This window comes from Diadema antillarum, unplaced genomic scaffold (genome assembly GCF_040938485.1).
Source record: "Diadema antillarum isolate AM-2024a unplaced genomic scaffold, OU_Dant_1.0 seq00000155_RagTag, whole genome shotgun sequence".
NCBI lineage: Eukaryota > Metazoa > Echinodermata > Echinoidea > Diadematoida > Diadematidae > Diadema > Diadema antillarum.
This window is the reverse complement of record NW_027271227.1, coordinates 228397-300485: the sequence shown is the minus strand read 5'-3', so window position 1 is coordinate 300485 and position 72089 is coordinate 228397. Positions and strand designations below refer to the sequence as shown.

At 38.0% G+C, this 72089-nt stretch overlaps 1 protein-coding gene across 1 annotated transcript; it reads right to left on the bottom strand.

Moving 5' to 3' along the window:
• Nucleotides 1-21090: 21090 nt before the first annotated feature.
• On the bottom strand, nucleotides 21091-66888 carry LOC139727820 (thyroid hormone receptor beta-like). Its single transcript, XM_071638792.1, has 8 exons — nucleotides 66828-66888; nucleotides 48776-48891; nucleotides 47383-47524; nucleotides 31497-31710; nucleotides 24464-24581; nucleotides 22741-22999; nucleotides 21924-22051; nucleotides 21091-21213 (listed from the first exon to the last, which is right to left on the bottom strand). The coding sequence occupies exons 1-8, from the start codon at nucleotides 66886-66888 to the stop codon at nucleotides 21091-21093; spliced, it is 1161 nt and encodes a 386-aa protein (XP_071494893.1).
• Between the last annotated feature and the right edge of the window lie 5201 nt (nucleotides 66889-72089).

Below are 72089 nucleotides of genomic sequence, written 5' to 3'. Positions count from 1 at the left end.
GATATCTCAGCCATTTGAAACCCAATTTTCATCAAATAAACGTTGAATCCTTTTTAAAATTACATGCTCTTTCATATTTCATGAGGCTTTTCATTATCTCACTTAGGAATGTTCAAAACATGAATCCCTACCTCAACCAGTATACTGTACAGTCCCTTTAAGATCGGCCCTGTTTTGAAAGTATTTGAAGTAGAAAGCTCGACTTCGCCGAAGTCGTTTATGTTATATATCTGTTTGTTGGTTATGTTATATTTCTGGTTTGTTGCATTTCCCACCTAACCTTTATTCTCCTCACAGTGTGCACTTCCTTTCGTTTTGTAATAGTTCCATTTTATTTTAGCTGAATGACCGCTTTAACATAACGTGCATGGTTTATTCTGTTTGCGAACAGCTCTTACCCCACGTCCGTTGTCAACCCATAATTTTTCTGCTGTGTTATAGTTTTTTTTGTTTCATTTGTTTGTTTTTTGTGTTTCTATATCTTTTTCCTCTCGACTTATCCTTTTCCCCTTTTAACTTATCATTTTTGTCGATATATCGGATTTAGAGGGGTCAATATCAAACAGGTTCTGGCACGGTAAACACCTCTCACACATCGGAGTGGACTAGGCCTCTGGAGGCTGAGAAATCTGCTCAAAGTACAGAGCCGGATTGTCCAGAAGATACCCAGTGAAACGTTCCTCCCACTTCATTCTTTTTTGTTCTGGGTTGCAGCAACCTAGAACAAGAAAAAAAAAATGAAGTGGGCGGAACGTTTCACTGACGCCGGGCCTGGGACCCCTCATGAAAAGTACTGTCACAACAACGATAGCCAAAAAGATACAGAGACCCGCACGTAGATGGCGTCAATATTCGGCACACGAATAGTACGCCACAAAACAACAACAACAACAGCAGCATTCGCCGATGTCAATCTTTTAATAGCGTAACATCACTTAGATCATGGTGGGAATATAAGCCAATCTATACACCCATCTGCCCATCACTGCAAACAACAGGAAAATAGCAATTGACCTCTTTCTTGTCTTTGTAATAGTGAAACTTCGCTTTTCTTGCATAGCCTAAGACTAACTCAAACTTTACGCATGGTTGTAGATCACCCGCATAGTTAAGTTACGCATGAGTACTGTAACTCCCACACAGGACTTACGCCTGACTGCGAGCTTTGTGAAACAAAATTGTACGTTGTGCGTAAAGTAACGCATGATTTGGGAACTTACGCATGACTCAAGTCTAATTAACCTCCTTGTTTTAGTCATCCCCTATACCTCGTTTGTATTTGAAAAAAAAAACAACAACGTTGCGCCAATGATGAAGAATTCTTACCTCAGTGATTTCATTACCCTTTCTTATCCATATCAAGATCTTTGGTAATTCATGTAGTCCGAATATTGTTTTCGATCAGATGAGCAGTGTATCAATTTTTGAAACCTGTAGACAGGTATTTAGACAAACAAGGGAGGGCCTGGTAAAACGACATATCATTTCCTTTCGATATAGCTACCCCGTTGTTCTATTTTACAAAATCGTTTTACAGAGTGTGCTTTGGTAAAGTCACTTTTTAATCTAATCCATGCGTACATTGCACCTTAATACTTACACACTTTGATAAAACGATTTGTTTTATCACCGATAGAGTCTGATGTATCAGTCAGCATAGTTTCACATTCCTTTTCTTTTAAGCTGCCAAAATGTAAAGCTGAGCCCTGCTACTGTAAACGTCTCGAATGTATTAGCCGAACAATCAATATAAAATATTGTATGTTGACCTCGGCATTCTTTTATCACAATTTCCTTGTAATTTACTCGAAAGGGCGATTATTGCCTAAACGCATCAAACGCGCCAACATTCCTGCGTGCGATTAATGCGTCATGAATGCAAATAATGTTGAGTGCGAGACAAACTTTGAACAAATCATGACGCAAACAGCCTCACAATCGGTATAGGAACTTCGGAATTCAAGCTGCGGAAATATAACTAGATGTTTTCAGTCAAATATTTACCTTACTGTGGAATGTTGCGTTACCTAGGCAACTCGTGTGCAGACCGTGCACTATCGCTAAAAACAGGATGGGGAATGTTATCAGCAAATAAAATTTGTGACGCCTTACAGAATAGTTTGGCTTCCACAGCTCCAAAATGAAAATACCAAAAAAAAAAAAAACAGAAATACACTGACAAAAATGGGAAAGGTAAGCGTAAGCAAACGGTGCCCAGGAATGTCTAGTAGTGGGCAAAAAATAGATAAATAAATAAATAAAAACCAAGGAGTCACCACGTAAGTTTTGCTTAGTCTTTATTAGAACTGCTTAGCGTAATACTAGTACATGTACTCTTATTTGAAAGACCATTTTTATTTTTTACCATTCAACCGAAATGGCTATACACCCGATTATCCGGTAAATACAATACGCGTCGGAATCGCTATTTGTTTACTCATAACACAATACGTTTACAATGATACGCAGAGTACCCGATCAAAGGTATCGTGTACCATTGGGAGCAGTGATTTAAAATAGTTCGAGTTATCACATTTAATGCACATGTGCAGATCAGTCGTATCACAATACATCCTACTACTAGTATATAAAAAAAATCGCAATAAAGCCTGATATATAAGGAGATGTCACTATTTTTTCTCAATAAACCATATCATTTATCACTATTTTTCTTAATAGCTATAACTGTATTACGGTTCATTGCTATTGCTCACACTTTGTATGTTTAACACTACTTGACATTAATCATACTGATCAACGGTTTACTTTGGATGTTTCTATCCCTTTCTCACATTTTAGAGCTATTTTGAAGCACTAAACCTGTTATTTTTTTGTTTCATCTGCAAATGGTAAACAGTATCTTCAAGCGATACCTGACTAGGCAGATGCTACTGACAAGTATAGACATGATACACCCAATACATCCATAGTTTGTGTTGTTCCTTTTTTTTCTGTTTATATTCTAAACTGAACTTGTTGAGATTACCAGACACAGAATTAATATATCTGCATATCTACATAATATTTCAACATATAATTATTATTTCATACTTTCATCTGTATAATGAAGAAGTGTTATGAGATTATGTTGGGTGGATTTAATGATATTTTTAGTGTTAGGTTAAATGTATGTTGAAATAATTTTAGTTTTTATTCTTGTCCTGAAACAGCTGATCAAATGTATTATGTTCGTTTGTAAATGTATGTAGGGCCTATATATTTGTGTCCTTGTTAACTGTGTTGTAATGGTCCAGTGTTTTTTCTTTTTCCTTGTACTTCCCTGCCAGTGGTCAGGTAGTAACCTACGATTGTTTATTACATGCTTTGGTTCGTAAAGAAATAGGTATGTTATATAAAGGGTTGTTAAAGGGATGGTACAGTATCGGTGGAGATGAGAATTGGGCTTTTAACCTTTTTGCAAGATACCAAGAAAACACTTCTGAAATAGTACAGAGCATGCCATTTTAAGAGGAATTCAACGTTTATTTGATGATAATCGGGTTTGGAATGACTGAAACATCCAAAAACAAACTAAAACAAAGCGATCGTAATAAAAGGTGGGTCCCACACTTTATTAGAATCGCTCTGTTTTGGATATCTCAGCCATTTCAAAACCAATTTTCATCAAATAAACGTTGAATTCCTAATGGAATTACATTCTCTTTCATATTTCATAAGAGTATTCTCATCATCTCACCAAAAAATGTTAGAAATCTGAAATTAGGTCCGAACCAAAACTATACGATCCCTTTAATTAGTATGTTATATAAAGGTGTCTTTTCACCGATCTGTTTTGCTGGCGGGACTTGACTGTGTGCCCCATGATATTTGGATGTACGATATCCAATCATCAAAATGATGGAATCATATGAGAGTCTAAGTGAGTTGCTGGCTCTACACCTCGCTCATTTACATTTCAAGTTCTTAATGTCTCAATTCCCGAACAACACACTGCAGGCCATAAAGGTTTCCACTCTAAAAACATGTCTGGAATAATCAGGATAGAGCATAAATCAATTCAGCCAATGCTCATCAGATGCTCTTCAAAATGCTCTTCAGATTGTTCGTCAAGACGCCCTAAAGATACGCTTTTCAAATAATACTCTTGTATTTGTGCTCTTCAAATATGCTACAATGTATTCAAATACACTCTTCAAATATGGCACAATGTATTCAAATAGTTGTGTGCTCTTCAAATATGATACAATATATTCAAATATGCTCTTCAAATATTTTACAATGTATTCAAATATGCTTTTCAAATATGCTTTTCATCTCCGACTTAGCTGTAGTCACAGAGATGCACTTTTCCTTAAACAGAAGGTTATTTTCAGCAAAAGCAGTGAGAACCAGATAGAAAGAACACAGAAGCGCCGATTCAGACTATAAAAATGAAGAATCCTGGATGAATCATCACAATATTCTGCCAGAGAAGGGCATTGTCAAGGACCTTCACTAAAGGACATTTGATACTATCGAGGGCAAAGTCCATCCTCGTAGTTGATTTGATTTGATTTCAATTCTATCTTCTTCTTTTTTTCACAAAGTAAGTGCAACATCACCAATAATTTTCCAAGCATATCGAGTCATGCATTCTATATATGAATACATTATTGTATATATGTATGATATACCTATTATATACAATGTAAAATATAACAAGATATAACATGGTTTGTATGAAAACATCGGAAATTTCTAAGGAGAAGATCGGTAAAAATTTTGGGAGAATCACACACACACACACACAAACAACACAACACAACACACAAACACACAAACACACACACACACACAACTGATAAGGTTCATAGAATGCGACAAATTGGCAACCCTGTGTGACGTAGGTGTTGAGCAGCCCTCTATTCGTCTTGTACACAAATTGCATTAATTCTAATTCTTTTCAAAAGTTCTGGCACATACAGAATTCATCAACTGACAAGGACATGTAAAAACGTATACAACGCTTGTTATATACCTAGAATTGATTCGAAGATTTCTTTTTTTCTTGTGAGAGAAATGACTTTCATTTTAAATTTTTGTGTACAATTGGAATGGAGAGTGGCGTGGTCTACCTGGTTTTCCCCTCTCTCTCTCTCTCCCTCGGTTTTGTTGTTTTCAGATTCAGATTCAGCTTCATTTATTGTCCATTTAGGAAAATCTTTTTGTTGGCATATGGGCGTACACATATATAGGAATATCTACATACATATATATATACATACATAGATGCATGTACATTTATTATACACATAATTATTGTTGTCGGCCTTTTCACTGGTGCCTAAAATTTGATTAGATATTTTCTTTGCTTGCCCATGTTTTCATTTTTAATTGATTTAGAGTTTTGAAGAGTTTTGCTGAAGAAATGTGTTTCTCGTGCGAAATAATATGACTTTTTGTGTGCAAACGGAACGGAGAGATGCTCAACAGCTATGTCACACAGAATTGCAAATTTGTCTTGCTCTTGATGACGGTTCAACACTTTTTTGTGTGTCTAATTTTCCCCTAAATTTCCACTGATCATCTTTTCTGATTTCGCTGTTTTCATTCAAAGCAGCATGACATCATAATGAAATTTCCTTTTTGAAAACATGAAGGCGTCGAAACATCGAACAGCTCTCATAATCTACCTGGTTTCCCTCTAACTCCCGACCGCCTCGAGTCTTTCTTCATTGAAAGTCTGCCAGAATGTTATGAATTATCAGCCGATATTCTTATCTTTAAAGTTGTTATCAAGGATGTCGGCGAGAACAACTACAGCATATACCGAATTTCATATTATTGCGTCCAGGAGGCCCTGGGGAGATGTGTTTCTTATAGAAAGCCCTCTTTAGGCCTACTTTCGTTCCTCTGAAGATGGGAACGATGGCATCGTTATAATACTGAGTATAGTAGTAGAAAAAAAAAGTGTATTGGTTCTTAACTATACACAACCCTGTCGCTGTATGTAACTTTCGCACGGCGCGGCGCCTGTTCTGTCTACTGTTTGGCTCCGACGCCATTTCACTGCAGCAAAGATTAAAGATTAATTTCGGTTGCCTCTATATGGTACTAACAAATCAATATACATGTAGCTTGGGTAACACCATTAAAAAGTTCAGCGATGTTCTGTAGGGATCAAGTTGGACTCAATTTTGGGCCAAAGCTTATAGGAGAAAGCGAGTGTGGCGGTGTGGTAAAAGTAACACAATTCTTCCATTTCCTGTTGGATAATGGCAGCGTATCCTTTCCAGATTAGGTTTTAAGTATGTATATTACACTGAACTTAATTAATCTGTTTCATGCCATCGACACCTACCCCCCCCCCCCCGCAGATTCTACACGGTGAATTCAGCTGTATCATGAACACAGGTAAAAGGTCGCGAACTCGTCATTCTTTATACTACAGATAGTTGAATAATCCAAGGCTTGACTTTGATCAGCTTGATTAATGAAAAATGCAACAAGCAGGCTGATCCTCTGTGGACGACAAGGTCGCGGCCGACTACATGGCATGACAAAGGGTGTGACAGTTACAACTAGGCCGATTATGCGCTACAATACGCAAATTAGCAACTGAACCTTGTCCTTCTGAAGTCATTTAACTGCCCCTTCTTGTGCACTCAGGGGCAAAGCCATACAACGATAATGCCCCCGTTGAATACAAGTAAAATCCGTTTAGAGTAACATACAGTGTTTCCACTCACGCGTAAATACTTCATTTCACTCCTCACCTAGTCAAGGCTACGGCGTAATTTTAACCTTCACCATCACCATGTTACACTATTACAGTCCTTTGGCACTGTAATACCAACGCTCACCCTGATTCACGCCATACATCAATAATGATAATAATAAGGATATGACAAAACCTATTAAAGCACTTTCGACCAAAATGTTTCGAAGCGTTTTATGCAATTAACAAAAGAAACAACATAATTATAAATCAACTTTAATGACCAAGGTTTCAAATAATGATAATCATAATAATGATGAAAATATACGGGTCAAAGTTCATTTGAAGAGACATGGATATCGCATGAAAATTTTTACGCTTACGTAAATAAGTTACGCTTTGAAAGCGGCGATATTTTGGATAGTCCTTCGGTTAGGTCCAAATGCCGTCGGTTCCTCAGTAGGTAATTATAGCTTCCTTCCTTCCATTCCGTATACTCGTACATACTGAATTAATGAAAACATGAAAAAAAAAACACGTTTCGCTGTTTTCATTCAAAGCAGCATGACATCATGATGGAATTTACTTTTTTTAAAAAATGAAGGCGTCGAAACGTCGAACAGCTCTCATAATCTACCTGGTTTCCTGCTACCTCCAGACCGCCTCGAGTCTTTCTTCATTCAAAGTCTGCCAGAATATGAATTATCAGCCGATATTCTTATCTTTAAAGTTGTCATCGAGCATGTTGGCGAGAACAACAGCATATACCGAATTTCAGATTATTGCATCCAGGAGGGGAGATGTGTTTCTTATAGAAGGCCCTCTTTAGGCCCACTTTCGTTCCTCTGAAGATAGGAACGATCGCATAGTTATGATACTGAGTATAGTAGTAGAAAAAAAAAATGTATTGGTTCTTAACTACACACAACCCTGCACTGTCGCTGTATGTAACTTTCGCACGGCGCGGCGCCTGTTCTGTCTACTGTCCGGTTCCGACGGCATTTCACTGCTGCAGCAAAGATTGTATTCGGTTGCCTTATGGTAGTAACAAATCAATCTAGCTTGGGTAACACCATTGAAAAGTTCAGCGATGTTCTGTAGGGATCAAGTTGGACTCAATTTGGGCCAAAGCTTATAGGAGAACGCGAGTGTGCCGGTGTGGTAAAAGTAACACAATTCTTCCATTTCCAGTTGGATAAAGGCAGCGTATGCTTTCCAGGGGCCCGTTGCATAAAAGTTACTATTATGGTAACTTTGCCATCCAATGGTAACTACCATGGCAACAATACTCAACAGCCAATCAAAATCAAGAATTCCATGGAAGTTACCATTGAATGGCAAAGTTACCATAATTGTAACTTTTATGCAACGGGCCTCAGATTAGGTTTTAAGTATGTATATTACGCTGAACTAAATTAATCTGTTTCATGCCATCGAAACCTACCCCCGCAGATTCTACACGGTGAATTCAGCTGTATCATAAACAGGGGTAAAAGGTCGCGAACTCGCCAGTCATTATACTATAGAAAGTTGGTTAATCCAAAGCTTGACTTTGATCAGCTTAATTTCAATAATGAGAAATGCGACAGGCAGGCTGATCCTCTGTGGACGACAAGGTCGCGGCCGACTATACGTGGTATGACAAAGGGTGTAACAGTTACAAGTAGGCCGATTATGCGCTACAATACGCGAATTAGCAACTGAACCTTGTCCTTCTGAAGTCATTTAACTGCGCCTTCTTGTGCACTCAGGGGCAAAGCCATTCAACGATAATCCCCCGTTGAATACAAGTAAAATCCGTTTAGAGTAACATTCAGTGTTTCCACTCATGCGTAAATACTTCATTTTACTCCTTGCTTGTCAAGGCTACGGCGCAATTAACCTTCACCATCATCATGTTACACTATTACAGTCCTTTGGCACTGTAATACCAACGCTCACCCTGATTCACGCCATATATCAATAATGATAATAATAAGGATATGAAAAACCCATACAGCACTTTCGACCAAAATGTTCTGAAGCGCTTTAAGCAATTAACAAAGAAACAACAAAATATAAATCAACTTTAATTACTAAGGTTTCAAATAATGATAATCATAATATTGATAAAAATATACCGGTCAAAGTTTATTTGAAGAGACATGGATATCGCATGAAAATGAGAGCAAAGCAAGGATAAATAGATACTGTATTATGCATAGGTGTTTATGCATATGTGTTTGTGAGCGTACACTGTAGATACCCGTGTATCTTCTCTCTGAAACATGCATGCACGTCTTTTATTTACATAATAAAAGTATGAATATTTACATAATAACTGGATGAAGGAGTCGGGCATGTGATAATTACAAGTAGTCCCGTATATTGAATTTCCATTTTAAAGCCCCGATCAAAGACGCCCTGGTCTAAGTTACGCTTTGAAAGCGGCGATAGTTTGGATAGTCCTTCGGTGGGGCCCAAAAGCCGTCGGTTCCTCGGTAGGTTATCATCTTGTATAGCTTCCTAAGTGTTTTTGTTACAGCTGCATTCCGTACTCGAACAACTGAATCAATGAATAAATGCGCTGGAAAATATGTTTGGGGTAATCCTGATAACAACATTGTCTAACATTCGTTTCGCACTTTGGAGTTCGCTGCGTTCCCGAGCAATTTAATCAATAATTACCTATTTTTTTAGTCTGTTTTGTATATAATACAGTTGACGTGTCTTATATCTTCAGTAACAGATAACTGGCTTTCACGAACAAAATCTCCACGTTTCGTTTTTCCGTTAGAAAGCAAGACAGAACAAAACAAAACAACGAGGACAATATCTCCTACTTCATCCCGGTATTGCTTATCCCCATATTATGTGTATAATATCCGCCTAGAGCGCCCCGTTGTGTTTCGAAGTGGGCCCGACACAGGGATGGGTAATTATTGAAGACTGGAACGGTGAATGGCAAATAACAAGCCAATTACGAACTTACCGGCACTTTGTCAGCTTCAAACAGACCAGAAAATAGAACCTATAACTCGCTCCAATATTGAATAAAATCCTTTACAAGTCAGTTACCTTTGTTGCCTTCAATGACAGCATGGTAACCGGAGAAAGATTAAAGTATAATCGAAACAAAGCAGAATAAGTCTAATTTAGAAAGAGGAATAACTTTTCCGATTCCAGAGAGACGGAACACAGATCCAGTTTGCTGCAGGGTATTCTGTAATACCTATTGTCATAATATTGTGCGTACCATTCTCTATACCGGTATAGGCTCGCGCCGGCGATAGGTCCATACGGGGGCATTATTTTTAACAGAAACAAACACACTTCTTTGATGATCTTGGTTCTGACCCTTAAAAGAAAAGGCGTGATTAGGGGGTTCCTGAGTTGCTGTGATACTGAAAACAAAATGAACTGCCACAAAGGTAAGGAAGCTGTGTCACATATCGCATAGCCTGTCAATTATACATGGTATACTCAACGAGAGGTTTATGCCTGAAAGAGTACGTATGCAAGTATAATAACTGAAGAAACTGAAGAATTCGTATGCAAAAAAACAAACAAACAAAGATAAACACCCTTTTCAATTTTTAGTATTAGAAGGTCATCATCAAACATAATAAGAGAGGGAAAATTAATCTTTTCAATGATATCACTGCACTCGTTATACAACAAGAAATGTTTTGGGATATTATTTTGTTAACATCATCACATTATATCATTTCAAATACATTGCTTTTGATTCCATTGTCTTGTGGCAGCTTTCATCTAAGAATATCTTAAATTCCATTTCTGTTTTTGTTTTTTGTTTTTGTTTTGTTTTGTTTGTTGGTTTCTTTTTTTTTGCATTTGCACTTTTCCAATGTTAGAAGCATAATATTACTACTTCAAGGACTTCCCCTTTTCTACCATTTCTTCACGGTTTACACACTTCTGAATGCAGACATGCTTCTGGAATCGCGGAACACTCAGAGATGATCGCTCAGGAAAGCAACACTGAGTTTAGGTTTAGTTCATTTATTAAACTGCATGCCTTCATAGAATAGATTGATTTAAGTAATGAATTCTCCCTGTCCTCGGGCATGTTTGTTGCCAAATCGCATATAGTATCCGCATGAATTAGCTGAGTATCCGGCCGAAAGTCAGATGAAATAAACGCAGTATAATCTCTCACCAAATGACAGTTTTCACTGCCGATGAATGGACGTTGCGGTTCATGCGACTTTATTCCATGAGAGACTTGAATAGAGTTATCGGTATACTACATGATTTTTTTTCCTCATTCAGTGTATCACATAAAGCTCTCCGCAATTGATCGAGACGTAAGTTTCGATCTTCTTTTTACTTAAGTGAGAATGATAAATCAAAAAGACGTGGTCCTGATTTGCGACCAAAATTTCGTTTTCTGTTTTGTTTTGTTTGGGATTGTTTGTTTTGGAGTTTTTGTTTTAGTTTGTTTGTGATTGTTTGTTTTGGAGTTCTTATTTTATTTTGTTTGTTTGTTTGTTCTTAATAATGAGAATGTACCTCCTGACATGGAATACAGACAGTGCCAAAACCGCCGCACAATAATCTGCAGCTGTATAGTCACTGCGAATGCAAGAAGAGCCGTGGTGTCATTTTGAATGAGAAGAAACGACACGTCCGTTTCCGAAAGAGGGCGCTCTTCACAATCTCTAAATCTTGGACATTGATGGTACACAAGACGCTTTGTTGTGAAATTAAGCGAAATAAATATCCTATTTTTCATTGCCCCGATTTTCTAACTTTTCTCCATCTCTACATCATGTAACAAATTTGATTAAGGGGCTATCATGGCTAGTGCTGTGCCTCGAGCAATCTATCAATAGCCACAATTAAATGTCACTTGAAGATTAAAGGGGATGGCTAGTAACTGATCAGTGGGAATCAGTGGGAATGCTGGAGGATGATTGTTCCAATCCTTGTGGGGTTCATTTAAGAGTACATTATATATCTATTCTTGTGTGAAAATTATTTGCTTCAGAATGGTCTCATATTCAAGTAATGTGCAGTTTAATGTTTCCAGGTAAGCGTCACTGGTCAGTGACGGGGCATTAATTTGCACATTACTTGAATATGAGACCGTTCTGAAGCAAATAATTTTCACACAACAGTAGATATATAATGTACTCTTAAATGAATCCCACAAGGATTGGAACAATCATCCCTCAGCATTCCCACTGATTCCCACTGATCGGTTACTAGCCATCCCCTTTAAAGGTAACCGAAAATTTAGCTAAAATAATACCCTTTTCCTGATACGCTACGAGGAAAACAAAATTTGGTTGAAATGGACGGAAAGCAAATTATGCGCCAATGACGTCAGAAAAATAATACTGATTCGCCCAAACTAAGTGTCAACTATCCCTCCACACGAGGACTCTGGTAATTCAGAGTGGTCGCAAATTACAGCTGCAGTTTGCATCTTTAAAATCTTTAGGTTGAGAAAACTTTTGCTCAAGGGCACTCGTGTGTTCTATCTGTGAGAGGGAGAGAGAGAGAGAGAGAGAGAGAGAGTGTGTGTGTGTGTGTGTGTGTGTGTGTGCATGTGCGAGTGTGGGTGTGCGTGTGTGGGGGAGGGTTGGGTGGGGGTGCCTTGTTCCCTTCTGTTTGATGTGTTTGCCTTTTCTCTATCCACTTTTTATATGAAATTCTTTTCATTCGTAATATTGACAATGTGGAATTTATTTTATATTCTTTTATATGAAAAATAGAGAAAAATAGAAGATTGATAAAAACAAAAGTGTGTGTGTGTGTGTGTGTGTGTGTGTGTGTGTGTGTGTGTGTGTGTGTGTGTGTGTGTGCGTGTGTGTGTAGACTCACTATACAGTATTACTTTCACAAATCCTGATGGGGGGAAAAAATAATATTTAATGTAAGTACAGTGTACAAAACAACAACAATACACAGTTTCTTCGATTTGTATTCATTCCACCACTACACAACATTTATTTCTCTGGTTCAGAACAATACATTGTACAGATTACATCATACACAAGTCAAAGCGATTACAAACGAGAAGAAAAGCAGCGTTTTGTTTTTGTATTTTTTTTTCTTCTTTGACATCTAATGTTTTTACCCGTATAACTTTTTTTTTCAGTCCCCCTGATACCAGTTTTGTCTTACAACGTTAACCATAATACATAGAGCATGACAAGAAGGAGCAGTAATAATATGCACTAAAATCATCTTTGCTTTTACTGATCGATGCGATGAATAACAATAGCGCCGCATATCTGACATCAGGTGGCAGATTTGTTTGTTTGCTTCAACATACGTTCCTCCACACTTTTTACACATACACAACTGCCTCTTTCAACGCACACCTTTTTTTTTCTGTAATAACATTGTTCAATTCCATTCAAATACATTAATACCTATGACAATAGGTTACACTGGTATTACAGTACAAACAAACAAACAAACACACAAGAACACACACACATCACATGGAGTGGAGACTACACTTATTTTTGTTCCTCGAATTTGCATGTTAAACCATACAGGTGTGCTGACTAATAATTTGCCTTTCACATCACTTTTACCTCAAAATAATGAGGGTCAGACAGCAGGGAAGAACATCTTTTACTAATCTTAGCACAAGAAATATTCATACGTACACCATAGCAAAGACATCGTTATGTACAGGGTACCCATCAAATCAAGAGATTATTAGTATTCAATGAACTTTCTATTCAATTCTTACAGATACAACAATGAAAACAAAAACATGTATTCTTTTGAGGTAAAACTTAAATTACAATCTCTTCTACTCAGAATTCGTCGAGTCCTGTCTTTTTAATCAAATATAAAGACAGACATGTAGAATCCGACCACGTTTGGACTTAACAATTCTTGTGCATCGAAAAGATTGAAGATTTATCAGTAATTTGGGTGATTTATAACCTGCTTTGATATTTGTTTATTTGTGTTTGTCAAATCTTTGTTTTCACTTTAAAAGGTGGAAAAGGACAAAGGAGCTGCCAGAAGCATGCACAAGTCATTTATCTATCATCACATCTTTTTCACTGTCCCAGGAATTATGCAAGTATGCCCTACAAGTATACTACCAAGAGTATCATTCATATTAAGCATACATGAAAAAGAGGTAGAAAATATACCACAGCCATCTCCCATACCATATTCACTTTGGCATTTGGCAGTCATATGCAATGCTGTTGAATGCTAATGTATTTGCACTACAAAAGTGCAACATAATTTCACATATTTTAGGAATACCTCATATTTTTGAAAGGATCAAAAACATGCACATCAGCATGTCTGTTCTCATACCGATAGCATGTTATCTTCATAATAATGATATTTTCAGTCAATTTGGACCATAACATAATGCTCCTCCTTTGCACACAAGTTTGGCACCAGTATCTTAATTGTGTAAACCCTGTATTTCTTATTTTTGTTTTCCTGCAATATTAAAAGAATTCTGTTCTTGTTCCTGCCGTTGTTTCCCTTTTTGTGGGGAGAGGTGAGGTTGTGAAAAGGGTGGTAGACACTTTTAGAGAGCTCATTCCACTGACCTGGCGAAGTATAGTTTTGGTTTTGTTTACTAGAACCTAAAAAAAAAATCATTGAACAGAAGCAAAGCCGAGTCTTCCACAGCTTATACCAAACTTCTTCACACAAAAGGCTTAACAGAAACTCGGCATTTCACCCTTGTCACTCACACAGAGCAAGCACCAAAGCATCTCGGAAGATTATTTCCGGGGTAATTTGACACTGAATTTGTGTTGCTAGGCAACACAGACAGCTGCTGCTCCTTACGATAACTGCAATTTCCAAGGATGATTGAAACACACAAAAACCACACACTCTGGTTGCTTTGGTGGCTGAACATAGCTCCAATAATTTTCTCCACAATTGTTGACAATTACTGACCCCCTAGAAATAGGAGCTAGGTACAGACAACACCAACTCTTTGGATTCTACGAGGTTCATTGATTTTACACAAAATTTAATAATCCACCAAATATGAATTGTGATCATTATCATACATTCCAATCCAAATGGTTTTACCTAATACAGCTGCTCATGTGTTTTTGTCTTTTTAATACTTAATACATAGCTTAATACAAAAATGTGTACATCAGATGCATCTTTACAAAAGTACAGAAAAACAAACAATATCCACAATCCTAATACACATTGTAACACTACAATATGATTTCTGAGTTGAAACCATGACTTCCCATACCCTGATAGAATGACATCCATTATTACACCAAAGCAAGAATAACCTCCTCTTACTGTCCATGTTAATGCATAATTTCTATGATACAAAAAAAAAAAAAAAAACGACACTGACATACAACGAATTTTGCAACATCACAAATGAGAGTTCTAATCTTCATGATCATAACTTGGCTTTATGTAGCACACTTTTAAAGAGCTGAAGGCTGAACATCTCTTCGTCAACGGAAAGAAACCAGCAGCTACACTTCAGTAAACTATTTTAGGAGTATTCAAACCTGGAACTTACAAGACAAGAAAGTACAAAAGAAAAATTATGGTGCACATTATTCAGACTCTAACCATGCAGGGTTTCAATACCCTACGGAGTCAATTTCAAATACCCGAGTAAAAAATGACTCTGAGGTTCCTGCATAATAAAGTATGTACTGCACAATGTGATGGCAGATTCTTCAGAGCCACCTGTCCTAAGTCGTCGTTATGATCCTTATATTCTACTTCATAATAGGTACAAGTGAATAATTAATGTACGTATCGCATTAAACATGCATCTTTTTTTTTTTTCAATCTCAGCTGCCACTCGTTTCTTTGGATCAATGATGGATAGAAATTAGAAACATTTTAACGACAATGTAGTGCACTTGCATCATCAGCACAAGTCGGCACAAGGCCTTAGAATAGCACACACGAAAGTTCTCTCACACACATGAAATATACATAGACCCGCATGTAAGACTTTGGTAGAGCCTGCATGTTTTTGGTTTTGTTTTGTTTTTTTAAGTGGAGAAAAATATGCTTTCCTTGCACAAACCAGGTGTAATGGCACAATTCTGATTCCATGACACATAAAAAATATATATAAAAAGGCAAGCTCCAGTGGAACCAGATCTCCACAGCATGAAAAGTGATAACTTCTTGTTGATGCCATGAAGGGCATCTAGGAAAGCCAGAACACACACTCATAATTCAGTGTATGCTTCCATATTATATGCATGTACCTTGCTGATGTAACCTGGGAAGTTAACAGTGAAGGCATATCCTTCAACCACACACACGTAGACATTACACAAGAGACATTTGAAAGAGCACTTCTAAACCCTGTTTTCTTCATGGAATAATCACACATTTTGTTACTAATTTTTGAACGACATGGCTCACACACACAGGTCCTTTCTGTGATAAGGACAGCATAAACACACATCATAATACGCAAAACTCTTTATGAGCTCACATCAGTTCCTTTTTGATAACTAGTAAAAATTTTGACGAGGCTTTATCAGTCTTTGGTTGATGCTGACAGTTTTGTCTCCTAATGCCTTGGATGACAGACTAAAAAGGAAGCTTGCACTCACTCTCTTTTTACATCTATTTTTTCTGAAAAACATGAACGAGACAAATGAAGACGTCACTTTCATCAAGTCTTTCCTTACATTTTTGAAGGAAGTAACGACTACTTCACGAGATTTCAAGCCCATCGGCAATCAAGAATCTCCCCTTCTAATAGAGCTTATCACAAATCTGTGAAGAATTCATCTTGACTATATCATTTTAAGTAAATCATTCATTTCTCTCACTAAGTGATACTAATTTACTCTGACAAGACACCAAAATTGTGAACAAATGCTACATAGAATAGAGGAGCAAATAGATTCCACATACGAAAAGCACATTTGCACTCCCATATTTTGACAAAGATCACTGATTACATCATGCATATATCTACGCGTACAATAAAATACAGCAAACTAACAGCAGATAACAGGTGGCTAGACCTGGAATTAGATAGAGAAGCTTGCATCCTAACGAGGCATTAACGACCAATCCAGTGAGTCAGCACACTGAATACCAACTAATGAGGTAGTGTTCGGTTTTGAGAAAAAGAAGAAAAAGCAAAAGAAATGAAAAAAAAAAAATCTTTCAGACGTGCCATCCAATCCCGTTTCGCGCCTGGCATGATTTCACTCGATGGCAGAAAACCATGGGAAGAAAAAAGAAGGCCTACATGGAGGGGTGATATTTCAGAGCGTCATTGAGGTCAAAGGTTATCTGTTGACAGTCAGTCACATGCTTATGAGCCATGCCAATGGCACAACCTTTGTAGGAAATGTAAAAGCAATGCTCACTAATTTATTAGCATGTTTGAAATGTCAGTTGTTGTTGTTTGTTTGTTTGTTTTTTCACATCTACCCTTTATGATGTAATTTTCAGTGTACTTTTTTCTTTCAGTTTATGAAAATGTTGATTTGGCAAAACAAATTCTGCAACAAAATTCAAATGACACAGAGGCTGAGGTAGATAATTGATGCTACAGGGGGGCAAAAGACTTATAATCCCATCAGTATACTGGGTATCATTCGCTTGAAGAATGTATATTATATCCTGGTGGGTTATACACATACTACACTAACTGATGAGTTTCCTGATACAAAAGTACTTCCATGAAAACATTAATTTCTGAGTGGCAAATGGACAGAGTATGGGTGAAGGAAACCAATATATTCAACACTATATTTCTACTGTATTTTCTATAGGCACTTCCTACGAGACTTTACATGCACATGATAGGCTAACTGTCAGAAAATATAACACAGTGCACTGCAACTGTAAAAGCATGTTTCCTTCACCTCATTCTACACCCTACATGATCAAATTCAATTGGTCTATTTCAAAAGCCTGAAATGAACATACCAAAATCAGTCTGAAAATCATATCTGTCACTTGCTGACTGTGCGATTCATGATTTGAATAGCTGGCTTACCACACTCGATAATAACATGAAATTAAAATATATTCCAAGAGAATAATGTGGAGGATGTGAAAATGACACACATCCACATGAAAAGTATAAAACCCTCTCTTCTGTTTCAGTGAGAGTCTTGAAGAAATACAGCATTCATTTCATGTGCTCAGAAGCAGGCTGAATTGTCTTTTCCTCTCCCCCATTTTCAAAGAATGAAAGTTAATGAACCGAGAAATTTAATGGTTTAAAAAATTAAGACTACTGATGGCATATCCTACATAGACAACAAAATGGCTGCAACGCTCAAATGACCTTGATATCTACTGCAAATTTCTTCTGAAAGGTTTACTCATAAAATCACATATCCGGGCAAAAGGAAAACACATAATATACAGTATGTTTTTCATTTCTATTTCATTCCTTCTTCATATTACATTCCTTCTTGACATTTTTTTTCTAAGTGGCAAATACAATTTTTCTTCTTTTTTTTTGGCCTCACAAAGAGCATATCATCCAGACGGTCCTTACTGCATCCTATGATTTGAGCATAGATAAAATGAAACAAACAATTTAATTTTCATGAAATAAAAAGTCAACTTAAACCCAAAGTGGGTAGATTTATTAGCCCTGGTCCAAATATCAGGGGAGATAGTGCCCTTGCGGTTTTGATTTTCAACTTCTAACTGAAAATAAAAATAATTGAAAGTTGACATAATGATACAGAGGAGATCAAACTCTACAAGGTAATACCAATTACTCAAAACTCTAAAATGTTTGATAACGCCGTTCTGGTTCTCAGTAGACAATATAAGAATATGATCTTTTCCACGTACTTCAAGACATGTCTCCCTGAAATCGTTTCCTATGGAAAATAGTAGAATACTAGGAGAAATGCTGTGCATAAATAAGCCAGTGATTACAAACTTCTTCAGCATCATTCCATTCACATGAATGCAGCAGACTCTGTTAGGTGCAGATGGGTTACCTAGCTACCTAGATTGCTGAGAATCATAGTAATCTTAGTGTTGTCTGATTTAGCAGTGACATTTTTATTAAAGGTACAGGGAGCCCGGATTCAAGAGAGCGGTCTTGGATGGCATGATGTAGCGCCATATATAAATAGAGTCTCTGGCCAACTCGGTTTTCGGATCATGAGTTTTGAAGCCTGCAATTGGTCAAAACTGGTCCTGTGATCTTCGTGGAGCCATGTCGTTACCAAATTGTGCTCACACACAATGTCCATTGTTCACTGCCCCTTATTTGACTTGCTTTCATTGTTACATCTGAGCGTACATGCTAACCCTCTAATGCGTAATAAGCTGAGTAATGACATGGTGTCCATTTCAGCAGTTATCCCGACTCTAGTCTCTTTATGTACAGCACTGGCATGATGATTGCAATTATCTTCATCAGGAAGTTTGATGATGTAACATTGATTTGCGGTCATTTAAAGTTGACTACATACATGCGTGTAATTGCACACACACATTTCTGTGGCTTGCTAACAAGCAAAACTTTGCTTTTGTAGGATCGATATGTCGTAAGCAAACCAGCCAGGAGCGAGAGCTGAATCAAGGGATGAAATACAATTGATTTTATATTTCAACTATTTTTAGCACACATATCGAACAAATCAAGTTTTCTTCAGACATTCCGAACATGGCAGATGCGTAAGGGTGCGTGTCCATACAACACTGAACAGCGCCCTCTTGAATCCTGAGTCTGTATCCCTTTAATCTGTTGAGGATGAGTCCCGAGGATACTCGGGCAGGTGTCTATGGGAAATGCATGTTGTAGCAAAAATCAAACCGTCCTCAATAGGTGGGTTGATTGACAGCACTCACTGAGCTGCAATGTGATTGAATACCTTTCCTGTACATATAGGGTCTGGCCCTTTGTAGAGTATACCGCAATCTGACATTTGAAGGGGTTGAATTGTTGAATGCCATCCCAACATTTGAACCATTTTTAAGGCCATTAGCTGTGCACAATCGCTCACATAACAAGAAATCAAAAAACAAAAAACAAAAAAAGAAAAAGAGAGGCTCCCAAACGCCATTGAAACACACGCCATTCCTATTCAGGAATTGCTGATATACTTGAGTATGTATCTACAGAAGTCTCATACAATTTTTCAATAAAATACAAACACACATTACACAGGAAAGTCTGGGTCTACTGGAAAATTCAACCCGTAATGATATATAATTATGTATTCATATATATATATATATATATATATTTATAATGAGAGTGATGATAGATAATAAATCTAGATATTTACAATATACGCTTTTTCATGTTCTAGACAACATGTTATCACTGGCAAGCCATGTATGGTTTTTTATATAACAATAATTCGGCCCATACTAATGGCAAGTTAAGTCCTGTAATCCGCTTTTCTGGTATTCCTCTCTTCTTAGTTTGAGAGAGTGGTCTAAAGGAAAGGGTTATTGAAAGATAGAAAGAACAGAATGAGTGTAGAAACAATAATGAAAAAGAAAAGAAGGCTATGAGGGAAATGGAAAGAGAGAAAAATTAGCTCCAAAAGCTTGGGGTCTTCTTTCTTTTGTGAAATATGGGCAAAGGAGAAACTAGTAAATGCTGAAATACATCGAAAACACTGTACATTCCTGAGTTACAACAAGGGATGAATGTGCACGGTGGTAGAATTAGCCAGTTTATGATCACCACTCATGAAATGTGTGGGAAGTAAACCAATACAAAAGTGAAACAATCATTTAAAGAAGAAATGAATTCGTATCAGCATACTTCCAATAACTTGGCAGAAGCATTTCCACAGCTACTGCGGGCAGCTCCTTTCAGACTTTGTAGTTTGTGCCACCAAGAACAGAGAATGTTGTATCACAGACTTCGTATCTTGTTGCACCGTCGTTTGATGAAATCTTGAATACTGCCGAGAGCTTGAGACGATATCATAGCCCAAGGTTTACCAAATTTCAAAATTGACTTCGCGATAATGGTCGGCACGAACCTAGTCTGCCCTGGCACAAATTTCCAACCTAGTTAGATCTTCTTCCATAATAAGCCAAATTCCTTTGTTGGTGGCGAATCCGCTAGGATGTTTCATGGGATGGACAGACCACTCGATTTCTCAGTTTTGAGAATTACCAACGGAAGAACATCGACCACCAAAGGACTTTCGATGAGTGCTGGTGAGGGATGGCTTTCCTATCCTCTGACATCTCATTTGTTTCACTGGATGCTTGAATCTATTCCTATGGCTTCTGGCATCATTGTTTTCGAGAGGTTGCATTCATCCCTGAAGTCATTGAGAGTAAAAAAAACACACTTCCATTGTTTTACTCGTTATTCCTGAGATTCCCTAAGAGAAGACTTAGCATGCAATGCCAAGAATTCTGCAATTCTTTTTCTTTTATTGTTTGTCTTTGAACTTCTTGTTCTCTTGCCATTTGTTTTGCTCTTCTTTTGTTGTGGACATGTTGGACACCGCTGGTCAGACGAGGGCGTTGTCATCGAACATCTCCAGGAAGAGCTGTGGGATTTCGTTGGGCCGGTCCAGTTTGATGCACATGATGTGTTCAGCGTGTCTGGCGCTTATCGTCCTCAGGTCAGTGATCTGGGAAACAGAGAGGTCAAGATGAAATAACCTCAAAGGAAGCCTTCTATGTATACTTTCACAAAATGCACTTCTGAAGACCATTATTTCATGGGAAGCTTTAACTTTAACTACTTAGTAGAAAAAAAGAGCTAATTAATCTCTGAACCCACCTCCTCCCCAAACTCCTCCTCTTCTTCCTCCTCCTCCTCCTCTCCAAATGAACAGATACACTACCTCACTTGCATACACATCCTCACACTCACACTCATATATGCACTTAAAAATCAGTGTCAACAATCGACTTATCAACTGACCTATCACCATATATGGACATAATAACCAAGAAATAAATTAATGACAACCTTATTTGTTCAGAATCTTAATAGCGTACAGTAAAAGCCAAAGCATGAAAGAGGGCTTTGATATAATGTGTGAATGACCCACTGCAAAATATGGTGTTTGTGGTTACCTTGTTCATATGATTCCACCTTCATGACAGTTAAACCTCTGAATACACTGAACATTATCACATCACTTTCATGTCCTCATCAATCACCCAAACCTTGTACTCAGAGTGGGCTTGATTCATTCGGTGAACTTTTTGGAAATAGGTCTGGGAAATATCTGCACACACCAATAGGAATTCAAGTCATTTATCAAAGGGATTCAGGCCCTTATTTCTAACTGTAGATTGAACATGCCCCAGTAGTAAGAAATATGGTATGTACCTTCATGAGGATCTTCGCCCAGTGGACTGGAGTCTTTGGTCTTGTCTCATTAATGAAATGCTGGAAGGCGGTCAGAAGGCTGTCTTGTAGAGTCTCCACAAGCTTGGGCTCCTTCAGACCAGGGCGATCTGGGCATGGAGCAAACACACATGGATGTGAACATTTCACAGATAGAGGCAAGATTTGGCTGTCAAAACTACACCTCCAGGGTTTTCTTTATTGCCTACTGAAGGGAAACAATTTTCAAATTATTATACTTACCTCGACCAAGGAAGGGTTCATGTTTTCATTTGCATTGGTTGGTTTTGTTTGCTTGTTTGTTAGTAAGTTAGTTAGTTTGTTTGTTTGTTTGTTTGTCTTTGTGCAAAATAACTCAAAAAGTTGTGAAACAGATTTGACTGAAACTTGCAGGAAAAGTTGATAATGACACAAGGAACAGATGATTAAATTTGGGTAGTGATTGGTAAATTTCTATGGATTTTTGAAAGATTTATTATGTTTTAGCATGTCGGGGCAACAAACTTGGGAGTTCAAGCTGCGCATATCTGAGGCTAGCATATGCACAAAAGAAATTTTGCTAAAGCTGTCATCCCCCTCAGCCGAATCATGAGCCAAACTGTGGTCATATCACTGACTTCAGTGGATCAGACTTCTTCGGACTCGTGGGAAATGCGGCAAAGCGTAAGCGCTAAAGAGGAGTCGATAGCGTAGGTCTCTATAGGAAAATTGCGCCATGCGCCCGGCATACGCATTTGACTAAACCACCGCGACCATGTGCCTTTAATCCTCCGTTCAATGCTCTACTCTGGACACTCACCACCAGCAATGAGAAGAACTGCTGCCAGGAGGGCCATCTCCGTCTCGGTCAGCTGGAGGCGGGCCATGCTGACGGCAAAGTCGAAGATGGGCTCGATGAGTTCGCTGAGGACGCCGTGCTCCAACTCCTCCTTGCCGACTCGCAGACCATTGGAGAGGAGGAGCTTCTCGCTGCCGGGGTCAAACTTCTGGGCGATGCGCAGGCACATGATCTCCATGCAGCAGGTCTTTAGCAGTAGGACTTGGTCATCATGGTGAAGCTGAAGAAGGGGGCGGGGAGAGATTATGTATTCTTTTATTTTTTTTCTTATATTATCCTGCAGGGTTGGCCTGTTCATTCATTTCATTCATTCATTCATTCATTCATTCATCCATTCATTCGAGAATTCATTTATTCATTCATTCATTCATTCATTTCATTTCATTTCATTCATTGTCCATAAAATAAAAAATCCTCAGTTGTACAAAAGTGCTTTCCAAAGATGCTCTGCAGTTTTACATGAACTCATATGTGTCATGAAAACACATGGAACACACAAACATGAGTAACACAAACTATCATTTATATCATTTAAGTTATATACAACTGGAGAGTGAGTCAACGATTTACTTGTATCATGCAGACACAACATCAGAATATAAAGTATCATAGTTAAAGCAGGAAGAGGCCTTGGAGATATCTGCATACACTCAACAACGGCAGAAGATAAAAAAATCATAAAAAGAAGATAAACCCATCTGCATTTGTGAGTGCACACAAACATGATGCTCATTTCCTTCTGCTCAAATCAAGTCAAATTCTACAGCTTTGCAATATTTTTGAAAGAAGGCTTTTGGAGGGACATGCAGTTCTGAGCGTTACAAGTCAGTCATGACTGAACACATTGTACATATGAATAGAAAAAAAAACTTAAATGTGGGCACAAAGAGAATGTCTTTTGTCTGTGTTAGATGAAGGATAGATGAAATACACAAAAATCAGGTGTAGATGTCTCAGAAATATCTATGAAAGCTAAGAAAGAGTGACAAAGATAACATTCAGAAAAGAAGATAATAAGACAGCCTGTCCAATCATTCTTTTTATGCCAGATAAACTTCATTCTAAACAGTGGCTTCTTTTTTTGAATAACACAGTGCTGCAACCCCATCACTTTGACTTCTGGTCATAAGCAAAGATACACTCAAAGTTTGCCAAGTGATTGCACCAAGACAAAACCAATCTCAAGCAAATGGCCACAATAAACAGCGCCATCTACTGGCTGATTTGCTTTTCAGTGAGCAATGAGGGTGCTGCCCCAGCTGGCTTCATCAGCTTTCTCACACAGATATGGAACGATTACCAGCAAATCATCCTTATTCCAGCTGTTTTATGCAAAATCAAGCATGATTCATGTACATTTGTATATCCCACACACCAATATATTACTAAATGATATGATTTTGATATGATTCGCTGTATGCATAAAATTATGGTATATTTGAATTTTTTTGAGGAAAACATGTAAGAGTGATTGTATTTTCATAGTAGGCCTACTATGTCTACTGCAGTAGTACGAGTAATTATAACAGTTGTGCTTATGATTATAATAATAATAATAATAATAATAATAATGATAATAGAAACGATAATAACATACTAATCATCATCATCATGATACGGAGTAAAACAAAAACAACAAACAAAAACATATACATGTACCTGTCTGATCACTTGCACGACTTACCTCTGTGAAACCCGGTATTCTCTTGGCAAATTCTACCACCTTGACTATAGAGGGCGCCATGATTTCTGCTAGGGGTTTGTCATCCTCCAGCTTCTGTTTCTTGTTTTCAGGTTCACTGCTACAGCTCTGTGAAAATATGTTGATTGAAAAAGACGAAAGACTAGTTTGTGTATCAAAACCTACAATTATGTTGTATGACAAACCACATAGGGACCTGCATGTAAATCGGTCAAATAAAGTTTATTGACCAATACACATAATTATCTTTCTTTTGCTCCTTCAAGCAATTAGCTGCCCACAACTCTCCCTAAACAATCCTTGAACTGCTAAATAAGACAATTTTAGCTTCTTTTGACCGTAACTTCAAAAATGTACCTTTATATGTAGTGACCAATATATCATTTAAAAGGTATTATTTTGTACTTTATGACAGAGGCCGTATTTCAAAATCTTCAAAAATGGACTTATCGGTTTTTGCGAACAAACTCTTCATATTATAGGCCTATAGGCCTATTTACTTTTTTTTGTACATGTGTAACACTCTTAAGTCTTCACATGCTCTTCACATGCTTAGTCTATGAAGTTAGTCAGTGACTTTTTACAGTGAAAACCTCTTTCAGTATTCTAAAAATGCTTAATATTTTGATAGAAATATCTAAACATATGGTGTGACTATCCATATAATTGTAATGCCTCTACAAACATTCATATCATTTTGTTTTGAAAAACAAAACCTCTATGCTTTCTGGACACCTCAATTAAACTACTGATGTCCATCTCCAGGAAAACTGCTCACTGCATTCACTGCCATATCCCATAGAGGCTGGTGCTTTGGGCAGGCAGTGATAAATTTTATGAGGTGCAGTAACCACCCTTTATAATGGGAGCCCAATAAAGGAGGGGGCCAGTGGGCATGCACCATCTGAATGAGATGCTAATACATCACAGAATTATTTCCATGGCACATAATTTTGAAGAGACATCCATTAGAGAGAATTTATATGTCAGCAAAGTTTTGAACAAAACAGAAACTTTGCATCCTTGTAAACCAACTTCCCTAATGAAAAACAATTCAATCAGTGGGTAACAAAAGTCAACTAGGACCTACAACACAGGGATCAGCGGTTATATTCCTCACACATGATCGGTGCAAGATCAATGTCAATCATTCTCTGTCTGCAATATTTGTGCATGTGTGTGTTCAGTGTATCAAAGGAATGTTAATGCGGTTGGGTTCTAATACACGGATTGTCGGGGAAAATGTTGCAGTGATTACCCTAGCTGGCCAGGGTAGAATTTGGCAAAAGTTATTGCTGCAATGTTCGAGCAACAGAGTAAAAAAAAAAAAGATTACCTGAACACCACCTGGACATTGTCATGGTAACTCTAGTTTGAAAGGCTCTGTTAAGACACCGCTTTAGCCTTTAGCCTTTCAGGAAAGCCCCAGCTTGGGTTATATTGCACCCTGGACCTATGATCCACACTCCACAGGCAGCTGGCAGATTACCATAATTTAACATGCATGTGCTTTGCAAATTATTCATTGATGCATAGTTTAGTGAGATAAGGCAGATCCAAGTTTGAAAAGATCATTGATCATAGATCATAGATCATTGATCATTGATCATTGATGCCACTTGGTTGAATGCTCATCCCTTGCCGGTCCCTTTTCAACTGTTACAAGCTACTGAAGTTTCAAACAAAAACACAGTGTACTGTAAAACCAGAAATTTTTGCGGGCCAAGATTTGCAAAAGTGAAAGTGAAAGTTTTTGTCTACACAATGCATTGACTGCCAGAGGCAATCCATCAAAGTTTCACGCCATCAAAAATGCCATATTGACTCCAATTCACAAAAGTTTTATGCTGCAAATGTTTCTGATTTTAGAGTACCCAAGCCACATGAAATGACAGAGGGCTCACTAAGAAGAGGCTCGAGGATTGTTGCCATCTGTGCGTGTGAAAGTTACATGTATAACGTGATGATGGCCTATGAATTTATCATCATGTAGTATTGGTACATGGATGACCAAGTTTCGGATTTCCTTCGAACAGTGTCCATTTGCGTCATTGCTATACACAGCTAGGTCTTACTCCTGCTGTGTCCCGTTTAAGTGGCAGGCTACTGTAAATATCGATACTCTGCTGGTATGTGAACCAACAACATAAATGGACTGAGGGAGTCATGTGATATGATTTATGACATTTTATTGGCACAGCCACTTGTCACAAGTCCTTGGCCTGAACTGGCCAGTCCAGGAATTCCTCCCCATCATTGGTCGTTACGTGTAGTCTCCCAACAAGACTCAATGATATTCAGCACAACATGCTTCACATAGTGAATATTAACAGAAATACCATTATTTTATTTTTTTGGAAGTACAATGTAGTTTTATATTCAAGATTTCATTTGAAGCACATGCAATCATGTCAATTGTCAATTTCAAAGCACTGTTTTCTTATTAAATGCCCATCCAAAGATGCCATTTCCTTTTTTTTTTCTTTTCAAGTTTCTCTGCCTTTTTCCAGGAGTATTCATATTGTGAAAGAGGGAATTGGAACTTATATGTGCATTAATCTGGAGAAAAGGACAGGGAAATCATACCTTCAAATCACCCACATTCTTTGGGATGCATAAGTTGGCTTTTAATTTCATGCACTGAGTATACTGACTAAGCTAAAAAAAAAACATACAACTTACAATTGTAAATGTGTGTATGTATTCAATTTATACAAACATAATATTGTAGACTTGTATATAGGCATATATACGTGTGTAAGCACACCAAAATAATGTACTTGTATAGCCTATATCAACTCCAACAATCATTCTCTTTTATTAGGAGGGGCTGGAGGGCGTTAGAATGAACATCAACTTTCTTCAGTGATCAGCTTGGTAAAGTATATCAAGGAAAAGGCTGTGATTATCTATTGGATTTGAAAACTTCCACTCCCCCCCCCCAAAAAAAAAAAAAAGTTTCTTGTATAAAAAAAGGAGAGAGGCTGTACAAAATAGACTACCAAGCCCTTCATACCGCCATTCATCTGTGTACCGATGACAAATCAAATTGGCAACACAACAGTTGTATGGAAACACCACCAGTGGGTCTTAGTCAGTTTCTAGAAATTGTTCTGCCAAATTTCAGGGATGATTGCACTTTCTCGTTCTGTTGCCTTGGAATTATTGTTTCTGGCAGACCATAATGCAAACCTTGGTCATGACTTATGTCACACACACACACACACACACACACACACACACACACACACACACACACATTGCATCAGTTGATAGATTGATGAGTTTAGAGAACAACAACAACCTCTCCACAGATATTGCAGAAATATCTAACTTGTGACTGTAAACCTGCTGGAGAATTTACCAACAGAGGGGCAAGAATTATCCTGGATCTAAGCACTGATTTCAAAAGAAGCATAAGAGAACTATGGGTGAGAGAAATAATATAGGCCTATAAAAAGGATTGACCACAAGCAACTATCAAAACTGTTTTGTGAGATGTTCTTGTGCCATTCCAAAGAAGCCATCTTTGATCAAAGAATGTGCATTAAACTCCCCTGTTGTCTATCACATAAATAGCCCTCCCCCCCCCCCCCCATATATTCTTTCTCAATGGATCTAGAATCTAAAGACTTTGTTACAGATTAATATATATTTTCATATTTCTCCAAACACATACTGAAGTAAAGATCCTACAATGGCATATTATTGGTCTGCATTACATTTTAATATGCAGTGCAATGCGAGTAAAACCACGGTTGCAATGCAACAATAGATTCTTTAGATGCCTACAGATATTTGAATGGTAACATCTTTGGAGTCACTTGCTTATAGTTCACTCAAGCATTCCTGGATTTATTTTTATATAACCATCTTTCACTCAAAAGATAAATCTCGTCAGGGTTTATACATCTGTCCATTTCTCATCTGAGCATAATGTACAAAGCGCCAAAAGAATCCTTATTACCTCCACCAAGGAGTTTGTGTTTTTACCGGTGTAGGTTTGTTTGTCTGCTCGCAACATAACTCAAAAGGTCGTGAAAATGATTTGGATGAAATTTACAAGAAAAGTTGATAGTGACACTAGGAACACATTAATTACATTTTGGTAGTGATCTGGCTCACCGTCTGGATCCAGGAATTTTTAAAAGTCTGTTGAAGGATTCTTTATCACGGCAAACAGGGCAAACAAATGTTGGAATTCAAGCTACACATACTGTAAAACATGATATATTCGCGGCATGAATTTTTCGCGAATTGGAACCGGCAGCCTTTTTCGTGGCATGAAATTTTCGCGAAGTGCCACTGACGTTCAATCCATAATAGTGTAAACAAGGACTTTCGCGTGCATTTTAATTTCGCGAATCTTGGCGCTCGCGAAATTCGTGAAATTAAAGTGCACGCGAAAATTCCTCGTTTTACAGTAACAGAGGGACGTATACATGAATTGAGCATGCATGTGACGTGCAACAGGAGGCTTACGATAGAGACATTAAAAAGGATTCTTTATCATTGGGAAATAGGACCATTTTCAGCACATGCGTGTATGGGTTGAAATGAGCTCCTTGGTAGGGGGTCTCCACTCTCTTGAGTGTTTTCCTAGTTTTTAATTGAATTCCACTGAATTCAAGGTCTTACCTATCACACTGGAGTCAGTTGGTCATTATACCATCTGATCTCCCTCCCCATCATCATTGAATGTCAGAGGGCAACTATAGAAACCTCTCAAATGTAAACATTTGCCATGATAATGGGCAACAGAGAATGTGTAGAGGTAACTTACTCATTGGAATGTCCTGCACTGTGAAATCCGAATATCACATGTAAACTGAGTGACTACAGCAATATTAGTAGGACGCATCAGCAAAGTTTGAAGAAAATTAGGCAATCTGATTAACAGCAATGAATTCTTAAAGTTTCAGCACAGCCAGTGCTGGAGGAGAAGACTACTACAGTTAGTGACATCATGTGTGTAGTGACACGAACTAGATATTGAGGGAATTCCATAAAATTTCATTTTTTATGAAAAGTACACATTCCTTCAACTTGTTACTGACATAGGAGTAATATTATTTAACTTTGCAAAAGATTTCTTTGAGGATATAAAACAAATATATCATGTGCTATTTTGAGGCTAAAGTAAAGTTATGGCTTCTTTTATGACTAGACAAGCCTTCTTTTCTTTCGTTCAAGGCTGTGCCCTTCAGAAAATAGTGCTATTCCTGTCATATTGGAATCCATAATTTCAACTAGTGCCTCTCATTATGTTTACAAGATTCCTTGACAGTGATAGCATAATTCTCAAAACTGGTTTCATTTGAGTGTTGTCGTTCTTTGATTTATGCATGCAAACATCATCTGACAGTGCAGTCTTTCACAGACATGTGGGTTTTGTGAATGCAGCAATATAATAGTAGAAAGCATCAGTGAGAGTTTGAGGAAAATCAAAGGTTATCATAAATGCACTGTCATCCTTGCACATGGCAACATTTTCACAAGCTGTTACAATTGCAAATCGACAATGATTCTTGAAATTCATGAAGAATTAAACCCTTGCAAAAATAACAGTTAATACAGTAAACTGAATTGTACTGTCAAAACAGTGCTGCACAGTCTGGGCAATGCCTAAAAATGCTCAAAATAGTCTCTACTATTAACCAGGCTGGTTAAACTGTGAGTGTTTTCTTCAGTAGATGTGAATTCAGTTTGGTATGCCCCAACTACAGCAAAGTTTGAAAGAGCGAAATGGCGTTTAGCTTCTCATGTTTGATGTCAAATTTCCATTCTCTTTGCTCTCTTCCACTCTTTTTATCTCATTCTTCTCTCCATCCCCCTCCATCCCTCAATCTTTATTGCTCTTTCTCTTGCTTTTCTCTCTCTCTCTCTCTCTCTCTCTCTCTCTCTCTCTCTCTCTCCAATAAAAATATGAAAAGTAAAGGCATTGATAGATTGTGGTAAATTTTGTTTGGGATCTGGGCATCTGGGAAAAGAGAACTGATGACTTCTTGACTGCACATTTCACCGAACGATATCATTCAGTATTCGACTGATTTTAATATGTTTTTAGAATTCTTAGACATGTGGGTGTGCATTTAGAAGAAATGAAACTGTAAAGTCAAACCGTAAAATTGAATGCATCTATTGTCTTCATTGTCACAATTATTTCATCATTCTCAAGATGACAAAAGCCTTTGATAAAGATATCAGCATCATACCGCTATATAATATGTGACCCTGCAACACAAAGCCAACAAAAAGTCGCCAGACATGCATTTTTAGTTAAGGGCAGATTCTGAAAGAGCAGACTATCAGCTTTAAAATGATGTATAACTCAATTCAAATGGACTCTCCTAACCTACCTAAATATTGGAAAGTAAGCACACACTCAGGAAAAGTGTGAACTGAGAAAAGAGGCTCTGTAGTAAAGGGTCTATTCAAGCGCTTAATCTTTACCAAGCCGTTCTAGCTGTGCAATGAATGGGACAAAAAACAGGATGTAAACCAAGGGAGTAACAACAATGAAGGGATTATCAGATTAAGCTGAAATTTAGTATGTTTTATCACCACATTCTATTCATGATTAATGCCAACTTTCAGAGCAGTAGCATCATCCTTTCTAAGTTATTAGAGTTGAAAGTGAAGATTGTGTACAGGGTTTTTAAGAAATGAAAAGGGGATTCTAAAGACACGCCTAATCACACTATCATAAACAAAAAGTGTTCAGATAAACTGCTAAAAACACACTTTCCTGTTCGTTTTATGATCCCAAATTTTAGCACAATGTAGAAGAAGACTTGCTCTTTTAGAAAATATGAAAAAGTCAAAATTGGCTAGGTTGGTCCATTTCACCTGTTTTCCGTCCTCACACAAAATCAGTGCATGCGACTTTTTGTTGGTTTTGTGATGCACGGTCACATATGTTTGTATATTCATATGATAGCGAGAGAGAGAGAGAGAGAGAGAGAGAGAGAGAGAGAGAGAGATTACGCAGTTATATAAACCAGACGTAATTCACTATACCTCATCCTCAGAGCTGGACTCCCGTCGGTACATGTGGCTGGTCTGTTTGTGGGCCACCACGATGGCCCTAATGAGGCCCTCCTCGTGGGCCGTCAGCTGGCTCCCGGCCACCATCCCGTTCTGTCGCAGCATCTCCTCTCGGCTCCGCTTCTCCCGGTTCTCCTGGATCAGCTGACGCTTCGCCTTTCGCTGGCTCTCGTTCAGTACCACTGGGAAACCAAAGTATGAAGACAAATAAATGTCATATCACCACTGGGGGTGGAATGGGGGGGGGAACAAGACCTTGTATCTCAAATCTTGGTGAAAAACATTATTTTGGATAAATTGTCAGATAATTAGTTACGAGGAATGTCCTGTACAAATCCTAGTTGTCTTACCCCCCTAAAAAAAAAAAACTGAAGCCACCATGGTATGTCAAAGAAAAGGCAATAACATTTGTTATTAGTGCTTTGGCTGCCATGTTTTTGCTCTCCTGAAAATTTGATATTAATTTTTGAGATGGGAGGTTTTGTTGCCCCAACAGTGATATGTGATCTTGCATTACAAAAACCAACAAGTCACTTAATAACTTATTTTTGTTTTCTTTTCGGGGGGGGGGGGGGGGGGGGGGGCGATGGGAAGCAGTTATTGCTGAGCCTTGCAGACCATGCCCAGAAGATCACTGGTTTCCACATATGAGGTTTGAATCCCAAAATACCAGTAGTGCCTTCTGGCAAGGCACATCGTCCTCATTGCTAAGTCTTTCTGAAAAGACTTTCAAAAAGCCATTGGTCCCATGGGTAGGAGAGCTATATCCTATGTATGTAAAAGCATCCACTCTACTTTTTTTAAAGAGCAGGGTGAAATCCTGGTAAACTGGATGAACAAAATTGATATCTGCAAGAATCCTCAGGACTGGAGGAGGCAGATTACCCTCAGATGAAGAATAATAATTCTGGCAGAGATTCAGAGTAAAAATGATATTATAATTCATATAAATTAGCTGTTCTATCCCACCAAAACAAACAATGGCAAATAAAACAAGCAGGAATCATACTCTTTGGGAAAAGGGGCATCACTTGAAAAAAAGAATATTCAAATGAACTAAGTAACTGTGTGCCTGAGGAACAAAAAAGAAATTAAGGATTTCCAATCTCCACACTAACCACCACAAAGTGATTATCAGATTATCATTAAAATTGGTTTACTTATTAACAACTTTCTGTTCTAAGCAATGTCAAAGTATCAAAGTAACTTTTGACTGTTTTCAAAATTTCTAGAGAGCTCTTTTTAATACAATGCACACCTTTCACACACACCTCATGTGTTAGAAATGGAGAATATCAATTTCATACTGAAGGAAACAAAAGATGGTAAAAAACAGCTATAATGCCACAGCAATAGTTCATGCTTCTACACTCTTAAGTTAGATAGAAAAAGGTGCATAACTCTGTCTATTAAAAGGGGTATAGTATACTGTCCAAATCCAAAAACACCCGACTGACACTGCATTTGCAGGCCTATGGAAAATCCATCCATGTGAGTTTTTGTGGGTTTGAGATGCTGGGTCACATAATGGCACTGAGTACTCTCAATTCACCTGAGTACAGGACTCACTGAAAATGAACTGACCACACACTTAGGAAAATCTAAACTTCACACTCAATTTTCTACAAAAAAAAAAAAGTGTTCTTCATTTGGCAGGATACTTTGTAAACATAGACTCATTTACCCCTTTGGCATACAAAGTACAATGTAAGCAAACTCATGTTTTGTTGCACATACATGTAATCCCAACAGAAGGTTTGATTCATTAATATGAATTGCACATCTAATTTTACTGCATATTTTTTTTTCTCCTCAATCATAAGGGGTGTGTCCCTCAAAAAAAAACTTTTAGGTGGTCTTTAAATCACACACAGCAAAAGCTCTCTCTACGAACGTGACTGTAGCAACAATGGATTGTGACATTCACAAGGTGGCAGTGCTTATTAAAGATTAATGGAACAAGCCCCGTTGATGGGGAAGGTTGGTGCTCCCCTTGCTGTCACCAGCAAACAAAGCAAATTATCGCTTTGACTCGATGATGAGCTCTAGTACCACTACTGAAGAATCTTTATTTGACCAACCCTGTCTTACTCTTCCCTCCCACTATATCTTTCTCTCTTTCTTTATCTCTCTCCCTCTCTATCTCTTTACCTCTATATCAATCTATCTTTCTGTCTTCCTTTTAATTTGTCATTTACTTGTCATGTAAAAGAGAGGTGCTGACCTCAAGAACCAAATTCTTCTGCAAATAAAGTGGACTACAATTTGGCAAAACTCATTCACTCCATATGAACAATAGCAATGCCACGTCGGAGATCTTACCCAACATGTACCATAAAATGAAGTCCAGGGATAAATCCAACGTGTCCCAAAGGGGCAGATACTTGTCCACAACAGAGGAGCAAAAATTCTATTTATTATGTCACATGATTAGATGGTCTCTTTGGCAGAATGAGAGAAATTAATTTTTTTGATTCGATTTTGATTAGAGCTATTACATTTTACTTCTGCATTCCTCTTCCATACAAGAATAAACACAAAGACAAGTGATCGATTTTCACTGAATAATGATATTTGAATCAAACAATAGTAATACTTAGAAACAGGTAAATTGATTGACTTTCAGGTATAGCACTGTTTTTCTTGATAATGCGAAATGATAATTTTTTCTGGAGGGCACATCAATTTATACTGCCCTGTGATTCTTATTTAGTTATATAGTTATACAATATATGCTTTTATTTCTGGCAAAAATTTCAGATTTAAATATCTAAGTGGCCCTAACTGGCCATCAGAAAAAAAAGGAGTGTCAAGTCCTGTTATAGTCATATTTGTTGTTTCTTTTCATGTTAAACTTGATCCTGGTTGCTTCAAACACTGTAGGGTGATGTTCCCCAATATGTACAGTGGAAGGGGGGGGGGGGGCAGAAAAATAGAGCGGACCCAAAACCACGAGACAGGAGTGGATGCCCTCAGATGCCTTTACTTTCACTTGGCCTTCAAGGAGAGCATTGTGATCCATCCTTTTCAAATGAGGATCTGCCGAAGACGAACCTTTACGAACGACGTGATGAGGGGAGGAAAACAAGTGAAGTCGAGCACATTGAAGGAGCGAGGACAACCTACATGTAAACACCCTCCCGATTGTTCTCCCCGATTCTTGTAATTGTCCGGTGGGACAATAGGGGCGGAGTAGGATGGGGAGTGGAGCCTCGCCCATTCTGTGATGGGCTTTTATTGACACGTGTGCTCATCCTCTATACCCACTCAGGGCCAAGGGAGGATCGAGGGAGGACAGGCTCTTTTGTCACTGGCATCCTTGGCGATATTTTCCTTTCACAGTGTCCTCTTCTCTCCCAAATTTTGATGAAGAAAAAAAGAACGATGCTATAATTGATTTCTTTTCATTAAAGAAAAGTCTGACCATGAGACCATCTTCTCAAATGCTTCTTAAAATGACTTAAAGTCTTAAAGAGTAGATCAGAATATTTGCAGGTGTAGAGGAAGGGGGAGCATTCATCCTGTCTAGTTGGAGGGAGGGGGGGGGGACTGTAAAAATGGAATGACAGATACTGGACTGAATATTGGTGAAAATGAAACCATTCTTCACAATGACTTCACTACATTATTAAGAAGAATTCTAGACCAGATAAAACTTACCTGACAAAAAAGCGTAAAGAATTATATTCAAGCCTGACAAAAAAGCGTAAAGAATTATGCAAATATGTGATTTTTTGAGTTTCAGTTTGATGATGTCATCTCCTCACAAATTGTCATTTGTCATTTGTGTGCAAAATCTAAAAAATTTCAATTTTCTTCATGGGGGGGGGGTTCAAACGCAATTACGCCCCATTCAACAATTCTATTATGCCATTATATCTGACTGATCATTATTTTGAAGTTGTTCAGCCAGGAATAACATGATGACTTACGCCTTTAAAGCAGAAAAACTTAATTCTAATCACTTGTTTTTTACCATGATGAGTGGATTATTGTGAGGTTATGACATCATCAATTCACTCATTTGTACATTTATACAAGTATGGAGAACTGTTTTGCAACGAGTAGCAAAACCTATCACAATTTCATAACTTCCTGGTTTTCATCCAATTTTGATCAAATTTTCCTTGCTGAAAGACAAACTACAGGAGATAACACATAGAGAATGGTCAGGTATGAAATTCACGAAGAACAAGAAATGGGAGAGGGGCAAGCAGTAGGGAGTGAGTGGGAGAAAGATGGCCGCTTGGTTTTTAAAAAAGTTAAAAAACAAATAACCCTTAGCAGGGTAATAGTAGCTTACGAGCGGCCTTCCCTTTCTTTGTCTTGTCCTCAAGATTTTAATCCTTTCAGGACACCGTCTGGCCTTGCTTTGGCAATCGCCCGCCATTCATTCATTCATTCATTCATTCATTGCAAGGATTCTGTGGGTGTAGAGGTAAGCCAGCAGCCTGCAATAGCTCCATTCCTTTCCTGGTCATTATACAAGGCTCATTCAAGGAAATAGATCACCTTCGGCTAAGTCCATCAGGCTAAAAACTCCCGCAGTATTGATTTAAATGAGGAGCGCTGTAATGGTCTGAATGAAATTAAAGAAGCCTCCTGTCTCAATGATTTTGTTCTTAGTTTAAAAATAAGACAAATATCTTCAATATGTTAATGTATATGATCTCTCAAGATTAGGTGTTGATTTTTTTTTTGAAGTAATCCCATTATGAAACCTGCATCCTCTGGCTCAGAGGTCCTTTTAGAGAAAAGCTCTACAACTCCGAGTTGTTTGAAATCATTATGATATTCATTCCCACTTCCATGGGGTTTTTTTATTAAGCAAGAGTAACATTAAAGCTAATGTAAGAAAAAGTATTTCTTAAAAGGCTAAAACATAAGATATCATTTAGCTAACTTTAATATTCCTGACAGTGACAAGTATAAAACACACAATGAATTTAAAGAAAAAAATAAATAAAAAACCTGCTGACAGCACAATGGCCTACAAATTGTAGAAAAATGACTATCCTACTAGTATCAAAATAATCTTTGTTAATCATATTTTATCATCCAACATTTATACAAAAATCTTCACGCAGCCACAATATAATTAGTATTGACTGAAATTCAACTCTCAATAAAAGTATGAAAAGATTTGTCAAATTACCACTTTAAAGTAATGGTAACAGAAGTATCACTCAGTCATCTATGGCTGCATGCATGCAGAATGTCTCTCAATCAATGATAATACATGTGTGAAATTGCTCCTTAACCCCTTGTATACTTTTTGTGCTGATTGACACAAAAAAGCTCATACATCATCCCACAGACTGCCCAAAGTTTCTGGTACAGAAAGGGCTATAACTAGAAGTTGTGTTTACGCAGTGGTTTTCATACATGGCACTACTCATTAGCTTCCAGTAAGCTGCACTTTATCACAAAACCTAATAGCAAAGGGTACCCATTACAATTTACTTTTGTCTCCTGCAGCCAATGCAGTCGTGCAGAATGTTGAGGTGAGATCCAGAAAATGCCACTGACGCTGTTGTTGATAACAAGCTGTGTCTGTGGCACAGGTTCATGCTCTTGGTGTTTAATAGCATGCCAGCAAGTTGAGTTGTTCATTTACTGGAAGTCATTCAGTGCTCACAGGGGCCATGCTTACAAAGGGATGGTACAGTATTGGTGGAGATGAAAATTGGGCTTAAACTTTTTTTGCGAGATACCAAGAAAACACTTAAGAAATAGTACAGAGCATACCATTTTAAGAGGAATTCAAAGTTTATTTGATGAAATTCGGGTTTGAAATAGCTGAAACATCCAAAAACAAAGTAATAAAAACAACAACATCGGAATAAAATGTGGGTCCCACACTTATTACGATCGCTCTGTTTTGGATCTATCTCAGCCATTTCAAAATAAATTTTCATCAAATAAATGTTGAAATCCTCATGGGATTACATGCTCTTTCATATTTCATAAGAGGTTTCTCACTATCTCACCAAAAAATGATGAAAACCGGAAGTTAAGTATCAACCAAAACTATACAATCCCTTTAACATGGAATACAGCTGTGGGTTGTGATTTATAAGCAGTTGCTGCATTCACATGGGCATTGAAAGGCAATATTTACCATTAACTTTGCAGATGAAACAAAAACCAGGCTTTAGTGCTTTAAAATAGTTTTGAAGTATGAGTTAGGGATAGAAACTATCATCATTAAAAAAAATAATAATCAGTACAATTAATGTTATGCATTGTTGATTATAAAAAGATATGAACAACAGTTTTAGTAAAATTGCTTTTAGAACAAACTGTCAACGGTTATGGCTTATAGAGAGAGCTACTGATATCTCCTTGCAGCTTAAAATGATTTATTGTGAATTTTTTATATAGCAGAATGTTTTATGATACAACTGACCTACACATATGCATCAAATGTGATAACTCAAACATTTCTTTAATCACTGCTCCCAATGGTAAACAGTACCTTTAAACTACCGGCAAATAACGAAACTTACTACATTATGTACTCTACAGAGTCGTTCTTATCAAGCTATCTAGTAGATAAGCCTAACCACATGTAGGGATAGACTTTAGCCAACGCTGCACACTGGCACTGGTCTAACGGTCCGAACCAGTCAAAATCACTGTTGGACCAATAAATTTTTCAGAAACAGACTAGTAAAAAATGAAGAAACTGGGTACCTACTGGTCCAACTTGTCTGTCGGTGCAATACAAAAAAAAACACAAAAAAAGGATTATTGTGCAGCCCTGGCAGTGGCCCAGGGCCGCAGACCAGAAATAAATGTTGGAACACCACTTTTTATTAAAGAAAGGAGAGACTTTGATGGTCCAACTAGGCCACTGAATTTCACCGTTGGGCCACGAACAGAAAAAGTTAGTGTTAAGCCTTGCCATAGGCCCGATCCTGTGTATAGTGTGTCTATAATGTATACTATGTGTGTATAGACAAACAGAGCAGTTGATATACATGTACAATGTGTCAATTGTGAGTTGAGTGTCCGTATGAATCAAATAAGGTCTTCAATACTTTTGAACACATTTATTCTGGTTGCTTATATATCTATCTAATTAATACAAAATGAGTTTAGTTCAGGAAAAACTGATTTCCAGCAAATGGTTATGTAGGAAGACAATAATATTCTATGATAATTTTATGAAATTCTATGAAAATTTCAGAGGACAACAAACTTAATTCGATCTTTCCCTTCATATCTTCAAGGAGATCATACTTAACTAACTCCAAACATACTGCATGATTTTTTTCTTCCTTGAGAACCACTCAAGATAATCTCACTCATTCTTGGTTTGGCCAAGAATCATCATCATCCAGACAGATCACCTTTTGTCCTCACCTTCTGAGGACGTCGTCCTCAAAAGGACCGGCAACATTGGGACTCTCTGTGACCTCACGTTTGACTTAAAACGACATTAAAGACAGCTCCCAGGCGGCGACTTCAAACACTGGGCCGTGTTTGTGACAGTGCGGGACTACCAATAAAAGGTGTGGCCAGCAAATCCCTGAAAGCAATTATTGATCGCAAAAGGTCATCCCATCTGATCGAGTGAGGCAAGGCGAATGCTTTTGAATGGATGTTGCATCTTCTCTTGATCTGCAAAAGTTTAGCTTGGACAAAAGTGTTGATGATTACTACTGCCTCCTTTGAAGTTCCTCCTTCAAAAGTTTTCTTTTGTTGATTTTTTTTTAAACATACTGTCTCAGAATATCCACCTACTGGGAAAATCTAACCCAAAAAAAAAAATCACCTCTACTACTTTCCCATTTTGCAATCTTCTTTTTTTATCATATCATACTCTACGCATAAAACCTTCAAGGCACTTCAATACAATGAAAATTCAATTTATCATAATGATAAATGAACATTTCGCTCAGAAGATTCAGCCACCTTAATACTTGGCTGAGCACCAGAAGGACATCAAAATATGTTTGTTCAATTTTCAACTCAGAAGTAAAAAGATGATAAAAATGGATCCATACAATAACAATACCTGTGTCCTTTCAATACTCACCGCCTGCCACTTGTCTCCACAGAGAATGTTTGTTTGCACAAACATAAATATCAAAAATATATCAGAATGTTTTTTTTTTTTTTTGGTGGCCCCTATCTATCTAATCCCACTATCATTTCTTGCAAATACCCACATAGGTGGGGCTTGACTGTACATAAGAGGTCCTGTTTACCTTTGGGAATAGTGATTTAAAAAATGTTCAAGATATCACATTATTTTGATGCATATGTGTAGGTCTGTTGTATCACAAAACATCCTACCATATAACATTTTAGCAATGAAGCCCAAAATATCAGGAAATCAGAATTTTTCTCATTAAACCACAACTGTAGATGGTTTAGTCTGGACACATTTTTATCGTAACTATTGTTCACATTTTGTCTATTTCACCATACTTAACATTGATATACATATTCAAATTTTTTACAGTGGTTGTTTCTATCCCAAACTCACATCTTAAATGGTAAATTATGCCTTTAAAGATGAGTACTCTGCTCCCGTCTTTGATGACAGTGACATAAATATATCTTAATTGTATTCTAAATCTGTCCTTTCTCAATTTTTCTCTCCTTTTTATTCTCCAAAATATCAGAAGTGGTCTCATACAGAAAATCAAGCAAAAGTAGGTAGGCTTTAAAATTGTCAATTTCAGTAAATGTGCATTGCACTCAAACTATGTTTGAAGTGTGAAAGACAAAGTTGTGAACTTATATCATAATTACATCCAATTTGATACATCCACCATGTCCCTCTCAACCCTGGTGTATAAATGGGTACTTGGCAAGACACAAGGGTAACAAGAGACCCGCGGGTCTAGCGCTCACCTGAGTATCGCAAGTTCACCTTTCACGCAGTCACTAATCTCAATTATTCACAGCTCTACCAAAATTTGACCAGGCATTCTCAAGTAGAAGATGAAAATGTACAATAAGGGCCCAAATTTTTTAAGATTCCTTAATTTGGGGGGATTGGGGCCCCCTGGGGCCCTCTGGGTGGGGCATGGTGCCTATAAATTGAGATCCTGACCCCCTAGGGATGCTACCTGCCAAGTTTGACGAAAATACATCATGAGGTTTTCAGGAAGAAGATGAAAATGTACAATTCAGGCACCCCATTTGGACCTTCCCAACCAATCCCCCCCCCCCCCCCTCCTGCCCCCAAGAGAGGCACCCCTGGATCTCCTATGAACAAACTTGACACTACAGTCATTAATGTACTCACTCATAGTATTATCTTAGCTCTATAACTTCTGATTCTAGAGAAGATTTTTAAAGATTCCTTCATTTTGGGGGTTTGGGCCCCCCTGGGGGCCCCCTGGGTGGGGCATGGTGCCCATTTTAACAAATTGAGATCCTAACCCCCTAGGGATGCTACCTGCCAAGTTTGGTGAAAACGGGTCATGGGGTTCTCAAGAAGAAGATAAAAATGTACAATTCAGGTCCCATTAGGACCCCGCCTCACCCCCCTCCCCTGGGTCCCAAGGGGGCCACCCCTGATTCTGCCATGAACAAACTAGAAACTGCAGTCATCAATGTACAAACTCATAGTATTAACTTAGCTCTATAACTTCTGGTTCTAGAGAAGAAGATTTTTACAGATTCCTTAATTTTGGGGCATTTGGGCCCCTTGGGGCCCCCCTGGGTGGGGCATGGTGCCCATTTTCCCAAACTGAGTTCCTAACCCCCTAGGGATGCTACCTGCCAAGTTTGGTGAAAATGGGTCATGGGGTTTTCAAGAAGAAGATGAAAATGTACAATTTAGGCCCCATTAGAACCCCTCCCCACCCCCCTCCCCCGGGTCCCAAGGGGGGCATCCCTGATTCTGCCATGAACAAACTTGAAACTACAGTCATCAATGTACCAACTCATATTACTAACTTAGCTCTATCACTTCTGGTTCTAGAGAAGAAGATTTTTACAGATTCCTTAATTTTTTTGGGGGGGGGGTTTGGGCCCCCTGGGGGCCCCCTGGGTGGGGCATGGTGCCCATTTTAACAAATTGAGTTCCTAACCCCCTAGGAGTGCTACCTGCCAAGTTTGATGAAAATCGATCTCGGGGTTTTCAAGAAGAAGATGAAAATGTAAAAAGTTTACGCACGACGGACGACGGACGACGGACGACGCACGACGCACGACGCACGACGCACGACGGACGCCAGACGAAGGGCGATCGCAATAGCTCACTTGAGCCTTTGGCTCAGGTGAGCTAATAAAAATGGCAGGGCTCTCTGGTAGAGCAGTGGCAACACTGAAGAGGCTACCCTTGATAAAGACTGAAGACATTATCATCAGAGACTCCAACCCCAAGCACCTTCTGATCTGGAGATTCTCCCGCCCGAAACCCCTAGCAAACGGGAGACTCCAAGTTGATGTGTGAGAAGCGCGAAGTTCCTAGGATTCTAGATGTTCTCTGGTGCTGTCTATGGCTTTTTTTTCAACATACGATAGAAATAATTAAGAAATCCTTTCCACCGGGAGACACAGAGCCAGGGCGGGAGAAATCAAATCTCAAACGGGAGAACGGGAGATTGTGCAAAAATGGGCTTTCGGCGGGAGATCTCCCGTCGAAAACGGGAGAGTTGGGGTCTCTGTATCATTACTGTTATTGTTGCTGTTATTATCATCATTGTTGTTGATGTAGTTGTTGTTGTCATCATTATCATTATCATCGGCATATCATGACATTAAAATAAATAGTAGAAAATTGATAATAAACGATGAGCCATAGCAGCCTCTTAAGAAATAGGTATGGTTAATTATAGGTCGTATTTCTGTTAAAAATACACCTTTTTAGAAACTAAAACTTTCTTCTACATTTATTGGGTACAACATTGTTTCTGCACAGATTTAGAAAACACATCTAATTTGAGTGGTGAACTACACCAAGGTTCTATGAGCAGAAATCAAGAATACAATATCCACCCCCCCCCCCCTCTTCCGAACTGACATAAATCACAGTGGTTTACTTTTATAGTTATGAAATAGAAAAGATTTCTAAAATGTGTAACTTTTAACATGTATCTCTATGGAAAATGTTTTCCTCTGTGAGACCTAAAAAATCAAAGAAAGGAAAATTTGGTTTTTACCACATTTTTACCAAATGCTTTAGCCTATGCAGCTGCTGTATATGCCAAACTTTCTAATTTGATCACATTTTGCCTGTGTTCCTCATGGCTTCGGGAACAAGAACAAGAACTGTTTTTGGGGGGTTTTTTTGTTTGTTTGTTTTTTGTTTTGTTTTGTTTTTTTTTTAAAGTAGTGCTGTCATGTTCTGCAGTGGCTGGCAGTCACATAAGGTTTGTGCACCTAGAAGGACTTCTGCAATGAATAATGCTTGCACCCGTTATGTGTTTTCACTTTTGCAAATCATCTTTTCCTCAGGATCAGCAACTTTGAGAAACACTTAACCTAATGCCACATGATCAGTTCCTTAAGGTTTCTACTTTTCTAGTGAGTGCCGTTATTTTCTAATTCTTCTCACATCCCTTTGAAGGTCCAGTTATTGACCTCACCTTATTAGAGGCTCCTTGTTGACCCACACAAAGATACCTGTCAGGATTCTGACAGCCTGTGCTTTCAGAATTTCTTTTCCTAATTTCAGCTCCCCCCCCCCCCCTCCCACCACCACCAGTCCAAAACATCAACAACAATCGACCAACAAAAGCTTGAGGGGGAGGGGGACAACTGTTGTGTTACATTTTCATGACCTCATGCCTCAATGTGGTTCAATACGCTGCTAATCCCCATCTAATTGCCCCTACTCTTCCCCCTTTTCATCTCCCGCTACAAACATCAAAGACATCAGCTAGCCGAGCATTGCATCTAATTTCTCTCTCGCTCTTCCCCTCTATCTATCTCTCACTCTATCAAACTAGAGAATTGTAGCATTGATTTTTGAAAATGTCATCACGTATGTTAAACCCTCAACATACTAGGTAGTTCCTTTCATTTCTTTGTTGGGGGGGGGTCAAAAGAGAATGCATAACAAGTTGAGTTTATCAGTTTTAGCGTTCAGCTTTGGCTCCACAAAGAAATATTACATTCACTGAAAACACTTCAGCGATTTCAATGATAATTAATGCCTCCGGCGACACTTCACGGCAGAGCCATGAAAATAAGTGCCAATCTTTAGTACACTATAGAGCTTGATATGAACAAGGCAAGACAGAATCTGATGTGGAACAATTAAGGGGAGCTGCATAAAATTGATAGCTATTAAAAAAAAATATATGTGACCCGCGACAACGGTTTCAGGCAAAAGTCGCAAGAGTAAATTCCCTCCTAGGCGGGGTACAAAGATTTTGACCATTATTTTTGTCGATTTAGGTTTTTTGCAGAAATCAAATCTTTGATATGTTTTCTACATCTACACTAAATTTCATAGCATAAGACTAAGCTTTTCCTACCGAAAATGGAATTTTAAGCACCCTATGTTGGATCGCTCTCATCAGTTTCGAGCTTCTTTCGAACGCCGTGCCAATATCCCCAGTGTTGCTACAGCGCAGGGTCTCGCATGTGATTGGCTGGTGTGTCGCATACATTTACATGATTCGGCTTTCGGAGACACCAGTTGCAGCGTTTGGGGAATGCACGTGTGCACGATTACGTTGTACATGCTCCATTGTTCTTGCTATACGTGTAGTGGTTTATATACAGTCGCTCTGTAGTACGTGCATGCTCTTCGTTTGGCTTTCTATCCAAACTATTCTACCGCAATGTTCGACAATGGCAGTGAAACAAAAATCACGTTCACTGTAGCATGACATAATCGTGTGAAAAGAAAACTAGATATTCTCAAATTAATTGTCTACTTGCACAGGTAGTAAAATTATGACAACAGACCGACTCAATGGAAGGTAGATGAGAGGAAAGGAGCGGTCACATGTGACCAATTATATTCAAATACTACACGTCAAGATCACACCAAACTAACAAGTCGTGTTTGTTTGTTTGTTTGCTTTAATTTAATTCGCACCACTGAACAAGGCAACATACATGTATGCATGTCTTGTAAAAGCAAAACAAACAGGAAGCGTGACCCTTGCCAGCACTAGCATTTTTCTGCCTTCAAACGGGTCGCCAATGATAAAGACAAATCAACCACGAAAACGCGGTTTGTAAATGTGTGGATTCGCCACCGCTCCTGCGTGTGGATGCCATTTTTGCGTAATGCGTGCACCATACACATGTACATGTACACCATACGTGCAATTATCGTATTCGCCATCTTGAAAGACGTACTGGTAAACAAACCCGAGCGAAACGCACTGTTTTTCGGCTCCATACGCTGAGCTCCGAGGAAGGTGCCCGGGAAATTTGACTCTCTCAGTGAGCCAATCAGAAGGCGAAGTGGTTGCTAGAGGCGGAGCTTAACATCGATTGGCACCGCGTATGGATGGGTGATTATCCCCTCGCATCGCCGCTCGGACATTGTCTTTGAGAAAGAGGTGAATCTTCAAAGCCTGTTTTCTCGCAATTTTGTCAGGCTAACAACTTAAAAAGTGCATTTTATTTCTCTTTCTATGCCCACTTATGGTGCCAAAGAATACAAGTGTTTTATATCAATGCGAAGCTTAGGAAATGGGCAATGTGATTCAGTGAAAAAATGAATTTTCAAATTTCCTGACTTTTGCCTGAAACCGTTGTCGCCAGTCACATATGATAACGCCAATGTGTACAGAAATATGGCACATCAAGAAACTCCTACTTCTAATGACTTGTGACGATATGTTCAAAGACTTCACAATGTTCCAGTAGTCACAAGAATTCAGCTGCCCTACTGAACCTATATGAATGAAATAACATTAAACATTTTTCATGCTAATCATATACCTTCTACATCACAATGTTACATCACTATCACTGGTATTGCAATGTGGAAAAAAAAGCTAACCATATTTTCAAGTACACCAGAAGAATGTGCCAACTGATTTGTGTCTACAATCGGATGGACTTTTTTCTAATCCTTTCTTTTTTTAATTCGTCATATCCAGTACCAACAGCTATTGGCAACCAAGTTTCAAGTTTACACTCTTCAGTACTTTTCTTTCTTTTTTTTTTTGCTCCTTCTCTACATCATGTACTCCTTCCATTCATCTCCTTCTACATTATATATATTATCTTCCTCCCTTTTTTTCAGTTTGTTTATGTTTTTGGTTTTGCTTTGAAGATATACTCTGCTCTCTAAAAAAAAATCGAGTGAAAATATTCACTCTTAAAGGAGTGAATACAAAAAAAGAGTGAATTTAGAGTGAAATTGGAGTGAATTTTGAGTGAAAATGTTCATTTTCACTCATTTTGGAGTGACCTCAAGGATCACTCGAAGATTTTGGAGTGATCCCTGAGGTCACTCTAAAACGAGTGAAAATGAACATTTTCACTCAAAATTCACCTTAATTTCACTCTAAATTCACTCTTTTTTGTATTCACTCGTATAGGAGTGAAAATTTTCACCCGATATTTTTTAGAGTATAGAGAGTGTCTCTTCTCTCTACTACTCCCTGGTAAAATACTAACGATCTTGGGAGTGTGAGAAGGAAAAAGGAGACACACACAGAAGAACAGCAGAGAAAAGAAGAGTTATCTTCATTATTTGTGCAGTGTATGACAAAGGAAGCTGAGCATGCGTCCTCAAGGTGACCTTACTGAAGGGATTAGTGAAATCCTTCTTGCCTTTTATTCCAGCTGAATCAAAGAAGGTTACTCAAGGACATCAAGGACACCAATTCTTTTTTGGTTTTCTGTTTGTTTGTGTGTGTGTGTGTTTGTTTTTTTTCCTTTCTTTTGAAGAGCTCTTCTTGACATAAAAGTGGCACCGGCAACCACCCTTCCCCCCATTGCAAAAGTCTCTGCATACCTCAGTTATGATAGACTGTTTACTGAGAAACTTTAATTTACTTATGATTGTTCACCAACACCCCCCTCCCCCCCCCCCCCCTTAAAAAAAAATGAAACACTAGTACAAGCTCATACATTGCTTAAGAGGTAGATGCAGGATCCTACCATACACTGTAGGCTATCTGAATCTTTATATCTTCTTACTTTGAGATTTCCACTATTTGGGCTCATTTTATCAAGATTTGCTTTTCTCTTCATCCATGTGTCTGTATATTTTAAGAGTACTCATATCCAATATCATGCATTCAGGCATCACTGTGTATGTATGCATATGCAACATGCTATCCACACCTTTGCTTTCATTACAGAGCTACTAACATTTGAAGAGTTCGACAGCAAACTGGGTGAAGCGCCATTAAACCTTTTAGAGTGAGTCCATCATCAATCAGAGAAAAAAAAAATAAAACCTTTCCAGTGATGCCTCACAGGCTACCTTTTAACAAGGAATGTTCTTCAAGTTATGATTAAACAAGAAATCACATATTTTATCATTTTCTTTGTTTTCAAGCAGTTTCAAATGCAAATACCTCATATTGACATGAAAGGAGTTAATTCCTTTTGCTATCAAACTTTTCATTTCGTCTGTATTTTGGATGTATTATAAAAGATGTTGGTACTTATTCTTTTACAAATCTTCAAATGTATGTAATGCTTAGTTATACATTCAAGGAAAGAAAAAGAGTGAGAATAACATTTTGCTGTAGCTGAACGCAGTACAGTCAACAATTGTCTAAGTCGAATCTATTTTGACTGAAGAAATACCTTCAACTCGGAAAAAATCTGACTCACGAGAGATTAAAATCAGTAGAATATAAAGAGAAGGGAACTTGAAAGTCCTTTGACTTAGACAATTATTCTACTTTCATATGCAACGTCGAGGGTTGACTGTATAATCTTTTCGCCATTTTACTTACGATCTGGGGCCATGCCTACAGCCAGGCACTTCTTGTATCTACACTGCTGACACTGATTCCGTGTTGTCTTATCGATGATACACTCCTCGTTCCACTTGCAGTAGTAACTCAGCTTCTTCTGAATGGTTCTCCGGAAGAATCCCTGCGGAGGACAAAACAGTTTTGTCAGATCATATGTGACCCTGCACCTCAAAACAAACAAAAAGTCGCCAGACATGAATTTTTAGTTAAGACCATATTCTGAAAGAGCAGACTTTAAGCTTTAAAATGATGTACTATAACTCAAATCAAATGGACTCTCCTAACCTATCTAAATTATTGGAATGAACGCACAAACTCAGGAAAAGTGTGAACTGAGAAAAGAGGCTCTGAAGTACAGTGTCTATTCAAGCGCTTAATCTTTACCAAACTGTGCTGGCTGTGCGATGAATGGGACAAAAAACAGGAAGTAAACCACCAGAGTAACAACAATGAAGGGATTATCAGACTAAAGTGAAATTAAGCATGCCTCATTAACACATTCTGTCCATAACTAATGCCAACTTTCAAAGCAGTACACTATCCTTTCAAAAGTTATTAGAGTCGAAAGTGAAGAGTGTGGACAAGGTTTTTCAGAAATGAAAAAGGGATTCTAAAGACACACCTAATCACACTATTCTACCAAAAATGTTCGAGATAAACTGCTAAAAAAACACACTTTCCTGCCTGTTTTATGATACCAAATCTTAGCATAATGTAAAAGAAGACCCGCTCTTTCGAAAATATGAAAAAGTCAAGTTCGGCTGGGTTGACCCATTTCACTTATTTTCAGTCCTCACGCAAAATCAGTGTGTGCGACTTTATGTTCGTTTTGAGGTGCACGGTCACATATGTATTTTCAAAAGTTGCACTTTTTATTTGTGTTTAACCTATCCCACTTTTTTAGCTTATCAGGGTATTTACTCTGAAAATACAATATAGGTCTACACTTGCATGAGACAAAACTTTTGTAAATGAGAATACGATTAGCAACTGATCAAAATAACGTAAAAACAAATTAAGAGCAAACTGTCACAGTAGAGGAAACTTAGCTTGTACAGTGTATGTACATGTAGAGATTCTCTGCAATTAGGGTTTGTTTGATTTATGGTATAAGCTCACATTCTTTGAATGACTTGACCTTTACACGTTCAACAAGGAAGAGTCGAGCTTGATCTTTCACTATCAATAAAGGGCCATTGAAAACTGCATCTTCCGCCGCTACACACATTAGTGTATTAAGAACATACTCAATCTACGTGTAAGTGAAAGTCAAGTACTTTGGTACACTCATGTGCTTTCACTATGCCATACAAGATATTTTTGCAGCCAAAAAGCCTCAAGAAAAATTTTCTGATTTTTGGAAGAGACCTACCTTGCATCCCTCGCAAGTCATACACCTGTAGTGGTATCCCGTTGCAGCATCTCCACACACCACGCATGGCTCTGGACCGTTGCTAAGGTCCATATAGCTTGGAATGTATGGTGACTCTAAAAATAAACAAACAAAAGAAGATAGGAAAAATTATGTCATAGAAATTTAAAAAAAAAATCAATTTATCTAATGACCTGTAACCTGTGCAGCTTACAAACTTATTGACTGATTCTTTTACCAAATTGTCATAGATGTGGTCACAACATACAACTTGTATATGGATGTGAGTTTAATACTGATAACAAGATCCATAACGATAAAAGTGATGCCAAGAATGATTAAAATAATGAAAGTAACAAAACACCAACAGTGAAAAAGCTATCATGCACCAACTCTATCTGCAGACAAGCTCTTGCCCAGCACATGGAATACAAAATAATGCAATTACATTTTGCAATTATCATGTAAATGTGGATAGAGGGTTTGATAACATTCTGTTTCTTCTTAGGCTGCATTTATCCTCTTTCCCTGGTGTGAAACACGTTTCAATACCCAATATTCAAACACCATAGCAAAAGCCTTTCTGACCACATAATCAAAGTACCTTTCCATAAAAATATCAGGCAAAATCTCCCTGAAAGTGAGCTGGAAAGCTTAAAGGGGATGGCTAGTAACTGATAAGTGGAAATCAGTGGGAATGCTGGGGGATTGTTCCAATCCGGAGTACATTATATATCTATTGCTGTGTGAAAGTTATTTGCTTCAGAACGGTCTCATATTCAGGTAAAGTGCAGCTTAATGCTTCCAGGTTAGCATGCCTGTACAGTGACGAGGCGATCGTTAACGTCACTGTACAGGCATGCTAATCTGGAAATATTAAACTGCACATTACTTGAATATGAGACCATTCTGAAGCAAATAATTTTCACACAACAATGGATATATAATGTACTCTTAAAGGATTGGAATAATCATCCCACAGCATTCCCACTGATCAGGTACTAGCCATCCCCTTTAATTCTACGCCAGAAGTGAGTTGATGAATGGACCCATGATTTCACCCCAGGGAGCCAGAAGCCATGTCACCTGCCAGGTATGGCATAGGCAAGGGACTTACACAGCTACTTCTTGTTATGTAATGTTGCATAATGCCTGACCCCATTTGTTTATCAGAGTGAAGATATGTTTAGAAAGTTGAGACAAGAGATTCTTCTAGGTCAGATGCTTGCCATGGCTCTGTCCTTCATCAAGCAGTATCCTCCCAACCTCCACAAATATCAGAACAGGGCAAATCACCATAGGTGCATTCACAATGGAATTACGATGGCATTAAATACCACAGTCATTTGCAGTCACTGTTCTCATTGGCAAAATACCATTGTAATAGATACCAAGGTATTTTAACTGGTACAGTTCTCAATAACGAAATATGTTGGCATTTCTGTCCCAAAAGTACACTTCTCTCGAGGTATAAGCACTGCACACATGTACATCTCTTTTGTTACAGGGAGAAGATTATAAAGTGTGTTAGTTCACATTAAAAATTTAAACCACAGTGCAGTAGTCGTATATCTTGAAATGATTCACATCGTATTTCATGCAAAGTTTGAATTACCACCTTAAATACTAGTGTTTCACAAGGTATATAGTAAGGTATTTGTAGTAACATTATGAAATACCACACAAAATACTGTAGAATTTCAAATACACAAATGCCACAGTTTTTCACCGTAAATGTGAATGGGCCTATTGTCAATGATAGGTGTACTTAGTGTATATCTACTGTAAAACATGTCTTCGTGGCATGAATCTTTCGCGAATTGGAGCTGACGAGCTTTTTTGCGGCATGAAATTCTCGCAAACTGCCACTGGCATTCAATGCATACGTTGGATTGTGTAGGCAAGGACTTTCATGTGCATTTTAATTTTGTGCATCTTGGCGCTCGCGAAATTCATGAAATTAAAATGCATACTGTGAATATTCCTCGTATTACAGAAAGCAGTATCCATCAGTTGGAAACATTGTGGCATACATGTACGCCTATTGGTGAACGCTATCCGGCAACTATATGAAACACTGCGCCTCTTACATCACAAGAACACAATCTTCAGCAAGAATGAATGATTTTCCTTTCATTCTTTTTACTTACACTATCTACAGGATACAAAAAATAGCACACAAGTTAGGACAAAGTGCTCCTAAAGTGACTTGCTTAAAAGGGGAAATACATTTCTGATATCTATAACTTTGCAGACTTCCTCTTCTAGATGCTATCTGGGACTGAAAGTAAAGACTAAACAGCAGTAAAATTTCTATTGTATGTCTTCCACTGACCGCTCACCGTCCGGTCATCAAAACGTGCATGTAGGCGGGGAAACACATGAGTCAGTGTTATACTGATTACACTTTAGGGACACATTCTACGAAATTGGATGTCTCCTTTCCTGAAAGTTCTTTCTTTTTTCTTTTTCCCCCTCTTTTTTTTTTCTCGAAATCAAAGCACAATCAACGCAATGATATTTCCTGGAAATGGACAATATAATACAGAACTTGTTTATTGCCAGTTTGCTTGCACCTCAGGGGGTTCCCTTGATATCAAAATTACTGTTTTCTTGGATTTTTGCCAGATCATAGTGGTCACTTGTGCCTAGACTCCATCCTCTCTAAGGTCTTGACCACTGGGTGCAGTGGACATTGTGGTCAGACCTTATGGTATTCAACAATGGTTTCTCAGCAAAATTTTCTGGTGGAAAAGTATAAAATGTTTGTGTGAAGTTATCGTATTCTGTGAAACAAACATAATGAACATTCTTCAGTGGAAGCATTTAGCAAGAACTTGTTTGAGTTAAAATGCTTCAGGTTTCCTTTAAGAATATGTTAAATCATTAATTTAGTCAACTTCTGATCCATAACTCCTTGCTACTCTTGTTACCTCCATCAAGGAGAGTATTTTTTTTTTGGGGGGGGGGGGGGGAATTGTGTGGTTTGCAAAATAACTCAAAATTCTGAAAGTGAGTTTGGCTGAAATTTACAGGGAAAGTTGCTCATGACACAAAAAACAGATGATTAAATTTTGGTAGTGGTCTGGATTGCTTTCTAGATCCAAGAACTATTTTTTTTTGAGGGATTCTTTAGGCCTATATGGCAGATATGGGACCTATAATTCAGAAAATTTAAAACTACACATATTTGAGGTGCACATATTACACGTATGAGCACTGATGAGAGCACACTCTAGGCACAGCAGGAGGCTTACGTGTTGACAACTAGAAATTATTCTTTATTACAATGGGAAATATATAAGTAGGGTCATTTCTAGCATATTAATTATGTGGAAATGAGCTGTCTGGTGGCGGTATGTGCTCTCCAAGTGCTTATGTACGTGTAGTTTTGAGTTGTTTTTCTCCTCCTCAATCTTTCAAACTCCTCACGAGGCCTTGCAACCTGCGTTTAAACGAAGATTTACATCCCACATATCGGATAATTATGGCTCTGAACTACACCTGTATATTCATGTAAAAAGAATTCCTAAACATCCTGTCACTTGCTTGAACAAGTACAGTTAAAGCAAATCCTTCCAGAAAAAAGAGAGATGAAGATGGAGAAGAAGAAGAGAGAGAAAAAAAAGAAGAGCACAACATATGCTGGCAACACATGAAGACCTTGTCAGATTTTGCTTTCCATTTTTTTTTTTTTAATTCTTGTGTGTGGACACAGACACAGACACACACAAAATAAATAAAATGAAAAATAGGGCATAACTTTTACCATGCGCATCTCGGTGCATTTTTTTTTTTTTTTTTTTGGGGGGGGGGGACTCTCACAATAATTTACCCTGTGTGGTACATGTGAATGCTATGCACAAAAAAATAAAATAAAATAAAAAACATGATTTCAATCCCATAATGCAACTCGCCACCGTTGAGCACTAGTGTCACTTTCCTTAGAATATCATCTTTTCTATCGAAACATTGCAAATAAAAAAAAAAAGAACCAGTCAAAAATAAAGAAAGGGAAGGTAGAAGGTTAGGAATGAAGAGGACCACAAAAGACAAGAAAAAACTCATCAATCCCTGAAGTCACAAATATAGAAGGAGATCTAGAAGGGGTCATGGCTCATTGAAAAGGAAGTTGTTTTAGCCCTTCATCCAAGCAAGACCTATTTGGATTGAAACGAAACTCTTGATAAACTTTTCCTTCAACCCGACTTTTGCCACCAACTTTATCATCAAAGCTAATACACCTGTACAGAATCTGAGATTATTCCAAAGACAATAATGAGTAAGCTTACAGCTGTATGTGTCTTCTACATTATAAACACTCAATGAAAAAACCTTAAAGAAATTTGGTTAGAATCCTTGTTTGGGTTGATCAACATTATGATAGTGTGAGACCTTGGTTTATTTCTATCTTGCTGATGCTTTCACATTCAACTTGCTTTTCAGGAATAAATGTCTGTGATTTTAACTGTCTGATGCACACAGTTGTGCAAGGTCTGGTCAGATTTTGTCCTTAAACTACAATGTACTTCTCACCTCACAATGTTTTAAGTCTTTTAAAGGAAGAAGAATCTAAATCTAGATCATTACATTATTTCTGAGTCACAATCAAAGTGCAGAACTTGTGCATATGCAGATAGACCCAGGATGTATCTGCTATATCTCGCAATTTTATCGTTTTGTAGGCGAGAAGAGTCTGAAAGCCCTTTTATCTGAAAAAGCAATCCTGTTGCCATTTCTGCAATAGTAATGTTACACAGTGAAAAATTCAACTGACAATGATAAAGGCATTGTATACCAAATTCTGAAGGAATTGACCCATTCCAATAAATTAATCAGCCCTATTTCAAGCAAAAGGCAACACCTTATGTTGTAGTTGGTGTGCAAAATAAAGCCCTGGCTGTATATGTAGTGTGCAAAAGACTTGGCTATCACACCATGGCACAAGTTAGTCTGTATAATTCCACAACGAAGTCTGTCTGGTGTTTCCTGAAGATTCAGTTGTTATGTAATGGTTAGATCATCTTTATCTGACAAAGGTCAGGATCATTAAAGCTTTTTTTTTTCCTCTGGTAGACAATCTGTTCTTCACCTAAATCTCTTGAGGTCATAATTTGATTCTCCATTTTAGCCTTCAAAATGGTATAATATGCAACACATGATACTCTGTTCGTACACGCAAATGCCATTCACTGCTCCATGCAGTAAAGATATGACTACAGACTTTCATGATGGACTTCAAGAATCTATCCAAGCAATTTAATATTGTAGGGGACCTACACTTTGTACATGTCAAACTTGAAAATACATACCCCGGTATTCAAATCAAATCTCGGACAGTTTCAGTTCTCATTGTCACACTGTCACAAGTGTTTCTTATATTAACCCAATGACTCGAGGGGGGGGGGCAATAAATTTGGTGTCAATTTCTTTGGTCTCTGGGGTGTGGTTGCTGTGCTTCTTGAGGGATTCCACTAGAATTATTCTATGGCTTTAATATGTTCGTATATAGTAGTGAGTTGTTATATTACATGTCTTAACTTGCCTTTTCAGGGGTCTTATTATACAAGTTTGCTTTTCTAAGACCCCTCCACTTTACAGCTGTACATCTATATGCATCTACATGCATTGTCAATTTATATTCAAATATTCTGCAAAAATTGTTTTAATCGCATATATTCAACAATGTATTCCTTGTTACATATTATTGTTCTTATGTAGTTTTTGTATTGTGGAAACTTTGAATAAACTTGAAACCTGAACTTCAAACTTGAAGTCCTGAGCCTACTCGCGCAAGCATCTTTGGGAAATGCGTGTTGTAGCAGATTCAAACTGTTCTCAATGGGTGAAAGGCAGACTGTTAGACACAGCTGTTGGCTTTCTGATTTATTGTGATACAAGTTACAAGTCCAAGAAAAGGTTGATTACAAAAATCCATTACTAGCATTCTGATAAGCTCACTATGTCAACCATATCGTCAACTAAATAGGGAAAATAGACGTAATAAACAATTTTAGTGATTTTTTTTAATGGGGATTGGCAAGAGTCTTTTCATTTATGTTCCAGTTGTTAAAAGTTTGAGAATTACTCTTCAGCAGGGATAAGTGGAACTAAATGATACACAAAGGTAGCCACTTCCAAGAGTGCAACAGGTGTACACGCTCCCTATAAGAGAACACTTGACTCATACAGCACTTTGGCAAAGGCGAAAAACTTACACACAAACACACACCCCTAATGTAGGGAAATGTTGCAGCATTTTCAAAATACGAGAAAAGATGAAAAAAAGGAATCATTTGCCACATAGCCAATGAAGATGCAACAAAAATATAGACAAACATCAAATGGTTTCAGGTGTTTCCAACAATAACACCATACTGTATAAAACCAGAAACATGTGCATGATGCAGCATGAAACTTTCGCCAATTGTAGCTGATGACCTTTTTAGCATCAGAAACTTTTGCAAACTGCCAACCACAAAAGAATTAAAAGTAGGCCTACACAACATGTATAGTATACGTGTAATGCATTGTGTAGCCAAAACTGTTTGTGTGCGTTTCACTTCTGTGAATCGTGGCCCCTCACAAAATTTTCATGCACAGAAAAATTTCGGGTTTTACAGTATTTGCTGGTGCAATGCCTGCAAATGATTCAGTAGCTAGCTACAATATGTGGATGTCTCCAATAATGTGGTAAGGCAACAGCTAACCTCAAACTATGTCACAGACTGAGGCCGACTTTTCCCTCGTTAGGTCCTTACACAAATACAAAATCAGCCTTTCGGGATCCGCTTGTAATTTCATCATCCCGCAGGTGTGAAATTTAATATAAAATGAAGGAAATGACAAATCATTAGATGAAAAATGGAGGTGCATATACATGGTAGACATTTATAATCTAGTTAGCAAGAGTGAATTAGGGCGAATAGGCCGATTAGGGCGAATTAGGCTGAATTAACTGTCAAGATATTTTACTATACAAGAAGTGGTTGATTTTACCACAAAGCTATGATCTGGTGTCACCAAAAAAAAAAAAAATAGCACAATATGACTGCTGCTTAGAATTGACTCTGATTGGAAGCCTACACGTTTTCAAGCATTCATTCTATCTGCAATTATGACGATGGCCAACCATTTCCATTTTTTAAGCATGCAGTGATCTGGAATGAATACTGACCTTGAGAATTGACCTTTGCAATCTTGTAAGTCAGATACAAAAGAAAATTTACTGGGTTACAATTTTTCTCAAAAACATGGTAACAAGACCAGGAACAGATGTAAAACCCCAAAGCATAATGCCTCTGGCAACCTTTGATGCAGAGAGGCACAAAAAACAGCAAAAGGGTCTGAAAGCAGAGCCTAGAGAGCACTCAGGCATGATGAGTTGACACAAGAAGCCCCCACAAATTCCTGTCCGCGACCATGTCCTCAGTGGCCATGATTAGGGCACTGGTCAAGCCGCCAGCTTCCAGCTAAAGTAGACGGACACCCACAGACATCATATCATCACTGGGGGCGAATGTCCTGGCTTGCTGTATAGAAGGCCTGTACAGGTCAGGGGAGATGACATTTAAACAAAAGCCCTGCCTGGGGGACTTCTGCATCTGCTGTTTGCCCAAGTGATGTAATATTACATAATAAACTCCATTACTGGACAGGGGCCTCCATCAAAATGAACTGAGCACCATTGGATATGGAATGGTGCATGTTGAAAAGGGTACAGATGCCAGTAGATTTCCTGTCTCTACTAGGACTATATATCAGGTGAGAAAATTGTTAGATGGTAAACCTCTTGAGAGGTAGATGACAACTATTAAAATGAATAACTTAAATGTGAATACTCTCACAACTACACTGAATACATCATTTCATTGATACAGAATTGTCACTTTGTTTTGCAATATCTAAATTCTGATAATTATTCAGAAACAAAAGGTATCACATGCACAACTTTCTCCATGTTAATACTCATTTAACTTCAATCAAAGGTCAAATAAGTGGTCGTCATCCTTGTTAATCTCTTCCCATACCAACAAGATGCTGCAGCATCTGGTGTTGAGCATCCAGAAAGTGAGGTTACCAACCAACAGATTTGCCAGAAATAATTGAAAATATAGAATGATTCCTTCTAGTTCTATCTTCAAAGTTACAAATGGTCTCTTGTCACATCATCATTATTCATGAGAAAAGACATTTCATCTTAAACTGCTAGAATCACGATAGCTACTACACATTTTGCAAAAAGAGCAGTACTGCTCCATTCTATCTCGGAGACATTCACTTTAATATGGTAAATGGAAATGGAGACGAAGTAATTCAAGCTATCAGTAGATGTTTGACTATGACTATAGGCTACTAGTAGACTAATACTACCGGTACACATGTCAGTTTAAAGAATATTAAAACAGTGAGTTTGATGTGTGATACAAAGGAGAAATCACCCATAATGAAACCACTCAATGGCATCCATTATAGTAGACAATTCACAAACACTCAGGAGTGGTATGTGCATGTGGTTACAGCTCGTTATTCCAAAGGTTCGTTATTCCGAAGGTTCATTATTCCAAAGGTTCGTTATTCCGAAGGTTCGTTAATCCGAAAATGTGATGAGGTTTGTGATTCAGAAGGTTCATTCATCCGAAAATGAAATAAGGTTTGTTATTCCGAAGGTTTGTTCATCCCAAAATGAAACAAAGCTCTTTATTCCGTAGGTTTGTTACGGACCCTAGGGCCTATATCATTTCGGATCGACGAACCTTCGGAATAATGAATCCTATTTCATTTTCAGATTAACGAACCTTCGGAATAATGAACCCTATTTCATTTTCGGATAAACGAGCCTTCGGAATAGCGAACCCTATTTCATTTTCGAATTTACGAACCTTCAGAATAACGTCACAAATGTTCGGATTAACAAACCCTTTTTCATTTTCGCATTAACGGAATAACGAATCTTCGGAATTACGAGCCTTCGGAATAACGAACGGCACCCTGTGCATGTAGGCCTACATCTGCATGTAGGCCTACATCCTTCAATATCTGTAGACCAGATATTGCTGAAAATCTAGAAAAAAAAATACTGTTTCTGTCATCATTCAAGGAAAATTAGTCTCTCCCCATGGTATTTTCTCTTTTTATAAAAATTTCTTTTCAATCTGATCCACAATCTTAGATAACTTTCTTTGATGCACCAAGTAAGTAACTTGAGGACTAGGCCAAGTAAAAAAACAAACCAGTTTCTCGTCCTCGCGTGCATTGATTTTGGCTACCGCATCGATTTTTTTACTATTTACTATTTTCAAAATGGCGCTGAAAATACCAAGAAATTCAAAATTCTCGTCCCAGCCCGCTCCCCGCCCGCATCGATTTTCAGTTGCCGCATCGACTTTTTTGATATTTACTATTTTTTCGGCCGCCTATTGCACTCCTCACAATTTTGCTGAAGTGTGTGACCAAACTTTTGATTCTCCACATACAGATTTCTGCAATAAGTACCAAAAGTAATGACTGTATATGAAAGTTCTCATTAGGATCAATAATAAGAACAAAATGGATATTACAATCCATGTCTTGATCAATTCCACGCCACCTCACTTTCCTGCACAACTCCTCTTCTTTATTTTCATAACTTGATTCTCATTTTCTGTTGTGAGACAGGTATTATTTCTAAAGTGACTCATATGCCAAAGAAATCAAACATGCAAGCTACTGTACTTCAAAGAGAAACACACATTTGGATTCACACCCACACTTCTAACACTTGTGTAAACAAAGGAACTTTATATCTTTTTATGTGTATTTATCAAAAGGCCTCACACAATATACAATGTCCTAACCATGCACAACTTTGTATAGTCATAGTGGTACACACACAAACACACACACACACACACACACACACACACACACACACACTGGCATTTCTCAGAAATACATGCACCAGACAATGTTCTTGGAAAGTCAATGACCTCATTATGTGGAAATGACGAGCTTGACTTAAAAATTTATCACAATTGTGGATGTGGTGGAGCTAGGGGACACATCTGCAAGACAGAGATACATTTGTGTATGGTTGCACACAGTTGCACTGTTCTGTGTCATATCTTTGTATCCTACATTGTACCTTTTTTTTTTCTCTCTTTCTTGTATTTGTTTTTTTTTTTTAGTTCTTTTTATTGTGAGGGGAATGACCACCATGGCATTCAACCACATTAAAGGGGGGGCAAGTGGGCTTGTAGAACCATGCATTAGGGCCTATAGTGTTGGTGGAGGTGAGGATTAGGCCTTTAACTTTTTGTGAGATACCAAGATACCACTTATGAAATAATACAGAGCATGTCATTCTAAGAGCTATTCTAAGCTTATTAGATAAAAAGCAATTTTACGATGGCTGAAACACCCAAAAATGAAGTTTTATGGTTTTGGGTTTTATTTTGCTATTTCAGCCACTTCAAAACAAATTTTCATCAAATAAACCTTGAATTCCTCTTGGAATTACATACTCTTTCATATTTTATGTGAGGTTTCTCATTAATATCTCACCAGAAAATGTTAGAAACCTGATGTTAGGTCTGAACCAAAACTATACAATCAATTTAAGCTAATGCCCTGTAACAAGGTACAAATTTGTATATTCACTATCATGTCAGGTATGCATGACCTTTCATTTTGTTCTTAAACTGGTATACATAACAAGAGGAAAGTCGAAGTAGAAAGGATGAAAGAAAAGTAAAGGAAAGCTGACTGTTATTACAAAACTGGCAGAGAAAGAGACAATGGAAATGAAACTTACACTGGCCTACAATACAACAGGCATGGTAACGGAGAGAAACATGCATTTCAATATTATATTTCACTCTGTGCATGAGGACTTAATAGGCCGATTGGCTACTCTTCCTAACTGACAGATTTGCAGTATTTGTATGTATAAAGCCCTACACAATTACATTATAATGTCAGACATTCAATTTTACTTTACTAGGACAGATCATTCGGTATAGATCCTTTCTGAAATTGAATTACCAAAGTTAACCCACCTTGAAGATAATAGCAATCAATATTAAAAATGAACTTGTTAAACAATCAATACTCTGCTTCTCGTTTTTGTTTTACTTTTAAAACCTTACAGATGTTGTTTGTATAAAAATATCTAACAAAATTACAAGATATCAAAGCATAATTTTTCACATTGACTGTCTTTTTAGTAACAGTTTAGGCATTAGGTTATCTGTTGTCAACATGAATTATTCATTTCTCATAACTATCCTAATTTATTCCAGTATCACCTGCCCCAAACTGTCCAAAAGTTGTATCCTTTTTTAAATATCTACAGTACAACCATTCACAAAGGTACAATATTGTAGACATTAATTAGGCCTACTCAGTGAGATGACATACAAACAAACAGTTTTACAGTTTCACAACAGATAGCCTGACAGAAAGACAAAGGAAAAATGTGTTATACAAGGCATGAACATAAAAGACAGGCAAGACAAACATACCAAACTTTTACTCACTTTTTTCATGGCTCTCTCCTGTACGAAAGATAAAGCAAATATGGGAAACAAAAGAAAGAAATCATTAGAATGACAAATTACATGACAGAGAGGAATACATCTACCATGTACATTGTAGGTACCTACATGCATTATCACTGAATATGAGGAAAAAATCTTTCTGAAACACCACACGTGGACAAATAACATTTGAACAAACTCCACCTGGGCCCTGTTTCATAAAGATGTTTGTAAAGTTACGAACATTTTACGAGCGACTGGTGATCAGTTCTTGTGCTGAATTATGGAAATTCTGATAAGTATAGCACATCAGAACTGATTACCAGTCGCTCGTAAGTTGTTCGTAACTTTATGAACAGCTTTATGAAACACCCCCCTGTCCTTTGAATGTCACTTAACTGCAACATATCATTTCAGTGTAGGTTCAGACAAAATTTCTTATCTTACAGTTTAATAACTCAAAGTTTTAAACTTCAATGATTCTAGTTTAGCACTGGAAGGTTAGCACTTTTAAAGATTTAAATCTTCCCCAGCAAACTAAGGTTTGAACTGTAAGAGACCCTCCAGGACCTCATTTCATAAAAGGTTGATACGATAACAACTCTTGCTGGAATAGCAATTGTCATGGTAATCAAGAATCCAGCTTCCTGATTGGCTGTTGCTATTGGAAGTTGCCATTCCAGCAAGAGTTGTCATCCTAACATCTTTTATGAACCAGGGCCCACGTGCTATTTGGGGTGCAAAATACCACCTCTCATGAAGGAAGTCAAAATTGCTATAGCAATCAAAACCAGGTTGCCAATCGCTGAACCTTTCATCTGCCCTATGAACACCCTTACAAGGCTTATACTATAATATCGACCTGATGTGCAGGTCAAACTTTCTTTTGGTTCGGTATTACAAGCCTGATAAGTGAATTGGGCGTAATGATGACAATAGCCTTCAGAATGAGGGTACCAAATGAAGCATTCTTCTTGTGCTCATCAGCATGCCAGGCTTACCAGCATCTTGGCATCCACTTTCCCCACCATTATCCAATGTTACATAACATTCAGGTCATTACAATAATGATGTCATAAAAGGTCCAGGGGAGTTTAACAGCAGGAGGACACGCATCTCAAGATATGCATAGCAAAACTGCACAGAATATTAACTTGGTAGTGTTCTGCCAATATGGGAACAATTATCAAAGAAAAAAAAAGCAAGGATGTCAACCTTGAAAACAGCATTTCACAACTCTGATGACTGAAAAAGCATATTTTCAGTGAAAAAAAAATCTAGTAGTTTCCACACAATGCAATAGAAATGTGTAAGGCATAGTAGGCCGTAATACAATTTGAAGAATAAGAACCTCCAGTATTTTCATGAAATCTGCAGTATATTTGGGCAAAACAGAGCCATGAAATATACTGAAGAAAAAAAATAACAGTTTACATATCTCTGATAAAGTCTCAAACTTAATTTTTGCCCTTTAAGTGACAATGACTGTCAGTATTATTTTTACCATTTATCTCTTCATACATTATAATGTTTTCAGAGGCTTCATTTCGGAAGGGAATCTACAATCAGATGTGCTGGGACAATGTTCACAATACTTCCAGAGAGAATCTTCTTGTCCTCAAGACTGAAGATACACGTGTATGTGGCATAGGGTCCTACAATATGTAGGCCTAATTTATGAAAGGATCCATTTCCTGTTGTTTACAGGTCAATACAGCAGCAATTCTAGCTGCTGGCTTGTTCTATGCAAATACATTATTTGTATATGATATTAATGGCACATTCACAATTAATGCAACTTTCCACTTTTTCTGGCCCAAATACCTATTCGTTCTCATCTACAGTTGTATGCTGTCTTTGATGTTCTAGTTTTTAGCAGCTTCTATTCATTATGAAATTTTGGATGCTGATGGACAAATTGACTTTGTTAGATATTAAAACCTGCTCTTTGATTATTCCATGCAGCTCTAGCAAGACGGACAAATTATTATTCTGTCAAACAAACAGATGGCAGTCTTACAATTGTACATGGTGTACAATTATTTTGGAGAAAATGTGTTTCTTCTATCTCTTTTTGTTTATTTCACACTTTTTTCTCTTCTGAAAATAAGAGTGCCAAATAAAGAGAGGGCACTTGGGTCTGCACACAAATTGTCAACAGATTGTAATACATGCTGAAATTCCAAAGCAGCGTGATTAAAGGGATGGTATAGTAGTGGTGATTTAGTTTTTAAGTTTTTGCGAGACACTTGGATACCACTTTATGAGGATAATGTTAAAGAGCAAACAATTTTAAGGGGAATTGAAAGTTTATTCAATGAAAATTGGGTCTTGAAACGGCTGAGACATATGAAAATAAAAGTAAAACAAAGAGATCCTAATAAAAGGTAGGTCCCACCTTTTATTGGAATCGCTTTGTTTTGAATATCTTTCATATTTCATGAGAAGTTTCTCGTTATTTCACAAAATAGTTGGAAAATGGAAGCCCCACCGCAACCAAGACTATACCACTGAGGACAAGTCCCGAGTGTACTCAGGCAGGTGTCTATGGAAAATGCATGTTGTAGCATAATCAGTCCGCGCGTCCTCAATGGGTTAATGTACTGTGATCAAAGAATGCAAGCCCTCACTCCACCGCCATTGGGTTATACCCATATCATAACACATGGATGGGTATAATATGAGCATTCAGTGAGTTCTGAGCCAAACAGAAGCTGGAAAATCCCCTCCCCAGTTACATCATGGAGGTGAGCACCTCCCAGGTTACATGGTATACATATAGGGCCTACATGTAAGCCTATTATTTGTATCTACACTAGCAGTGGTGGTGTTGGTAATGGTGATATTGGGAGGGGGGTATGGCATTTGTCACACTAGCAGTTTGTCCTGATGACAAGTCACACACATTATGTAACACAGGATGTTATCAATTCAGAGAAAACATAAGGTCATGACATACATGTAGGCCTACATGCAGGTGATATCATTGAGAACACTTGACATACATGTATCTATTGTAGGATCAAGCCATACACCATGTGTATTCACACTCGGGACTCGTCGGTTTTTAGATTATGCTGCAATTTTTTTATTTTACTTGATACTGTTCATACATCAGCAGACTATAAGATAAAACTCACTCAACTGCCAGAAAAGTACTTTAGGCCTATATCTCTAAACTGCAGATTACAAAACCATAAACATTGCAAACCCTGAACATGCTCATTTGGAATTAGTGCTATGAGAGGACGGCAACTGGACAATAATCTGTATTTCGTATTTCACTTAAAACCCTGGTGCAAGGCAAATAATTGCAAAAAAAAAACAAGGAGATTATCCAATATTAGCATCACCATGCATATCACAATTGCACAAGATTTTTTTTTCCACACACAAGAATTGTCATAATTCACATGACCTCTAAGAAACTGATTTCGAAGAAAGGAAAATAACAATAGTTTTTGTTCAAGTGTATAGATGTAAACAACAGGTCATAAGAGAGTACATCTGCCATAATTAACTTAACTTAATTTTTCAAGTCACAATTAATGACCTGTAATCACTACAGCACTCAGTCATTGATGCATGTCCCCACATTAACCAGTAGTAGGCCTACATGTATATTTTGATGGCCATGGACAAATTATTCAACTCAAGTACATGTAGGTTTGAGATGACCATCAAAATGATTATGAAATTCTTCTACTTGTAAATCATTTGGTGTGACATAAATGTGTGATGCTTTTTTCTTTATAAGTTCAAGGAAAAAGCTACTTTCTCATACCCACAAATTTGCAACACAATACTTTGAATGGTATGAAATACTCTACTGTCCAAGCAGCCACGAACAGGTGCTTAAAAAAGAAAACACTGTTTGGAAACGAGACTACTTTGCTCAGCGTCATCTTACTCATGCGAATGTTTTCTTTTTGTGCATTGGTGTGCTTAGTACCTAGCATTACTTGGCAAATGTTGCATGTATACATTCCGGTCAGCGAGGGAACTAGCTGGGAGTTGTGGCCTTGGTGAGCAAGGTTCACTCAGGTCAACCATGGCCCCACGGGGGTGATCATTTTCTATTACTATCTCTCTCTCTCCATCGCTCCTTTGTCCTCTAAATTCCATGTTACATAATGACTTCCATGAAAGCGTTTGTATGTGCATGTTCCTTTACTCTGCTGCCACAAGTCAGACCCTAATCAGCTCACACTATGACATAATTATCTCAACTTCAGCCAGTTGCGCAATATGTGCTGCAAAACAGCAGAGCAAATTGGGGCGCAGAAAAGAACAGATCCTGAAAAAATTCAGGAGCATCCCACAAAATAGAAGACTGTGACAGAGAACATGCCACAGCCGAATGGCAAAGAATGGAGCAACTTGCCTCAGCTTCAACTTCACACATAGGCCTGTACAACAGCAGGTATTGCAGATCTTTCCTGCAGAAAAAAAAAAAAATTGTGGGTCTGAAACTGGTGTCAAACTTTTGTCCAATGATTTGTGGGTCTGTTTGTTTGTTCCTTTTTTCAACTCTTTTTTAAAGAAAAAGAAGTATCTTCTTTACATTTCAAGAAAATTACTTTGTTTTGTGTTGTTTTGTTTTTTCTCAATATTGATATTGTTTTGTTTTTTCTCAATCTCAGAAGCAGACTTACAGCAGTAGTACTAACTACTATAGCAGTCAGTACAAACAGTAACATGGGCCTACCAGCCTGCCCAGCTATACAGCATGAGAAGCTGTGAGCTGTAGTTGTGACATGATAAGACCAACATGGATCTTGGTACTAAGTTTCAAGAGTCTGAGTGAATGCAATTCAGTGTTCAAATTCAACATGATATTTCCATATGAAACAGTCATCATGACAGCATACGGGTGTAAAGCACGACAGGAAGGAATTTGAAAGATATTACTGTAAAACATGATATTTTCGCAGCATGAAATTTTCGCGAATTGGAGCCAATAGCCTCTTTTGCGGCATGAAATTTTCGCGAGTTGCCTCTATTAAACATTCAATGCATGTGAGGACACGAACTTTCGCAGGCATCTTTATTTCACAAACCTTGGCTTTCACGAAATTTGCATTAAAATGCACACGAACATTCCACGTTTTACAGTATTTCAAAATCTGAAAAACGAAACACAGCCTCAGTTTGTTTAATGACAAGAATATTTGGTAGTAGTAATGAAACTACTGTCGACCATGGCCACTCACAATGAACACTCTGGATTCGCTTTGAACAAGTGTACTGTGGTCGCTATAATGGCAGCTTCATTAATTATGCATCGACAGCCAGCTCTAGAAACCATGCAGCCACAAAAGCCCAATGCGCCTGAACTTCTGCTTGGCTGGCCACAGCTTTTGAGGCTAAGCTAGGCTTGGGTGTAGGGGGAGGTTTCCTTCCTCTCCAGTCTAATATGCAAATTGATTACATAATCTGCAAGCTTCCTCCGACAGCCAACAGCCCTAAGACAAGGTGTTGGTGGTGAGTCAGGAAGAATTTCTCCTGGCCATAACAAAGAACTCCAGTTGTCTCCCCAAGTCCTCCCCTCTTTTGTGTTATCACCTCCCCCATAAGATTCAAGAGCATCTGATCTTATTATGCCAGGGGGGGTAAAGAGGATTGTGGAAAGGGTGTCCTCACACACCTCTGACACAAAAAAAGGAGGGGGTGTGGAGGGTGCTTCTACCAGCTTCTGCTAATCTTACTAATTAAATCCAGTCTGGGCCATTGTTGGTGTAACCTGGGCTTGGGGTCAAGGATCAAGTAGACAGGGAGTGAAAGAGAGTTGAATCTTCAGGTCACCAAGGTCATTGCAGAGTGTATTCGATGTGTGTTTAATGTGTATCATTTTAAAAATATATAGCCTATGCACTACAGGACCTACATCCATTGAACAGACTTACATACAACCACAAACATACAATTACAGACATACAATGTACTTGATGGGTAGACAGGCATACATACATCTGAAACTACAATATACAGGCAGTTTGTAAACTGTCATTTTGTGTGGAGTGCAGTAACTTACAAATGCATGAAGTACCAAAGAATGGTTCTACTTTACCATGATGTATGCCTTTATTGACTTCCAATACATTTCTATACTACTTAAAAGACTAGAGATGTCTGTTGGTATTTGCCAGTAAAAGTAATGATGATAAGGCCAGGAGAACATTCTTTGGTTTATTTCAGTAAATCGTTAGTCTGATCACATCTTTATGTGATCAGCTATGGCATCTTCATGCTCCCCTGGTATAATCACAGTGTCCTTCATGAACGTCTCTGTGTTATTCTGGCAAGAAAAAAAATAATAATAATCATGTGAATACTGGTACCCTAATTCCTGTGAGCAGAACTCTGAAGCTACGTTTGGCAATATGTACATTAAAAATCAAGAGGTCACAATATGTGCAGACATTTTCTTCTTCTTTCAACTTCAATGGAACTGGAAATGGTCTGTTTATGGAGAGAAATGGGTGGGGTATGCTTTACAAGAATGTGCACCATCTTCTGGCCAGAGCCATCCATACCATCCTCATTGGTGGTCTCACCCATAGGAGGGAGGTAGACCACCTCCCTACCCACATCCATCCAAGGCTAGCAGCTGCTGTATTCGAAGGCCATGATGGACCCATACCCTATTATTTGACCACTCAAAAGAGAATTTCCTTTTTTGTCTATTTTCATCCAGCCATTCCCTGGACTCTGGAGGTATGTGTGGAACAAACACAGCTATCCCCTCCCCCCCCCCCCTCTCCCCTCTCCCATCCTCTTACTTTATACATTCACTCATGCACACACCTTACACACAATAACACACAACCCACCCCCCCCCCCATGCACACACACACACACACACACACACACACACACACACACACACACACACTATATTCACAGAATAATGATATGCTTGCAGCCTTGCACCTGCCTCTACAGAGTTCACCACTTTTCTTATTACATAACATTACATAACTGGTGGTGGTGGGGGGGGGGGGGGGGGGGGAGGGGGGAGGAGGGATTAGTTGGCTGTTGAATGCACACACTTCATTTGACCTGGGCTTGTCCCTATGGCTAAGGTCTATTCTGGAGGACCGGACAGTCTTCCTTTATTGCTTGAAGGGGCCCCTCTGCATTGATGACCACGCAGGGAAATAAGCAAACATGCCTAGTCTTCAAATTCAGACCCAAATTGTCATGCTCGCCAAATCAACTCCTGCAACTCTCAATACATTGTATTTGGCAACTCTTCCCTACCTCTTTCATGGGATTTGATGCCTAGTTACAGCAGCATGAATTGCTGGTGAAAAGGATTTTTTTTTTTCTTTGGAGAAACAGTTATTGACAATCTGGTCTCATAATCATGAAAATTCATGCCATTTACCTAGAAACTTACCTAGTCCATTTACCTAGAAACTTACCTAGTCACAGAAATTGTTGTTTGCCTAATGTCATACTGTTATCATTACTTGTACCAAATATGCTCTAGTTGATTCAGAAAGAATGCAAATGAATGTGAATGGCAATCTCAGTCTCTATCACTGTAATTTGCACATGAAAAAAAAACTACCCAATGCTTTCAATAAGCTAAAAAATAACATTACATTGCTATGTATGCTGATCACCATTAGATGTATAGGCATTTGGCTTTTCATCACTTATGGCCTACCTGTACAATGATGTTTTCTCTTAATTTCTGTACCTTTACTATAGAAAATATTGCGTTCAATGTGGCACAGCATAAAAGGATATTAGATACCACCCATGTAAGTGATATCATGGTTGAATTCTTGAAAATAAACCAACAAACACAAAGGATAAAGGAAAAGGAAGAAGTCACAGCATGTATCCGTAATTTTAATATGTGTATAAAAATTTCGCTACAATTATTCTTGATGTTAAAGGGATCGTACAGTTTTGGTTGAGACCTAATTTCAGGTTTCTAACATTTTTTGGTGAGATAATGAGAAACCTCTGATAAAATATGAAAGAGCATGTAATTCTATGAGGAATTCAACATTTGATGAAAATTGGTTTTGAAATGGCTGAGATATCCAAAAAAAAAGTGATTCTAATAAGTGTGGGACCCACACTTTATTACGATCGCTTAGTTTTACTTTGTTTTTTGATGTTTCAGTCATTCCAAACCCAATTTCCATCAAAAAAACTTTGAATTCCTCTTAAAATGGAATGCTCTGTACTATATCATAAGTGTTTTCTTGGTATCTCGCAAAAAGTTAAAAGCCCAATTCTCATCTCCACCAATAATGTACCATCCCTTTAACAATCTTATTGCCAAAAGACTAATAACTAAACCAAGCACTGCAGGCAAAACCCGATTAAGATTCACAAAGATTGGCATATCAAGAGCAACAGAAAATAAAATTCCTCAACACACACAAAAAAATAATAAAATGCCTCAGAATTCACCGATCACACCACCAAACCATCCATCCGTATCGGTTTGAGTGGAGTTATGTAAGAATTCATGGTCCAGTCACAAGCAATTCACATGGTAGCCTTGTTGCTGTACTTCTACTTGTTTTACGAAGCCCCTTGTTCAAATATCCCAAGGCAACTGAGGGATAAAGACATAATTTATCATTTGCAGAAGAAACAAAAACCCAGCACTCGTGCTTTAAAATAGTTCTAAAATATGAGTTAGGGATAGAAAAAAAAACACTGTAAATATTTGAATCTGTATAATCGATGGTAAGTATTGTTCACTCTTTATGTGCCACGTTTGCACATCCGACTCAGTCGACGGTGTGCCAACTTCGCATATTCCACTCAAACGCACAAGCCCGCCCAAACCGATCAATATATCGCCAAATGCCATATTACAATGAAAGCGCTTCTCGTGATTCCGTTCCTCTCGTCTATAGCTTGCATATTTATTTGGTGATTGACTAAGAAGCAGTGTTTCATACTGAATTTCCTTGCAAATTCTAAGTTTCTGTCACTACTTTGTGTGCAAAAAGTCACACACTTACATTAATGTAGCTACTGGGCATTTGAAAGAAAAACAATTATAGATTTGTCATAGAATTTACATCAATGCAAAGCTTGGCATTTTCTCTACAACTTTGCTCACTTCGTCTGCAATTCAACAGAATTCTGTAAAAGTTTTATAGACTTGAACAACAGAATATTTTCTCAACGCATTACTACGTTGGTGTCTCAGAATAATGTGGCACACAGGGGGTTTCCACCATGGCACATAAAGAGTTAAATAGCCTACACGAAATGTGAACAAAAAGTTTTTTAAAGGAGAGCATCAGGATAGACTGAGAAAGAACAAGTGACAGTGCAACACCAAGAAAGACAATGACTGTAAGAATGCTTGCAAGTGAAGAGTTTGTTCACAAAAACCAATAAGTCCATTTTTGAAGATTTTGAAGTACGGTCTCTGTCATGAAAGTACAAAATAATACCTTTTAAATGATATATTGGTCACTACATATAAAGGTACATTTTTGAAGTTATGGTCAAAAGAAGCAAAAATTTTCTTATTATCATCTTTATTTTTCTTGACCTTTAATCGCAAATATCTCCATTTGGCAAATATGGACTTATCGGTTTTTGCGAACAAACTCTTCAAGTATATACCCTAAGTCTTATTTTGCGTAACCATGTTTCCTATTGCACTTTATCATGCTTGCCTGTGTGTATTGTTAAACATGTAAAAGTTCATGTGACAGAATAAATCCGATGTTCTAATAATCTGATTAGTGACTGTCACCTGACCACCTACCTCACCATCTACCAGCACATACCTGCCAGTAAACTTTGATACCTGAATATCAATATCAACATTTAAGTTTGCATCAAAATTGCATTAAATGCAATGGAGGGAGAGACATATAGTAATATATCATATACTTCTCTTTGCATGTTCAAATTCATATTTCGAAATTAATGGACACAACTTCATCCTTGGTTTACCTTGCACAAATCAAAACCCAACTTTTTTTACACATAAATATGAAGCACCTTTGTATATGTTTTCATACTTGATTCACAGGAATTATATGGTTTCCTTCTACCATTTTACAAACAACATTGCAAATGCACATAAAATGGTGCTGTGGTTGCCATGGACATGCTCAGCTTCAGTTTGATGTGACTATGGTGAGAATAGTTCCTTTCTCTTGAACATTGAAGTAATTGCACTGGTATTCAGACCGCATCTGCCAAACATCATCACATCATCACAATCCCGCCCCAGGCCAACCAACATAACATGCTTGGTAGATTTTATTCAAGGTAATTTTATAACTTTCCAGACAAGACTGATTGCCTTGGTCAACCAGATAAAACGCGGACTCCAGAAGACCAAATCTACCTTTTGTTTCGCGAAATGCAGACTGACTAACAAATCGGGCACGCGCCCAATAGCCATGTCTTGTTTGGGCGAAGGACGCGCGGGCGAAAAGACCTTGGTTGGGGACAAGCCGTAAAACATTGACTGACATCACAACAGCGTAATGTTCAACACAGGTCCGTGGGACAGCGCGCTGCATGGAGAACATCTTCATAAATGTAATAAATGTGAAGAAAAAAAAAATATGTTGAGGATGAACTTACCTAGTTTGAATTTGGACATTTTTGGCCTCGACGAAGAACCGCTCACCACGTCTAAAAACGGTGAAATGTCCAGTAAAAAGAAAGGTGCAGAATTCAGAAGCGAAATAGGAAATCCCAAGCCAAGCGGGAATCTTAGGTTGGATCGTTCAAAAATCCACTCTAATCTTTGGAGACAAACCAGGAGCTGTTCATGCGATAAGTACGATTACAAGAACGAAATAATAATATCTGAGGTGTCCAAAGCCGAGTTAAAATGCAATAAAATATGTGCTGATCATTGAAACAAATGAAAAAGCGAGTTTTCCTGAACGGTCTCGGCGATGTTTCGGAAAGCGTAGAAGCTTCACTCGCTGGGCTGAAGCTCTGCACCATCACAGTCCAAATCCTCGAGTTGCAAGCCCCATACTCTTTTCTTTCTTCAGGTCAAATTGTCCGGCAATCAACCGTCCGTCCACTCGAGCGGTCAGCAGCAGTGCCCAGACCGCTAAGTACATGAGGTGGCTAGTCTTGGAGATAAGCACAATAGTGGTGTCGTCAACTATAAAATTGACCAGAGATTCGCCGCAATCAAACTGGAGAATCGTATGCATGCTATTCTGCAGCCATGCGCCAGCTCACTGCCGCTCTCCGATCTGGACTGATCCACTTGAAGGGTGAGAGGGGGAAGAATGTTACTCTAGAGTGATGGCATGAACAAATTCTTTCTTCCGAAAGAAAGAAACGTCACAAATTACATCATGTTTCTCCAAAATAATCCCGAAAAGTAGCAGCAAATATATTTCTGATATGTATCTTCAAAATAAGAACATAAACCATTGAGCGCAGTCCCTTCGGAAATACTATGCACCCGTGTCGATTGTAGGAGTCCGATACGACTTCTGAGATATCGATGTTCTGTATCGCTTCGTCGCTCATGACCGAAAGGGTTGTTATGAGGTCAATTTGTGATTATGCAATGTTACGCAAGTCTCTATCTGGTATTCTTGCTGACCGTGGACATGCGTAGTCTACTAATACAGACACCAAGATTCATAGAGGGTAGAACAACACAACGTTGGACAATCTCTAGTAGCTCCATGGTTGGACTACCGGGGTGTATTTTTCATTTCACGATTTTGATGATGAGACGGATTATGTTTTATACCAATTCAGTAAGATTATTTTTGAACAGTTCTGTTCCCTTATTTCCTTGCCTTCTAAAATCA

Excerpts from the sequence above, each read along its gene's own strand:
- LOC139727820 (XM_071638792.1), bottom strand. The coding sequence starts at position 66,888 with ATGGATGTGGGTAGGGAGGTGGTCTACCTCCCTCCTATGGGTGAGACC. Across the intron at positions 24,582-31,496 it reads AGCTCTGAGGATGAGGTATA|CAGTGAACCTGAAAACAAGA; the intron begins GTGAATTACGTC and ends ACAGAGCTGTAG. Across the intron at positions 21,214-21,923 it reads GGGCGAAGATCCTCATGAAG|ATCACTGACCTGAGGACGAT; the intron begins GTACATACCATA and ends TCTGTTTCCCAG.